The sequence below is a fragment of the Meriones unguiculatus genome, chromosome X, assembly GCF_030254825.1.
Source record: "Meriones unguiculatus strain TT.TT164.6M chromosome X, Bangor_MerUng_6.1, whole genome shotgun sequence".
Lineage (NCBI taxonomy): Eukaryota > Metazoa > Chordata > Mammalia > Rodentia > Muridae > Meriones > Meriones unguiculatus.
In genome coordinates this window covers 97,659,970-97,732,058 of record NC_083369.1, presented here as the reverse complement: position 1 = coordinate 97,732,058, position 72,089 = coordinate 97,659,970, and the positions used below count along the sequence as shown (strand labels likewise).

General features: G+C 41.5%; 2 protein-coding genes across 3 annotated transcripts; both read right to left on the bottom strand.

Annotated features, from left to right (window-relative positions):
- Positions 1 to 27,195: 27,195 nt before the first annotated feature.
- Positions 27,196 to 30,527, bottom strand: LOC110542247 (small integral membrane protein 10-like protein 2A). Its single transcript, XM_021628878.2, has 2 exons — positions 29,803 to 30,527; positions 27,196 to 28,040 (listed from the first exon to the last, which is right to left on the bottom strand). Exon 1 carries the CDS (start codon positions 30,380 to 30,382, stop codon positions 30,146 to 30,148), a length of 237 nt encoding a protein of 78 aa, XP_021484553.1. The 5' UTR covers positions 30,383 to 30,527; the 3' UTR covers positions 27,196 to 28,040; positions 29,803 to 30,145.
- An 8,071-nt stretch (positions 30,528 to 38,598) lies between these two features.
- On the bottom strand, positions 38,599 to 55,627 carry Znf449 (zinc finger protein 449). 2 transcript variants are annotated; one of them, XM_021628877.2, is made up of 5 exons: positions 55,561 to 55,627; positions 53,470 to 53,917; positions 51,589 to 51,793; positions 41,710 to 41,823; positions 38,599 to 41,546 (listed from the first exon to the last, which is right to left on the bottom strand). In XM_021628877.2, exons 2-5 carry the CDS (start codon positions 53,821 to 53,823, stop codon positions 40,663 to 40,665), a joined length of 1,557 nt encoding a protein of 518 aa, XP_021484552.1. In that variant the 5' UTR covers positions 53,824 to 53,917; positions 55,561 to 55,627; the 3' UTR covers positions 38,599 to 40,662. The 2 variants fall into 2 exon arrangements, with proteins under 2 accessions (XP_021484552.1, XP_060230464.1); XM_060374481.1 differs by lacking the exon at positions 55,561 to 55,627 and adding an exon at positions 55,239 to 55,548.
- Between the last annotated feature and the right edge of the window lie 16,462 nt (positions 55,628 to 72,089).

Here is a 72,089-nt window from a genome sequence, read left to right as displayed (position 1 = left end):
GGTGGAACGACAGGCCACAGTTCCAAATGCTGATGTAGTCGGGTGGAACCCAATTTTGGGCCAGGCCACCCCTAGTGGAACAGGACAGAGGGCCCATCAAGGGACAGGCCGCCATTCCAAATTCTTCTTGTTCTTCTTGTTCTTGTTCTTGTTGTTGTTGTTGTTGTTGTTCTTCTTCTTCTTCTTCTTCTTCATCTTCTTCTTTTTCTTCCTTTCTCTTTGCACACATTGTACCAGTACATTATTGTCTTGTATTGTCTTTTAGTGTTTCTGTTTGTTTGTGATGGTCTCAGTAGGCCAGTGACCAAACAGCTGTGCACCATGGTGATTTTGCCTGCCCCATGCTCCCAGACCAGTGGGAACACGCCTCAGGGCAGGACAGGAGGGAAACAGCCAAGCACAGGGCAAGCAGCTGTTCACCCAGGCTGATGGGCACACTTCCACATGGTTGGCTGGGAAGGCCCAGTTGGGGAAGATGGCTGATGAAGGAGTGGTGTTGGCATCACTCATGGTGCAGAGCCATCCCCACCCCAAAGGTCTCTGCCTCTGGGCAGTAGCCTAGCTGAAATCCTAGGGCAGAGGGAGCTTGTGCCACTGTGAAGAGTGGAGCTTGTGCAAGCCTGGCTTCCAGGAGAAAAAGTGGTGAATTTCCACCGTGGCAGTGCCCACTTCTCTGGGGGTTAAAGGGTGCTCCAACGACCTCGGCTACAGGCAGGCACCAAGAAGTAGCTGTAGTGTGCAGAGCTGCCCTTCTGTCCCCTGAAACCAAGCAATGCTGCTGGGGAGCCTCAACTCCTGCCTGCACTCACAGCAGGAGAAAAATTTAAAAAACGTTTTGTTTGTTTTAAACCTGTGTATGGCCATTACATGTTTATTTCTGACTGATTACTTAAATGGTTAATATGCTCTGTATGTCTTGGTTATAGATTAACAGTTTTGGATATGTTTAAAGGCTAAATTCAAACTATTTTTAAAACATATATATATATATGTGTTTGTAACATCTATAGAAACACAGATGTTTTTAAGTAGCAACCATGTGATGTGACTCCCCCATCTTGAGACTGCCATGTGGTATGGCATAGGGCAAAAAAATTACAGAACCTCTTAGTCGTAATGAATTTTGCTTATCATTCCATCTCCTATTAGACTAAGAAGACAAGTCTCATTTTAAATTGGTATTAGTTTAAGAGACTGAATTGCTTACAGTGTTAAAATTTGGTTTTGACTTTTAAAATTATGGTTATGTTTTGTGACTTTACTCCTCGAAAGGTTACTTTATTTTGATATTGCAAAAACATATTTCTTTTAAAAAATGTGCTTATGGCTATGAAACATTTTAAAGATTATCCCATATTTTATAATAATGTCTTTATGGAATATATATATATATATATATATATATATATATATATATATATTTGTATTTTTGAGGCATGCTGTGTGGGTCAACCCTGGTTTATGAAGGTCTATTCAGATTAACAGAATGATTGAAGGGTGTGTCTGGCTGCTAGTTCCTGAATGAATGGTTTAATCCTGTTTCTTTCTGACAGATAGGTTTGGTAGGGCCAGAATAGTTCAAGTTCAGTTTAAAAATTGTTCTATACTGTTCTATTATGTAGTTGGTTCTAAAACATATTTGATTACAATGTTAGAAGTTGGCTAGGAGAAACTGTAAATGCTCCACAGTGCTGTACTGTGGAAGGCAGCAACACCACCAGCAACATCTGATGGCTGTGTTTTAAACTGCCTACCAGGCCTGTAACAACAAGGGGCGGGACACCATGTTGGTTCAGGGATAAAGAAGATGGAGCCATGGCTTTACTGCCATCTCAACTAAGGGCAGTCACATGACTGGCAACCATCTTGATTGTGGGAGGGTAATGGTACACCACCATCTTTGTTGATGGCTGCCAACTGTGTTCAGTTCCCTGTGTAGCACAAAGTGCAACTTCTGTCCTTTAAGCTTTTTGTTGTTCAGTCTTAATAAAGCATTGTGGTAGGATCAGAAAGATTTGCCAGTCCCTCTATGAACTGCATCTATGATTGAAAGTTTTGCTTTGATTTTAGTTCAGAAATATATTTAAAGTTATGCTAATGACTGCAGTTAGTTACAAGACTGAGCTTTATTTAGTCTCTTGTTTATGTTTTCAAGGGTAAGCCTACAATAGGTAACTACAAAGTTTGCCTATGTTAAAGATACTTGAAATAGATATGGTCCTAAAACACTTATCTAAGGAGTATGTCAGAATTAGAGATTATATAACATTCTCTTTTACAGGATGCAGTTTAGAGCAGATCACTAAAGATAGACAAAGAGTAACTCAGATATGCCGGCCCTCAAGCTTGTCAGAGACCCATAGAATACTGCCATCTGTATTTCAATATGTGTAAGCTTATTATGACAGACAAAAGGTCCCAAAATCCTGGCAGTAGCTCCCCAAGGTCTCCAAAAAGATTTGGGCACAAAGACAAAGGACTTCAACTCTGGATTGTTGTATACTAACCACTGGGGAAAACTGCCCCAACAGTCCCACTGCTAGAGCCCAGACTAAACTGTGGACAAAACTGGACACCTGGAGAGTCATTGTTTCACGTTTCTAAAGATGAGGTAAGAACATTCTCTCATGTTCTTCTTTTCCACAGAAACAGTCTCTCATCTTCTGGGCCTGATGGCCAGACTGTCTCTGCTCATGATGCCATGAAACCACAGGAGCCAGGGACAACTGCCTAGGTGGTGGACTGACTAGTCATCTCTATTATTTTGATTGGTACATATATTCATTTAGCTTATACTTTATCATTCTCAGGACTCTGATCACATTGATGGCTAAGCTAAACTAAAGGTAGCTTTGCAGATAAAGAGCAGACAATTAGATACACTGTTAGTTCATTGGTCAATTCATTGACTAGTTAAAACTACTAGGTACTAGATCTCTTATTTAGAAAGGCAAACAGATTTGCCTTGCTCCGTGCTTTGTGTTAACTGCCTGTGTCTTATGGTAAATAACTGAATAAAAATATAAAGTTTATGTAAGATCTGCAAATATAAAATTTTAAGTTATGAGGATCTAAAAATATTGAAGCTCTAAAAGGGTATTTCAATGTTAATAAATGCAAGGAAGATTGAAGGGTCTAAATAGATATTTTAAGGTTGGTAAATGCAAGTTGTAAAATGTTTACGGGTCTGAGATGTTTTAAGATATGTGAATGCAATTTGTAATAATATAAAAAAGTTTATGCCTTAAATGGCATATTAAAAATGGGAGATATTTCAGATTTCTCCCCCTTGTATGCTATTGTTGTACTTATGTTGTTATAAGATTTCAGAAGTTCAGAGTTATGACATTGATCAATAGAGTTCTGATAAGCTAATGGAGCACTGACTGCTTTTTATCCAGTCACAAGTTCGAGATTTTAATTTCCTTTTGGTTGTCTTCTGGAGATAGACTTAAAGGTGCTTCTAATTATGCTAAAAACATCTCTGTCTAATGTTGTCTATCTGTGACCCAAAAGCTGTAGCTTTTACTAGGTCTTAATGGCAAGAGTCTACTCCTGCTGTCTTGCAGACACCTGTTACCTGCTTTTTCTAAAGTATGGCTCTCAATACAATGGTGATACTAATATACTTCCTTTTGTAAACTAAAATTTATATGAGTTTCAGTAAATGAAAAAGTCATAAGATCTGGATCTGACATAGCTCAAATAGACCCCAGATGAGTTTTTCCCTTGGTCTTGGGATTCTTCATTTTCCCTAATTACTGGACAAATTTTAACTTCTGTCTCTAGTCTGATTTTGTCTCAGCAGATTTTCACTGGCTGACAGACTCCATTCAGGGATCAGCTATGGATTGCAAGCTGAGATCTGGACTTGCCAAAAGCTGAAGTAAACCAGTCCAGCTGATGTGATGGTTCCCTGTCTCTTCAACTTGATCGCTAGTTAGATGGTTTTGATAAGTGTCCCATTGCCTAGCTATTGACTAGCCTTTCAGCCTTTCTAGGTCCCCCGTGACTTCGTCCTAACGTCAGCATGAAGAAGCTAAAGAAAAAAGGGAAATCTGTGGGCCTTTATCCTACTTAACAGATTGAAGTGCTAAGTTAAAAGGGGTTCCCTGACATTAGCTATTATCTTGGGGACCGGCTTAGCTGGAGCAGGAACTGGTATTGCAGCACTGGCTGTACAAAGCCAAAATTATAACAGCTTAAAGGCAGATATTGACAAAGATATTCAATGCCTTGAGAACTCAACCACCCATTTAAAAAAGAATGTTGATTCCCTGGCAGAAGTAGTGTTGCAAAACAGAAGGGGCTTGGATCTGTTGTTTTTATAGCAGGGCAGGCTGTGTGCAGCCCTTAGAGAGGAATGTTACTTTTATGTAAAACACCCAGGAGTAATTAGGGAATACTTAGCAAGAGTTTTTTAAAAAAGGCCTGGAGAGACATGGAAAAGAGAGAGAAGATTCCAGAGGTTGGTTTTTTGAATTCTGGTATACTAGTTCTCCTTGGCTTACTACCCTTATATCCACCCTGATGGGACCCCTACTCATTTTGATTTTTACCTTTGGGCCTTGCATTATTAAATCAAGTGGCAGCATTTGTGAAGGAACACTTGGCAGTGATACAGTTAATGATATGCAAATCCCGTTATGGAAGGGTAAATCTGAAGGACACCAAGGGGTCATATCTGGAAGACCCATGATTGGGCGTCCATATGACCATGAGGAGGGGGAAATGAGAGAACTAGGTCTAACCCCACACACCCCAAAAGCTACCAGTCTCAGGAACCTAGGTCATGGGTCACCAATTCCAGAAAGAAGACAAAGGAGTTCTCTACCCAAGGAATAGCCTGGAGAAAATCCAGTAATATTTAACCATCACCCTCAGCAATGGTTAATCAGTGAATACCTGGAATTTACCCAGGTGTTCTTTACAATAGGATGAGTAAAACAATGACTGTTTGGCTTGGCCCTCCGGGCAAACAATCTCCTCCAGACTTCCAATATTTGCTAAATGTCAATCAATCATAAAACTGCAGAGCTGGAATTTCCCAAACCTTGCTGGAACCCTAAATATAAACTTTCCTCCCTTCGAGCTCGAGGCTCTACACTCAACCACTGCCACACTCAATCAGTTACGGTGTGGGCCTGAGCTCCAGCTTGTAGTGAAAAGACCCTACTGGGTTTGCACAGGAATCAGCTTCTTGGTAGTCTTTAGGGTCCGTGAGACTTGGGCATAACACTATAACATACTCAGGAAGGTTTAGAAATGTACTTAGGGTTACAAGGTTGGTCTGTGTAGAAAGATGGGATTCTAATTGAGGCAATCTGAATCCTAACTTCATGCTCTTGACAGTAGCCTTCCACTGTATGTGGTTGGAGAGGACTGAGCTTTACAGAAAAGGCCACAACCAAGATTTGAACTTGGTTACTCTGCCTTTGGAGTCCCACACAGATCAACATTATGCCCAACCGTCTGTGTGCTCTGGTTCACAAATCGTAGCCATCATGTTTCTAGGAGATAATTTGTCTACCATATCTTTCTCTACTAAGAATTATTTGCTGCAAGCGTTAGCTTTTGGGATTAATAAATGAAATCTGTTGTTTACTCATCTTATAGGTGAGGCCAAATTAAAATCTGTGCAGGGTGTTGGGACAAGTTTCTCTGGTAATTACAGCTGGATTGAATCACTTATATTCTTTAAGTGCTGATGTTGTGAGTGATGACACTTGAGAATTTGGCAGTTACTGTCAATGTGCAGTATCTGAGCACCAGAGGATTGAGAGCTACTAAAGTAAGAACTTCATGAATTTGGGAATGTTTTTTTTTTCTTAATGCAGTTCCAGTATTGTTTTCTGTTTAATTCAACCATTTAAATGTGAGCTTTATAGTATATCTAGAGAAGTTGGAAGTTCTTTTACCTTGAAGTTTTTCTTCCTTCCTTTCTTTTCTTCCTTCTTTCTCCCCCCACCCCCACCTTTTTTTTTTTGAGACAGGGTCCCTGTGTAACCCTTGATGTACCAGCGCCTGCTACGCAGACCAGGCTGGCATTAAACTCACAAGGTCCTTCTATCTCTGCCTTCCCAAGTGCTGGGATTAAAACCACATAGACCCATGCCCAGCCATAGGCTCTTTTCTATTAGTAGTTGTAGTGATTGCTCTATTAAAAAAGAGAATGAATGAAAGAAAAACAGGGTCTGAAACTGAAATTCACTTCCTAGCTTTGAGCTCTTGATTTTCTGACCTCTGCCTCCAGTGTACTGGGATTATACTGGAAAGACCCTGATGTTTGTGGTTGCAGTCCTCCCAGTCCAAATAGCCATTCTGAGCTCAAGTGCAGGACTCCCTCTTCCCAGCAGGGCCTCCTGCCCTCTGCCTGACTTCATCTGGAGAGTGTCTCTAGGCATAGATGCCCTAACCGCATTTGCTATATGGCCTTTGACTCAGCTCCCTGCTAGCTCTCCCCTCCCTGCACCTACAGGATAAATTAGGTACTGTGTTCTTGTTTATATGATAGGAGCATGCTGTTAATGTAAACCAAGAACCTTGAAGTGCCTAGTTCCAATCAATTATGTACACCTGTCCTTGGAACCACAACCCTCTCCCATGGGGCTGCATAACCTTTGTTTTCTAGAATTAAAGTTGAACTACCTCCTTGAGATGGTTCCCAGAGTGTCTGATATCTGTCATGATTGCCATAATTCCAAGCTCTGTGCTTCATCCCCTGCCCCTCCTGCCTTTGTAAGCCGTTGGGAAACAGTCCCCAGGAAGGAGGAGAACCTTGGGATTACAGGCATGTGCCACCACATCTTGGGGGAAACTTCTAAGAAAGAGTTCCAATAAGCAGCTGGAGCCAGCACTTCACAGTCATACAGCCTAAATAAGTGGTGCAGCAAGATCTAGCTTTCCAGTTTTCTGGGATGGTTCCATTGTAGCCTGTGACACAGCTCAGATCTTTGTGATTGTTATTGTGGGTAGCCCTTCAAGACGGATGTAGACCTGCTGCTGCTAAACCTTTTGCCTCATCACCAAGCTGGATGGTGGTTTAAGAAGGCTGGGTGACCAATTAGATCTCTCAATGCATATTGTCAGTGCTTTGTAAATCATCACCTCATACATATATATGACCTTGCAGTATGATGCATGTTTGCTCTTCCTCAGGATAAATGTTTAAATGTTTTCTTTTCTTTTCCTTTCCTTTCCTTTCCCTTCCCTTCCATTCCCTTCCCTTCCTTCCTTCCTTCCTTCCTTCCTTCCTTCCTTCCTTCCTTCCTTCCTTCCTTCCTTCCTTCCTTTCTGTTTGTGTTTTTGAGACAGGATTTCTCTGTGTAGCCCATCCTGGAACTCACTCTGTAGATCAGGCTGGCCTCGAACTTAGAGACCCAAGTGCCTCTGCCTCCTAAGTGCTGGGATTAAAGGTGTATGCCACCACTGCCTGGATAAATGTTTTCTTAAGATAAATCCTTGCTCTGTTGGTCAAGCTTGCCTTGAACTACTTGAGTGCAAGTGATCCTCCAGCCTCAGCATCCTAGTAACTTGGATCTCAGGATTTCATTGAACATACAATGAAAAACACCTGGTTTGAAGTACTTCTTGATCAAGAATGTTTTAAGCCAGTGGTTCTCAACCTGTCTGTATGTGAGGGTCACATATCAAACATTCATAATATCAGATATCATATATTATCAGATGTTTATATTGTAATTCATAGCAGTAGCAAAATTAGAATTATGAAGCAGCAACAAAATATTGTTATAGTTGGGGGTCATCACAGCATGAAGAACTGTATTAAAGGGTCACAGCATTAGGAACCTTGAGAACCACTGTTTTTAGCATATGAATTTACTGTTTTGGTCATATTTTAAGTGCTTGTTTCCTTATGCTATAAGTGAATGTTGTCACTGATCAATCTTTTTATTTTTATTTTTATTATTAATTACATTTTATTAACTCTGTATCCCAGGTTATTGACTTTGTATCCCAGCTGTATCCTACTCCCTCATTCCCTCCCAATCCCACCCTCCATCCCTCATCTCCTCCCTGTCCCTTTCCAAGTCCACTGATAGGGGAGGACCTTCTCCCCTTTCATCTGACCCCGTTTTATCAGATATCTTCAGGACTGGCTGCAAAGTCCTCCTCTGTGGCCTAGCAGAGTTGCTCCTCCCTTGGGGGGGGGGGAGAGATCAAAGAGCCTGCCATTGAGTTCCTGTCAGAAATAGTCCCTGTTCCCCTTACTAGGGTAACCCCCTTGGTTACTGAGCTACCACAGGCTACATCTGAGCAGAGGTTCTAGGTTATATCCATACATGGTCCTTAGTTGGAGTATCAGTCTCAGAAAAGACCCCTGTGCCCAGATATATTTGGTCCTTGTGGAGCTCCTATCCTTTCCATATCATACTAACTCCCTCTTCTTTCATATGATTCCCTGCACTCTGCTGGAGGTTTGGTTATGAGTCTTAGTATCTGCTTTGATACACTGCTAGGTAGACTCTTTCAGAGGTCCTCTGTGGTAGACTCCTATCCTGTTACTTGTTTTCTCCTACGTCCAATGCACATCCCATTTGTCTTTCTAAGGAGGATTGACTGATCAATCTTTGATCACCAGTAAGTCATACCGTAGATCCAGATCTTTAGTTGGTCATGTTACTGGTATAAGGAAAAATACTCTGCACGTTGAAAAAAAGAATTTTCTTCTCTATCTGCAGTGTGGAGGAAGGTATAATTTATATTTCAAAGTATATAATGCTTAATATTTTGATGATATATAAGCACTAGAATTGTTCCTACTTTTGGTTCTTCATTATTTGTGAAGGACTTGGGCACTGAAGGGAAAGTGCAATACAGAGACAAAATGGCAATATTTGTAAAATTCATGCTATTATTTATTAGGTACTTATCAGTCAAATGTAGTCAATATTGTCTAGTCAGTCTCTCATAAAGTTCATCATTCTCATATTCATGTATATGATTTCTTATAATAAATGATAGTGTACTTGAATAGAGAGACCATTGTAAAAGGACACTTAAAATGAGGATGGGCAAGATGTTGCTGTGGGTTATGCTGTGCTTGCCTCTCAGGCCTGATAATGTGAGTCACATCCCTGGAACCTACAGAAATGTGGAAGGAGAGCAAGGTTTTACAGACATCGTCTGACTGTCACACACAGAAAGAAGGTGGCATGTAAGCCTCCTTGAACACACAATGACAGATACTTTTAAATGCTTAAAATGCTTCAAAATAAAGTTATGAATAATAAGGGAAATTACAAGGGAATGGGTTTATAGTTTTCTGTGTGTACTGCGTGTCTCCCGCTGGAGTCTATTTGTAATCAACAGATCTCCTGAGATTTTGTCTATGTCCAGAACTATACTTTATGTGCTTTCACTCTAATGAAGTGGACATGTAGCTGGAGTAAGAGAAGGGGGTGGAATTAGCCCAGACCCACCCCAGATGGCTTGCTAGTTTTCCCACTGGGGGTATAAATGCTGTTGTGAGATGTTGACTTTCTTCTTTATGGATGATGCACTGTGGGTAGCAAAGGTGGAGTCAGGGAACTGGTTAGGAGAATGGCGTGGCAGGACTGGCCAGAGATGCCGTGGTGAAGGCCCTCAGGATTGTTTTGACGCTTGGCTGTATTTTGAAGTTAGGGGACAGATTTGGAGCCTACTGTAAAGGAAGAGTCACAGGCAACTCCAGACCTTTTAAATGTGTCTCCCTCCTCACAGCTTTACTGAGGTATCCTTGACATTTGTAAGTACTCAGCCTTTTACATGTGGCATTTGGAGCTACGCGCACATCAGGAAACAATCAACAGACTCCAGCTGGTTGCATAGCCTCAGCCTGATGTTGGGGGGGGGGGGGATGGACACATTAGATCCATGTTTCCAGTCAATTTGAACATACATTGCTGTGAACAATAGTCACCATGCTTCTAATTCGCTCTGGTTGTCTAGGGGATGGTTCTTGTTAGAGGAGGCTTCTGGAGTCCTGTGTAGAACTTTCCAATGGAAATCGCAGCAGCTCATGCTGTGTGGCAATGGCAGATTACCTCACCCTTCTCCTTTATTCCTAACCATCCACCAGCACGTCAGCTGGTCTTTTCCCAGAATTGTACCTGGGAAGAAAGAGAAGCAGTGACTTAAGCTGGGTCCTCTAGTAGCTGAAGATACTAATTATTCACTCTTCTATTCTTTTCTCTGTGAAGGATAGAATTAGGCAAAATGAAGCTATGATTTCTACTTTGGGCACAAATTTCTTGGTTGCCTCCCCTTTCTGCTGCTGTGCTGCTGTGCTTCTGTGCTTTTTAAATGGGCTGTGGCAGTCTTTCACCTAACAGCCAGTTTTGCTCCTGGATAGCTAGCCATACACTAGTTACACTAGTGGGAGGAAAGAAAGTTGAGCTCTCCTACTGTAGAGGGTTTTTTTTTTTTTGGTTTTTTGTTTGTTTGTTTGTTTTGTTTTGCTCTGTTTTGTTTTGTTTTGTTTTGTTTTTTGCACTTGTCCTCTTCCTGCCAGTGACTGTAGGTTTTTGCTTGAACCTGGGGAAGGATGGAGCTGCCAGTCTGAGATGTGGAAAGAAGTTAGCCACACAAGAAGAACAGCAACAAGTGGGCTTTAAATGTGTTGAGTTTAGGCCCTTCCTTAATATCATGTGGGTTGGGTTAGACCTATGGACATATACATTTTAAAACTGTCATCATGTAGGTAATGTTATAGCCACAGCCAAGAAATGAATTAGTATGAGAGACAGAATAAGGATGCGAGAAGGCTGTGTCATTCCACACTTATGGACTGCACAAGCGTTTGACTTATTCAGTAGTGCAAATTAACCAAATTAGCTGGGCTAGTCAACCCTCTCGCCTGCAGGGGTTGGGATTTCCAGTTATTGCAGATACCTTGCTATCCTTGGACTTGTTTTTTCTTTTTAATATTATTTTTCTTTCATACACATTGGGGTTTTGTGTGTGAGGGTGTGGTATCCGCTGGAAAAGAAGTTACAGGCAGTTGTGAGCAGCCACATGGGTTCTGGGAACTGAACCCAGGTCCTCTGGAAGAGCAGCCAGTGCTCTCAACCACTGAGACATCTCTCCAGCCCCTTCTTTTTATTTTTTTTCATTGAAAACAGTTTTGTTTTATTTTTTAAGCCAGGTAGTGGTAACATACTCCTTATTTGTCAACACTCGGGAGGCAGAGGCAGGTGGATCTCTGTGAGTTCAAGGCCAGCCTGATCCACAGAGCTAGTCCCAGGACAGACAGCGCTATTACCCAAAGAAACCCTGTCCTGAAAAACAAACAAACGAACAAATAAACAGCAGAAAATGGTAGGTTTTTTTTCCTCACACAATAGAGCTCGATTACAGTTTCCCTTCCCTTTACCCCTCATACTTACTCCCTACCTTGCTTCACATCTGGATCTATACCCCTTCGGTCTGTCATTAGAAAACAAACAGGCTTCTAAAGGAGAATAACAGAATAAAATAAAATAAGACTAAACAAAAACAAATAGAAGAAAAAGAACCCAAGAACAGATACTTACTGGATGCAGAGACCCACTCATTCTAATACCCTGGAATCCCATAAAAACACTAAACTGGAAGCCACAATATATACATACATACATATATATATATACATATATATGTATGTATATATATATAATATATATATATATATGTGTGTGTGTGTGTGTGTGTGTGTGTATCTATATATACACAAAGGACCTATAGAGTAAAAGAGAGATAGAATGTATGTGTGTGCTAAAACAAAACAAAACAAAAACAAACAAACAAACAAAAACAGCGCAATTTTAAAAAGCCAGGAAAAGCCTTACACAACACTAAGAAACAAGGAACCTCGAAAGATGCCATTGAGTTCATTTTCTGTTGCTATCTACTGCCTGCCATACAGCCTGCCCTTAAGATTAGTTTGTTTCCCCAGTGAGACACTTTTGGAGGAAACTGAATTTTCATTTGCAAGTGCTTTACCAATTGGAGATAGCTTCTGAGTTACAGATGGGGACATGTGTCCATTTTTTTTCCCTCTCACTGCTGCAACCCTATGTATTGCAGAGCCATGAAGGCCCTGTGCTTGCTGCCTCAAGTCTCTGAATTCAAATGATCATTGATGCTGTTGATATAAAAGGCGTTGTTCTCCTGGTGTCCCACATCCCCTCTGGCTCTTACACTCTTTCTGCCTTCTCTTCCACTGGATTTTCCTGAGCTCTGAGGGAGGGATTTGATGAAGGCATCCCATTTAAGTGCAGAATGTTTCAAGGTCTCTCACTCTCTACATAATGTCCAGTTGTGGGTCTCTGTATTTTTCCCACTTACCACAGGAGGAAGCTTCTCTGATGATTATCCTGGGACTTTTTACTCAGCATAAAATTGTATTGAAAACTACATATTTACAACCACAAAATGGAGTATATATGTGTGTATATACCATATAATGTGCATCTACATATTGTATTTATAGTTTTGCTATCATATTTATATATTTTATATAACTAGAAAATATAATACACATACTTAAGGGTTCAGCTGACTAGGACACTTTTGGAAACAGATTCATTTTCATCTTGACACTGTTTTATAACACAATTAACATACCTAGTAGCAATCAATATTCATGTGGTGGTTGCCACATGGCAGATTTATCCACAGTGGCCACTACAGGTGTGAGTCTAAGAACTTTAACTGTTCTCTGGTAAAGGAGCCCAGGCTCTGAAATGGCAAGCCCCTTTCCTAAGGTTGCAAAGTCTCTGTAATGAACTTTGACTGCAGGTAGCAGGTTGAGACATGTGTTCTTTTATTGTTTGTTTGTTTGTTTGTTTTTGAGACAGTTTTTTTTTTTTCTGTGTAGTCTTGGCTGTCCTGGACTTTGTAGACCAGGCTGGCCTTGAGCTCACAGATCAGCCAGCCTCTGCCTCCCAGAGTGATGGGATTACAGGTGTGTGCCACTGCACTGGACTGAGACATGTGCTCTTACCTGTGTCTCAGATTGTGTCTCTTGAAGAGGACACTGAGTGTGAGTAAGTTTATGATAAACCCTGTGGGCAGTTGAAACTTGATCTAATTATGAAGACCATAGAGGAGAGGAGACTTAAAGTCTAAGCTGTTGACCCTAGAAGATTGTAAATTCCTCTCTGTCAGAAGGTTGATAAGGTCATCTCTCTTAAGCAGTGCACAAGAAATAATGTATATCTAATACAAACCATGCAAGGGAATATTTCAAGTTACAGTAACTTTTGTAAAAGCAGGAAGAATTACATTTAAATGTTCCCTCCACTCCTTTAGGTTTGATGCCTTATAGAGGAACCTGTTTTCTTATAGACATGACAAGACTTTTCAGAGGAAATAGTTTGGAAATAATACAAAAGGCACACATAAAATTAAGCTCCCAGTCACAGAGTTTGTTTTTGAAGCATTAATAGGGGTTACACTCAGCTGCTCAAAAGAAAAACAATCAATCATCCTACTGAAACTGGTTGTGAAGGAAGGAGAGAAGTAGCTAGTGGGGTCAGAGATTCCCAGTAATAGCTAGCTGTTGTTTAGCTAATGGAGACTGACCATGAGTTTCAAGAGCGATACAGATGAGAATATGTAGGGGGCTGAGGTTTAGCTCACCAGTGAAGTGCATTCTGTGCAAGCTGCAAGCATAAGGACCTGAGTTTGATTCCCAACACTGACATAGAAAGTCTAACATGGTAGCATATACTTGCAATGCCAGGACTGTAGACACAGATAGGAAGATCCATGGGGCTTGCTAGTTGACTTATCAAGAACCAGGTTCAATAAGATACCGTGTCTCCAAAAGGAAGGCTGCTAGCTTGTGAGAAACACCATCTGTGGCTGCTCTCAGGTCTCCAGATACATGCACACTCATACTCATGACACCACACACCTGCAGGTGGACATTTATGAAATACACAAACACCTGAACACACACCTATCTTGGAATGGGACAGGTGAGTGAGGAAAATAATAGGCATCTTATCCACCTTATTTTTTTTTCTCAGTCAATTCTTTCTGATCTCTTATCCTGGATTATAAGGAGTTAAAGGTCACTACAATTAGTATTCTGAGCCCCAGAACACATTCCTAGAGATTTTCTTTTAATTGGAGTGAGGTGGGATTCAGGCCTGTGGGGTCCCTTACATAGCACCCAGGTATTGCTAGTTTCCCAAGACAGGGTGAGAACAAGCAGTGGGCTGGGAAAGCAATCTGCTGATTACAGAGTGTGGAAGAGGGACAGAGCCTCCAATTGCAGATTATGCTTCTCCATCAACTTTTCTAACTTTTCCAAGTCCATATTACTTCCCTTCAGGAAAGACACAAGATGATAAAATCCTCTCTCCATCTATGTCACCTCAGATTCACTGAAGCTTCGGCCTAAATATGTACCTTAAGTGTGTGCTGTTTCTGGAAAATGTTTAGTTTTCTGAAACAGAGAAATTGCTCAAAAACAGGAGAGCAATTTCTATGACCCCAGTGAAAAGATCATAAGGAAAACATTTGTATCCCTTGTTCCATGTTTCCTCTTGGCTTTCTATTTTGTTCTTTCAATTCACATTTTTTTATTGTTTTGTTTTGTTTTGTTTTGTTTTGTTTTGAGACAGCAGCTCATTGAGTCAAAGGCTAATAACAAGCTCCTTATGAGGTGAGAGTGACTTTCAACTTCTGGTCCTCTTTTCCCTCCACCTTTCCTGTGCTAGGATGCCTTCAATTTTTCAATCTTCTCATGCTATATATTCAAGATTTATTTGTCCGTAACATCTTCCATTTCTCATTTCATGGGTTAATTGTCAAATATCCTGTTTATCTGTGGCTTGTCTTCAAATAAATCCTTGGTAAAGATTTGTGATTGTTCTGTTTTTTTTTTTTTGTTTGCTTGGTTTGGTTTGGTTTGGTTTGGTTTGGATTTTTCTTTAACCATCAACAAACTTAGAGCAATTTGTGTCAATCCTAGGTCCATGTTACATGTTATTAGAATAGATAAATAAATAATCTAAGCAACAATAGTTCCTTTTTGTTTGTTTTATTCAAGACAGGGTTTCTCTGTGTGGCCTATGGTTGGCTTTGCACTCATGGATGCACCTCCCTCTGACTCCTGAGTGCTGGGATCAAAGCTGTGCACCACCACTGCCAGGCTCCATCAATAATTTTTCTTTGAATTTAATTTATTAAGTCACTAGAAGTGAACTTGTTCAGCATCCCAATAAGATTTCTCAATTGCTTTCATAAACAGAAACATGCCCTATGCCCTGTATGCTGTACCTCACCTATGTAACCAACTTTGAAAGGAACTCTGAATCCCCAGGCAATCGAACAGCCCTCTTCAGCAAGGGGGCAGTGTTTTTCATGGAGAAGATCACTCATCTCAGCAATCTAGTTCTTGAGACAGTGCTCCCTTACCAGAACATGACACCAGGTAAATGCCCTAGGGTAAGGACTAGCCAAAGTGTTGCCTTCAACAACTGCTGGTGTGCTCTCTGCCAGTCTTGGGATTCATAATTATATCACAAGCCCCTCTGTCAACAGAGTTTCCTTCTTCATTTGAAGTGAATACCTTGCTGACTTCCAGCTTTTGCTTATTGGCTCATTTTCACAAAATCATATTGGGTACCTTCATGTTCTATGCCAGACACTTCTTCCAATCAGTAATGGAACTAGGCTTCTTACTGTTTTCTTGGGCCTCCTGACCTAGGAAGTAGTAGATCCAGAGAGAGGAAGAGTGAGTGAGAGCTACGGCAGTTCCAGGTGCCAATGACACAATCATTCCTTTAGCCTTTCAACACCAGTGACAACCACACACAAGGCTACTATGAGTAGAGCATGAACCATAGACTCCTCCATGCTGCATGCAATTCTCCAGCTTGCCTGATAGGGAGGAGTACTGCCAGAAAGCAATTTGGATATGATCAGTCCATTTAGACATGATCCAGTCACTGCCACTGTTTGCCATATAATCTTTCCTAGATTAAGGGAAGCCCCTCAGTTTTTTGCAATGCAGCAGTTATGGGCTATGTCAACTGTCTTCATCTGGTAAAAAGAATGCCCCAAATCCATTGGCTTTATTTGAGGAAATCCCAGCCCTGCTGTGCTTTGAACAATTGTTTCTGGTATATGCTAATTCTGAGATATTTTGCTATAACTGATCAGGAGGCTGTGGAAATGTCAAATCCCTAAATACGTATGGGATTTATTGGACTGATTTACAGGCTACAGTCCAACTAATCCAACAAGGGCTGGTTATAAACAGAAAGTTCAAGAATCCAGAAGTTGCTCAGGCCACAAGGCAGAATGTCTTGGCTGATCTTCAATAGACGTTAGAATCTCAAAGAATTAGGCTCCAAGACCAGTGAAGGAATGAATGTGCTAGCAAGGTGAGGGCAAGCAAGTAAAGAGCAAAATCTTCCTTCCATGTCCTTATATAGGCCTCCAGCAGAAGACGTGACCTAGATTAAAGGTGTATCTTCCTGCCTCAACTGCAGACCAAAGGTATGTGTCTTCCTACTTCAAAAATCTGGACTAGAATTGTATTCCCCCACCTCAAACCAAGCAGAAAATCTCTTACAGGTGTGTCCTCCATTTCTGGAATGTAGTTTATTTCAGGTATATTCAAGTTGACAACCAAGAATAGCCATCACAGTTGTTCTCCAAAATCTCATCTTAAAAGATTTAAAGGTGGTAGGACTATTTGGGGTGTCACCTAGTGGGAGGTGATTGTATCAGGAACCCACTCCTGAAGAGATTGATGCTGGTCTCAGACAGTGGCTGGCTTCCACAAGAACAAGTTGTGAGCCTGGTTTCCCTTTCTCTTGCAAGCAGTTCTCTCAATGTTATTTCTCACCTTGTTACATAGTCTTCTAACATGATGCTATCCATTTTGGTATCATCTACTCCTGGCACCAGGCTCTTTTTTTGCATTTATGTATTTACTCATATGCATACACATATGTAACAATTATATTTTAAGTAAAATTTCACCACAGTAAAATTTGAAGGAAATTCAGGAGGGGACACAGTCAAAGACATGGTGTCCTAAAAGATTTAAATGTATGCCTCCTGAGAGGAATAAAAGGGGGTATCTGGGCATCCTATTATCAGTGTAAGATAGCACAAAAACAAATATGGAGCTGCAACTGCAACATTTGCCTGCAAGTGAGCATTTTCTGGGCAGCTTGTACTGTCCTTCAAATTATCATCTTCAAATTATCAGCTCTTCCTGACTGCCAAGGTCTTTGGCTTTTGAGAGAGACTTAAATTTTGGAAACGTCTCCCAAACACTCTTCCAAATAAGAATGGTAACCAGTTTGATGAGTAACTATTTCACCATTCTTCCACGAGGCTTGGTAATGAAGCCTTAGAAGATGTAAATCTAAAGTTCCTTCCTCTGGTTTTAAATAGTTCACAGTGCCCACGGGATAGGTGAGTTTCTTTTTCTTTTTTCTTTTATCTCTCTCTCTCTCTCTCTCTTGGACAGGCTTTCCAATATTTTGAAGTTTTGATTCCAGAGGGTTACTAGTCTATCATGGTAGAGCAGCATGGAAGCAAGCAGCAGGCACGTTGGATGGAGCAGCAGCTGAGTACTCACATCAGTCCAAAAGGAAAAAATTTGGGCATCGTGAAGAAATGTTGGACCAAAGCAAGACAGAAACCCAGCAGAACAAACACCAAATCCTGCAGCTATGCGTTCGATGTCAGGCATATAGGACTGCACCTCTTTAGCTTTGTTGCCTGCAGCATCTTTCTTTCTCTTGTGATAGTTCCACTCCTTTGTATGAAGCTCTTCTTGGCAAATACCCCATAGCTCTGGTACCTCTGACATCTTGCAGTCTCCAATGGAACCAAGCTTCACTTACACAGCTTGAAGCAATGGCCTCTTGCCCTATCAGGGCCTTCGTTCAAGGCCTGCCTTGCCACAGCAACTTTTCCTTGTAGAGGAGGAAGATTTCACAACCCCATTATTCTTGTATCATTCGTGACTCTAAAATATGAACCATATGTACAATACTTCTAAGTTTGTCTGCCCAGTTAGGATGGAGTCTGACACCCTTGGCTCAGATTTCTACCAGCTCTTATTTGTTATTTATTGTTGCTCTTTTTTGTTCGGTTGGTTTTTGTTGTTTGAGACAGGGTTTTTCTAGATAGTCCTGTCTGTCCTGGAACTCACTATGCTATGCATATCTATGCTGGCCTCAAACTCACAGAGATCCACCTGCCTATGCCTCCCAAATGCTGGGATTAAAGGTGTGTGACATGGACTATGTTTGGTTCAAAATGTGGAGCTCAGGCTGTCCTGAAATCTTGAAGAAGCTGCGTTCTACCAGTGTGCTCCACCACAACCAGCTTGCTGTTACTTTTAAAGAGCAAAACATAATCCTTAAGCCTTTCCCCCCCCAGAAGTTGGGAGTTTAGCTGGTTGGGGTCTTTCCCCAAGAGTATCCTTCTCTTCATTCCAAAGCAGATTTGGCTTCTCTTGATCTCCTTATCTCTTCTAGAATAAGCTGGCTGCAGCATTAAATTTCCTGGTGCTCTTTTTCTCTTCACAATAAACATTTTTTTTTTTTGCCCCACATGCTCTTTTTTGTTGTAGATTTGCAAAAGAGTGGTTACAAATAACCATGCCACAGAGTCAATATTAGGTTCTCTTTAAATCTCCCCCACTGAGAGAGACCCTACTGGTATCCAGGAAGAGAAGCAAACCTCAAAGAGATGAAAACTCATCTTAGGCTGCTTATTCTCCACAAGTTTAAAAACAGCATAATTTGAAAAAATGCTTTCCTGGTGTAACACAACCCCAGGTGCACATGGAAGTGTAATTACATTGAAACTCAGGGCACATGGACATTCTTCTAAGAAGATGGGTTCTAGAGATAGGCTACCTGTACTAGCTTAAGGCGTAAGGAAGACTCTGGCCTGGTCTCAGTCATACAGGGTAGAGGTCTTTTGAGCTATTAGCCATCTTTGGTCCTTGTTGTGGGAGCCTGGGGAGCCTGTGGCTATATAGATAAGTGAGGGTCATTTAGACTGTTAAGTATCTCTAGTTCTGGTTGTTAGTGCTTGATATGGCCTGGCCTAACAGATAATGCAGATCACCAGGCTTTTAATCATTTCCAATACCTAGATTTCTGGGTGGCAGGACAGGCAGGACAGGTTTTATTTTATTATTTTATTTTATTATTTCATTTTCATTGGAGAGCTGTGGGAGCAAGGACCTTGGTGCTGTGCTTCCAACACCATACCAAAGAAATTACATTGTTACTTTCTTTTTTCTTGTTTTGAAGTTTCCTCTTTATTTCTTTATTTAATTACTTTGCAAACTAATCCCAGGCCCCTCCCTCCTCTCCTCCCAAGTCCACCCTCAGGCCCCTCCTCCCATTTCCCCCATCTCCTTCTTCTCAGAGAAGGGGAGGCCCATGCTGGCACCTTGAAGCAGGACTAAAGGTATCCTCTACCCATGAGGCCTGACAAGGCAGGCCAGCTAGGGGAAAGGGATTCAAAGGCAGAGTCAGCTGCTGGGTGAAACCTCTCAGAAGACACTTATGCTAGGCTCCTGTCTGCAAGCACAGCAGTTGCCTTTCAGTTTAGCCTCAGGCAAATTGTTTTTCTTCTTTCTTTTTTTCTCTCTCCACCCTCTCTTTTTGGCACTAGATGTTTAGACCTCCAAAACTACCCGTAAAACTTCCTGGGCTCACAAACTCAGTCTACTACATGTTCAGCCTTTAGCAAGTTGCTTTACTTCTGTCAGCTTCATTTCCTCAGAGGGATTCTCTGAATATCTATTTTGGAGCTCCCCCTGACTATTGTACTATCTAGTCTATGTGATGTGTTTAAAACAGTGCCTGACAGAAAGTAAGTTCTAAAAACTGTTAACCATTCTTTTTCTCCTTCTTCATGTGCTAATCTCATGTATGGATACCTTAAGCCCCTTTAAAAACTTGGTTTTGACTATATTTTAACATATATTCAATATATTTTAATTTATTGTACCAATAAATTATGACTTTTCATGCACACAAAGAAGACACCGATTATATTCATTTTCTCAAATACCCTCTCACTCTGCCTCTCCATGTTTATCTGAACTTTTTTCTCTCTTCTCTATAAGTTTCAATCATTCCACTTTTGTGACTTTTTCCCTAGATGCCACATATGTGAAAGAAAACATGTGAACCTGGTCTATCCAAGCTTGCTTAATTTTATTTTACTTGTGAAAGGGTTAGACTAACTTTGTAACCTATATGTCTTCTAAAGCCTATAGTTTTGAGTTTTAGGTCCAGGCTAAGCTAAAGCCTCTTAGTACCTTTCCAGAGAGTGAAGGAATGTGACCCTATCTGTGAGGACAGATATAAAAAAAAAAGGGCAAGCAAGCAATGACCTTCACTCAGCAAAAGAAGGACCAGACCATTGTCTTTGAGATAATGTTTCTTAGCAACGAACCTAGACTTCTTCTGAGTAGCTTTTGACCTCCAGCCAAAAGTCTGTAGCCCCTAATCTTCAAGGATGAGCTAACCACCCCCACCTTAAATTGGAGCTGCATCCACACTTGGCAGGACTGGCCAAGCTTGAACACCTAAGACTAACCAATTATCTTACTTTATAACTTCCTCATCCAATCCTAAATTGCCAAAACTGCAACTTCAAATTTCCCGCAATTTTTCTTTTAAAAACCTAAAGACCTTTGTCTCCTGGTGCCACTCTTTGCTGACCGGCAGGGGTGACCCTGTTGTACAATGGTTAATAAACCTCTTGCTTTTGCAACGAGTCTTGGTCTGGGGGAGTTTCTGGGAAGGGCGCGATTGAACTCCTGAGCTGTGAGACCCCAGGTCTTACACTTGTACCCCAGAGTACCCTTGAACGCAGCTTGAGCTTTGTTTTGCTTGAAATAATTTCAGCCGATTCTGTTTGCTATAGAAGTCCATTTGCTGCTGGGCACAGTGATGCACGCCTGTCCTTGCACTCCAGAAGGAGGCAGAGGCAGGCGGATCTCTGTGAGTTCAAGGCCAGCCTGGTCTACAAAGTGAGTTCAGGACAGCCAAGGCTACACAACGAAACCCTTTCTCAAAAAACAAACAAACAAACAAACAAATAAAGAGTCCATTTGCTTGGAGTATACCAGCTTCCATGGTTTGGCTTTTTATGACTTCCTACACTCATGTACTTGTGGAAGGAAGCAAACAATTAAATTTTAATCTAATCAGCCAGTATTTGCTTTTTAATTGGAGATTCCTCCCTTCCCCTGGCAGGGTTTCTCTCTGTAGTCCTGACTGTCCTGCAACTAGCTCTATAAACAGGTTGGCCTCAAACTCACAGAGATAGCCCCTATTCCCTCCTCTGCCTGATGGGATTATAGGTGTTCCCAACCACTGCTCAGACTTTTTTTTTACATGACTATTTTCTTTTTAATATGGGGAGAAAGGCAATGGGTAATATGCTCCCAAGTGAAGATGCTCACAGAGGCCAGAGAAGGCCTTGAAGCTTATTGATCTAGAATTACAGGCAGTTGTGATACGCTCAACATGAGTGCTGGTAACCAATCTTAGGTCCTCTGCAAGAGGAGTACTGAGCCATCGCTCTGCCCCATTAGTTTGGTCTTTTTAACCATGGCCCATAACTCTTGAATAGTTTGTTAGTAAGAAACAAAACCTTAATGAAAAAAAATATTCCATCGCAGTGTTTGTGTAATTAGGTATCCACTACCCTTGCCACTCTTCATTTCTGTTCTTGTCTTCTTGGGCTGTGTACACCAGGGAGAGAGCAATTGGCAGGAGGAGTTTTTGGAAATGAAAGCTCATTCAAATGGTTTCAGTTTTCCTGCTTGCTAGTATAAGGCAGCGTGGAATCAAAGTTCCCCCACCTGGAGTTTCTTCGGACCAGATTAACTCCTTTTAGCCACAGAGCTTGCTTGACAGCCTTGCTGCACATCTGGATCTCAGGCACCCCCACCCAAGCCCACTCAGCAGGAGAGGAAAACAAATTATACTAGGTATAGGCACAGCAGATCCTGCATTTCCACCACCTGCACTAGAGGCTTTGTAGCCCAGGTAAGTGCAGGGGATTGCACATGCCCATTCAGTCTCCTGCTAGAGCCGCTGGTAACAATGGGAAGTGGGCTCCATTCCTGTCTTGTTTGTGATCCTAATCCCACACGTAAAATTTTCAGTGAACTTGCTTTAGTGGAATACTGTTAGGTCCACATTGAGCCACAAACTGGATGCCATACAGTACAGTCTGGCAAAGCTTGCTGGGAATCCCCCTGGACAAGAAAAACACAGGAAAATTCATGTTCGCCAAAGAAGAGCTGGAGTGCACCCTTTTCAGGGCGGCTTCCCTTACGGCATCACAGTTGTGTGCGCTTCTCAGGCACCAGCCTTTTCTGAAGGTCCTGTGCCTGCTAAATTAGCACTACCTTTTCTGTTCTGCATTCCTTTCTGTTTTAGGTTTGCCCACTGCTTTGCCTTCTTTTTCTATTTAGCCCCTTAACCAGGCTTCCGCACCAGTGCAGACTCCGTACTCTTTCTTGATCTCTGATCCTGATCTCTGATCTCTGATCCATCCAAGTCTCCAGGTCCCTCCAAATCCATCCATCCAACACTAATGTTCAGTGCAGTCCCTCAGTCAGCCTACCTCACTGGAGTTTTCCTTGCCTATTTTGATTCTGAAGAAACTAGTAAGTACTGCTCGCTTCTAATCTGCTGTTTTGGATCCATCTAAAACTCTTTTTAATGAGTATTTGCTTGCTATTTTTGTAACTCTTCTACGACTTCCTCTTGGTTTTCTTGTTTTTACTGCTAACACACACCCTTGAGTAAGTCTTTCATTAAGAATTAATGAATAACCCCTGACACAATCAGTGACATTCTGCTATGTTTGTGGATGGGAGTTAGCTTAATCTGTCCTCTGAGAGGCTGCACCCAGCAGCTAATGGAAACAGACACAGAGACCCACAACCAAACATTGGGTAGAGCATAGGAAGTCTTGTGGAAGAGTGGGGGAAAGGATAGAAGGACTGGAGGGGACAGGAGCCCCCCAAGAAGACCAACAAAACCAACTAACCAGGACTCAGGGTGGGGAGCTGTGGAGACTGAAGCACCAACCAAGGACCATGCATAGACTGGAACTTGGCCCTCTACATATATGTAGCCCATGGGCAGCTCAGGCTTTCTGTGGGTCCCTTAGGAAAGGGAATGGGAGCCGACTCTTACATGGACTCTGTTGCCTGCTTTTCAATCACTTTCCTCTGGTGGGACTACCTCGCCAGGCCACTGGGGAAGAGGATATGCTCAATCCTGATGCTACTTGATATGCTGGAGTGGGTGGGTGGGTAGAGTCTTTCCTTCTCTGAGGAGTAGAGGAAGGGGGGGATAGGAGAAAGAGGGAGGTAGGGTGGGACCTAGAGGAGAGAAGGGAAAGGGCGATAACGGGGATGTAAAATGAATAAGTAAAAATTAAAAGAAAAAATATTTAATGAATAGTAAATTCCTAAGTTCTTATGCATGGGCACGTAAGCCCAAGCCAGGTGTCCATCTCAATGCCATGCATAAACTCTATGTTGAAAGGAAGTTTCTCTTGGGGACTGAGTCTTGGAGGTGAATGTGTTTTAAGCCATGGTTTGGACATGAGAATTAATATTCGTGAGTCACAAGTGGACAAGTTAAGAGACCTGGTTCTTATTCATGATATTGTGGTTCTCATTCATGGCAGACTGGTGTCTCAGAATTCCATATAAATCACACATTTCCAGTCCCCTATCTACCACCATACACAGAGTAGCTGTTTATTTCTTGCTGGTTTTCCTGGTCTCCCAGACCTGCTTTCAATCCTAACTTCAAGTGTTATGCCCCTTTCAGTTCCACTCATCACTCTATGAGCCTGCTGTTTCTGGTCCCAAAGTGTTTTTCTGTTTCACTTGTGAGATCATCTAGTGTTTCTAAATGATAACATGCATTCTGTTAGTGTTTCTAAATGATGACATTCATTCTCCCTATGTGTTAGAGGAAAGGGTAGAGGATAGAATGAGCTAGCCTTGTCTATGAGGTAAGTTCAAGCTGTCATTCTGGCCTGAAATCATTTCCCATGAATCAATCATGGAAAAGAATACTCCATTTCTTCTTTTTAAAAACTTACCACTTAGACAGGTGTAGTAGTGCAGGCCATTAATCCCAGCACTCAGGGAGGCAGAGGCAGGTGTATCTCGGTGAGTTTGAGGCCAGCCTGGTCTACGAAGTGAGGACAGGACAGCCAGGGCTACCAGAGAAACCCTGTCTTGGAAAACAAAAACAAACAAACAAAAAAACCTTACTGTTTGCATTTGAAAAGAGAATCACAAGTGACCAATGGCCGTATGAACACATGTTTCCCTTATATGTATTCAAAAGAACCTAAAATGAATGCTCAAAATTAGCCATTTTAATGTATCAAACTGAAGGATTTCGATACCTTGTTTAAGTCTTATAGACAACAAAAAGAAGGGAAGGATTAAGTTCTCTGTCCACAGAGAGTAGGAGACCAGATTTAACTTTGGCCATGAATAGTGAGAGAAAAGTTTTAGCAAAGTAATGGGTTCGGTTCAAGTCTTGGAAAGAGCGAGAACTGTATCTAGCTTGAAACACACACACACAAACACACACACACACACACAAAGGACTGTAGCGTTTTTAAAAAGCTATTGTGACCCAGAATTATTACCCTTTCCTCAAAAAAAAAAAAAAAAAAAAAAAAAAAAGGACTCTCATTCCTGGCTGAGAAAGGAAAATGAGCCGGCATCACAATTTTGAAACTAAACAAAAGCCCTGAACCAGGCCTGTCCTTTAACCCACATGTAAAAGCATATATTTAGAACCGATCATGAATATGCCACATATCTACCCTTGATGACAGCTGCCATTTCATCATCTATAAAACTTTATAACAACAAACAAAAATAAGCTCCCACCCTCCCACAAAACCTCAAAAAAAAAAAAAAAAAAAAAAAGCTGTGAACAGCAACAAAGGGAAATGATGAAACACTGAGAAATGCATAATACCTTCATACAAGGGGCTGAGGCAGCTTTGAACGCAGAAAAAAAATACAACTCAGTAATAAGGAATGATGAGCAAGAAGTGGGAGGAATGAGGAACAGGATTAAACTCAGGTCAGTTTCACTCATACCCTGCCCCATGCATTCATTCAAGACTCGGCAGCTTGGGCTATACATTATGGTGGGTGCTCAGGAGGGTCAAGTGTGGCGAGGCTCCTGTTTGATCTTCCTTCCTCTCATATATTCACTCTGTTTACCCCAGCACTGCCAGACTACTGGCAACTTATTCTCCTCTGACTCAGTCACTTAAATTAGAAGTTTCTGCAAGTGGTATGGAGAGAAGCTATCCCATCTCTGCACGGCCCCAGCGGCTTCCCATAGGGAGCTCCATTTGGAGCAGGCCTGTTCTTCTCCCCAAAGCCCAGACTTCTTTTGTCTGAGTCCTGGACCCCATGCAGAGAGGACTTTTTTTTTTTAACGTTTGCTATACCACCATCTTCCAGCCCACCTTTTTATTCCTGCATAGACAGGGGTTCAGGAAATGTGCTTCTGCTTCATGATCAATTTTATACCCCTACCCCGTCTGGGGACACAAGACGATGGTTCAGTCCTGTGCTGAGATTTAGAATGCAAAGTGTGTGACATGGTGCCATTGGCCGGCAAGATCTCCTCAGATGTCAGTTTTTATCATTGGTTCCTTCTTCTCCTAGTAACAAGGCTGCCCCGTGACCTGATGACTTGAAGGTTACTTAACAAACTCATGCAAGGTTGTGTGTGGCATGCTCTGCTGTACCAAGGATCATGCAGAACTAAGGAGAGCCTGACTCAGGCTTTCTGGGCACCACCTAACACCATTGCAGCCCAAGCCTGCCTGACTCCTCTGTAGCAAGCACTAGGTAATGGCCTTCTTTCATAATCATGCCTGGGATCCTGGTTCTGGGTTGGGTATTTCACTTCTTGGTTTGCTGGGCCATGTGATCTGAGAGTGCTAGGACCATTGACAACCTGAGGAGGTAAGCAGGCTGAAAAGAGTAGAACTCAGGGACTTGGGTCTATGTATCTGGCAGATGCTACATGGGCCCACATCTAGTGTTGCTAGGAGTGCTGTCTGTCCTTATTACGGCTCTCTGACCCCTCGGAAGCCCCTAAAATCAGGCTATGCTCCTCAGCAGGAGCATGGTATGTGGTGTATAGCATAGCATATAGTGGATACCCTCCCATATGCTTCAGTCTCTTCCTCTCAGGCTTCTGGCCTCTTTGGGACACCAGACAGATATCAGCCTTGAGCTCCCCCTCCTGCCTCCTATCTTCCTCCCTAATCCTGCCCTCCTCTTGAGCCTTATTCCCTCTCTTAATCCTCCCCTATGTTCTCCAACTTTTTTTTTTTAAGCAGGGAGAGTTTCAAGACATGGTTTCTTTGTGTAGTCCATGCTGGCCTTGAACTCAAGAAATCTGCCCCCTCTCTGTCACTCACTCTCTTGCTTTTTTGCCAAGAAAGGGTTTCTCTGTGCAGCCCTGGATGTCCTGGACTTGCTTTGTAGACCAGGCTGACAGAGATCCGCCTGCCTCTGCCTCTTGAGTGCTGGGATTAAAAGCATGCACCACCACCACCGATCTTTCCCAACTTCATCTCATCTAGTTTTTTTGATTGCCTGCCAACCACCTTCTTAACTCAACACTAGCAGTTTCTTGGTTTTTACTGGGTAATGTTACTCTGAGTGGACAGACTTCAGATCCTTCCCAAGACTAAGAGAAAACAGGCACAAAGCAAGAATGCTTATGGGTGGTTTATCTTTTCAGAAGTCTCTGAGCTACACAGTGGCCTCAGCAGAAGACTGTAATTAGACTTCCTTTTACTCGTGAAGTTCAACTTCAATTAATCATTTTTTGTTGTTGTTGTTAGTCTCTAGAAGCAAAGACAAGACCTATGCTGCTTGACCAACTGGAACATTCTGGAGCTGCTCAACTATTGTCCATTTAGTGTGTATGAGGCGGGGGGTAGAGACAGGGAAAGCAGAGGGTGGTGGTCCTGTCAAGGGTGATCTGGAAGGAGGTTCTGAAGAAGGAAAGGTTTCCCTTCCCAGCTCTTGAATGGCCCTCTTGGCTTTGAGCTTGCTGTCCTATGCCCACCTATTTCCCCACCCAGGGTACAATATGGCACCAAGCAGAAAAAGGAGGCAACCAGGCAGTGTTCAATGTATAGAACTCAAGGATTTTCTTTTAACTTTGGGAGACAACATGTGACAACATCAGAAACTGCATCTCTGAGCAGACAGTGCTGGCTATGTAGAGTTCATCACATATGGCAATGTTAGGTCATCCAGGTTAAATCTCTGAATTGACTGAAGCTCTGCTGCCTGCAATACAGACTAGAAATTAAGCAGTCTTGCTTCACAAGCCTATCTTGAAGCAAGGGCAGAGGAACAAAAGTAGTCAAGGGGCCAGGGAAAACAAGTTCACAGACTACTCGGAGCCATCATGGGAGAGGAACACAAAGCAGGGTCTAAGTTCTGCTTCTCTCCTGGCTGACACCACTGAACCCAGAGTCCAGTCCAATGTTAGTACCTCTGACCTTACACCATAGTCCATGCCTGGGCATGGGCAAGAAGTATCCCTGTAGTGGGAGGTCTAAGAGAAAGGGACATCAGACTCATTTATCTGAGTAGACCAAGGTCCTCCCTGTATAGAAACAGCAGGACCCCTGTAAAGCTCCTCCTCGGTGGTACCATCCCCAACACAAACACATTCACATATACATATTCATATATACAGACTATTTAGTGAAACTTGGCAGCAGCAAGAATGTCATCAGTCATGGCCTGTGGGGGAACAGTAGAAGGGAATACAGTAGCCACCAGACTGTGGTTGCTCCTGAAGTGAGGGAGATGGAGATCATCATCCAGTTCTTGACTCTTGATGGGTACCCAGGCCAGTCTGTCCCTGGGGCTTCCCAGCACGTTGAAGGTTTCCATCTCAAGGACTGGATACATCTGCCTTGAGCTGCCAGCACCACAGGAGCTGAGGAAAATAGGAAATGAGTGTCCCTTGGGTCATTCTTGGCCATTCACATACCCTACCCAGAACTATCTGGACTGTTCTCAGCCCATCTGGATTCCCCCATGTGATTCCAGGGATGGGCGCCCAAGCCTGGGGATACAGACATGGGGTCATAGCAATGATCTCGGCCTCTTCACTCTCTTGGTGGCATTCTGACCAATGAGCCACAATGCCATCATTACCCCTACCCTTACCACCAAATTGAGAGGTCTGCACCACAGAACTGTTCAGGAGCCCATGGTCAACCTCTACTGAAGTGGGAGGTTTGTTTTCTGCCGGGAGCACTTGGCTTTCCAGGAGGATGAGACTCCCTTCTCTGCCTCCCACCACAGTGATTCCTATCTTCAACATGACCTTCTATAACACTGCAAGGAAAGGCAGATGCCCAGCTCCCCTTCCCATGGTTTCTTCTTTCTCCCATGATAGCTCTCTATTCCCTCCCAACCCCAATGTCCTGCCAGGTCATGAAGAAACTGCAGAGGGGTGGGAGAATGGGGGTCCAGGACAGGCTGAGCTCCCCACTCTTTTTCATGTGTAACAGGGCAAATTCCAGGCCCTTCCTTGAGCCCCATCGACTTCAGAGGTTGGAGAACACTTCTCCCTCACGGTGTTGCTAGAAGGTAACAGTGCCCAAAGTACACTGGCATCTTTTTTATGCAGGGACCAGGAGACCTGAGCCACCCCACAGACACCCACCAGAAAGGCCCTTCCTCTTCTAGGCAGCTCTTCACTCAGCCTCTCCCTGGGCTGCTACAGGGACAGTGGAACCTCTGGGTGGGGATCTGACTTGAAATGGTCAGAGAAGGAGTGAGCCACTACCTAGAAAACCAAGGCCTGAAAAAGAAATGGGAAGACTCCAGAGTTGGCCTCCTTGTGCACTCCCCTTCTCTACCCTATTGTGAGAGCAGCTGCCTGCTCCTGGAGTCCTTCCCACTTCTGCAGATGCATGGCACACAGCAGCCAGGCTGCTCATGGCCAGCAGATGGGCTCCTGGATCTAGGGAGGGTCATCACAGGTGCTGCAAGGAGGGTGGGCAGACAGGGAGGGTGGAGAAGCAGCCTGTGGGGAAAAGAGATGGCTAGACCTAAATACTTCCTGCTCTTCCCTGTCTGCAGATGCACAGCCTCAGGAATGCCCTCAGACCGGGTTAGGGCAGAAGAGGGAGAAACAGGCAGAGGCCAGTCTCCTGCCCCATCCCCACAGCCCTGGAGGCAGTTTGGAGAAGATCTGTGCACAGCTGCTGCAGAGAGTAATCTTGGGCCCCCCAGTCAATAAGGGGACAGGCCTGGGATTATTTCAGAAAGGAACTGCCAATTTTATCTGCCCACCTCACACAGTTAGAGACCAATGGATAAATATTTACTTGTCTAGGACCTTCCTGGGAGCTCACTGGCCCAATCCTCTCCCAGTCAAGGTTCAGGAGACATCTCAGGAGGCCTCTGCAGAAAAGGGACTGGAGGCCTGGAAGGTGAGCAGAGGGGCTCCGTGTCTGTGTGTTGGTGATGAGCTGACCCTCTAAGATGCCATGGCTGCCCAAAACCCTATCACTGAATCACAGTACCAGAAAACATGGCAGAGCCTCGCCTACTTTTCAGTTTCCCAGCTTTGGCTAAGCAGCAGGTGTCCCAGACTGTATTCCCTATTCCCACAAACCAGTCCTCTGGGTATTCAGAGGCCTTGGACACATACCCGCCAGCTCCCATTCCAACCTGTCGCAGCCTACCTTCAGGCACAGGGCCTGGTAAATCAAGTGCTGTGGTAGCATCCCTTCTTTTAGGTTCTCCCTCTTTCGGCCAATGGGAGGCAACAGGTTTGCCAGACTCTGGTGATTCTCTGGATGCGGAGGAAAAGGACTGGGTTGTGAAGGGTTTTGCGGTATGGGATGCCGTTCCTTGGGTCCTGCGCAGAGACCTAAAATGGAGGGGCCTGGGCCGTGCCACCTGCGTCCCCCAGCCCGCTGCAGTTGCGGGGCACTGCGCGGCACCACCGTCCTTCCTGCAGCCGCCGGGCGCGGGTGGCGAGGATGGCCCTCTCCACCCGAGGGGCCGCTGCGGCGGCGGGTCTGCTCACTCGATCCGCACCTGCAGGCGGACGTTGAGCATCACCGAGGCCACCATGTAGAAGTAGGGGAAGTTCACGCGCAGCCGCCAGGCCAGGTCGAAGAAGGTGAGCAGTGTGCGTGTGAGCCCCTTGCAGAAGGCGCTGTAGGAGCCATGTGTCGCCGCCCAACGCGACAGTCGCAACACCAGGCCAGACAGGGCCGCCGCGGCTGCAGCAGCTGACAGGGCCGCAGTCACCGCCATTGGTCTGGCTCGCCGCTCACCTGCTGCAGAGCCAGCTCAGTGCGCTGCGTAGCGCCACCCCGAACCACCCGCAGCTCTGCCCTCGGGAACCCAGCTCTCTGCAGCTTCTCTTGCTCCACCCCCAACACCGCTGCCTTCGTAGCTCTCCGCCCTCCTACTGGACCTGAGGCTGCTCAGCTCCGCCCCCTACTCCGCAGGATCCTGGCAGAAACCCTGCTGTAGTTCAGAAGCATTATCTCAACCAGGGTCCAGCTGCTGCAGAGTGGCAACAGTGCTAGGGCCAGACTTGCTTCACCCCACTGACATGGATGAGAACCCTCTCTCCACGAAGTTCTTCACCACCCAAATGCTTGTCCTATCTGTCCAGTTTGTTATTCTTTCTCCTGCATACAAATACTGAGTGGTGTGGAAGGTGGGCGCCAGAATCAGAAGTGTGTGGGGGGGATTAGCGGTTAGCTCCTGTGGACTACTTTTGCTAATTCTATAGAAAACCATATCCAGAAATTCTCTCCTGTGGAGGTTAACACCCTTCTTCCAGGAAGCCAGGCCAAGGAACTCATTGTAACTTTATTCTCATAGTGCACTTAGCTGTCCCACACAGTGCCATCAAATCAATGATGCATCTTGTTCCTTTTCTGTTGTATTCGATGGTCACCCTTTCTGGTTAACATCTAATCTTTATATCAACAGGTTCAACCAAATCCAACCCAAAGCCAGATAGTCTCTGGTGATACAAGGCAGGGTTCAGTCACAGAGGCAACTTTGAGGGCAAACCTGCCAAGATTCCTCAGCCTCCATGCTTAGCAGGTTAGGTACAGTAAGTGCATTTTCGTCTAGGTATATTTTCTAATTCCAATTAATTTATCTAGATGTAACCAGTGTCAACCAAATCATGTGCATATATTAATGTGGAGTGGAGTGATCCCTCCATGTTCATTTTTATTTTACAGAGTGTCTTTAGTTACAGACTATGCTTATTATTCATATAATTTTAGAGTCAACTTGTCTGTGAGTGCAAAAGGCATTGCTTGAAATTGTGCTAAAAAAGTTGACCAGTCTGAGGGCGAACTGACACCATTTCTGTGCCGATTGTCCTAAGTCACAAACAGAACCTGTCTTTGCTCATTAGGATGTTTTGCTTTTACTGAAATTTGTATAATTTGGCATTGAGATCCTTTATACATTTGTTAAGGTAATCTAAAATATTAATTTTATTGAAGGTATTAGAAAGGATTTTGAACTTTTGATCTCAGTCTCCATATGTTTGCTTATTATTACTATATATTTAGATATATACCATTGTATGCATGTATATGGACATGCAAATGTATGTATTCCTTTGTGGATACATAGGCATGTGTAAATGTTCCTGTATGCTGACAAGAGGACAACCCAAGGAATGCCAGTCACTTTGTTTTTTTGTACAGTCTCTAAATGTCCAGTGGCCCTCTAAGTAGACCAGAAGGCCAGCTAGTCCCAGGGATCTGTCTCTGCCATCCCAAGGACTGGAATTAAAAACATGAGCCACTGCCAGATATGATGGCACATACCTTTGATCCCAAGCACTCAGGAGGCAGGGGCAGGCAGACCTCTTCAAGTCTGAGGCTAGCCTGGTCTCCATAACAAGACCCAGGCCAGTCATGCCTAAATGGTGAAACAAAGAAGCAAAACAAACAAAACACACACACACCAAAGCAAAAACAAGCAAGCAAGCAAACAAACAAAAAACCCGTGCCTCCATGCCTGACTTTTGACAAATGTGTTCTGGGAATGCAAATCAGGTCCTCTCACATAGTGCTTTACTTCTGAGCCATCCTCCAGTCCTTGAAATGTAAATTTCTGTGTGTTCATCTTGTGCCTGGTAAGAAAGTTAACCTTTCAGTCTGTTTGTAGGGATCCTATTGTTAACACTGAGAAACTTTGTAACTAGAATATCATGTCATGTACAAACTGGGCAGTTCTTTTTGTCCTTTCCAATCTTTATATCCACTCCTTGTCTCACCACAGTAGATACAATTCACAGTGCTAGGCTAAATAAGAGCTAGATGCCCTGATGTGTACGTGGTGGCAAATGCATTCCCTAAATCACTGATGTTGAATATCTTTAAGAACTATTATTATAAGCTTTCATATATCGAACTTTTTGATTCAGAGTCTCAATCTGTATCCTGTACTTGTCTGGGACTCACTATGTAGCCTACCCTGGCCTTACTTTTGTGTTACTATTTTAATTTTACTTTAAATAAACAGTATCTCATGCAAACACACAAAAAATGTGAGTACATGCATGATTGCAGAGGAATGTGTCTGGTATTTGTGTGTGTGTGTGTATGTGTGTGTGTGTGTGTGTGTGCAAAGGCTGGAAGAAGTTGTTGATATCTCAGCACTAGAGTTACTTATAGGTGTTTGCTAGATACCTGACTTGTTATGTGGTCTTGGGATCTGAACTCTAGTTTTCATTATTGACATTTTCGTGACTGTACATCAGGTGCTTTTAACTGCTAAGCCAGCTCTCCAGTCCCTAGTGAGATAATTCTTTTTTCAAGTAGTATTTACCTGAGAACTACAACTTAACCTCAACTGTTTCTATTCATTACAATTCCAGACTTTTCAGTCTACTAGTCCTAGGCATAAAAATGTAAAACACTTGAAGATACATGAATTGGTGTCACAGTTGTAGTATAATTGTATTAAAAAAAAATCTTCAGCCAGGCTTGGTGAGGCATGCCTTTGATCCCAGCATTCGGGAAGCAGAGGCAGGCAACTCTCCATGAGTTTGAGACTAGCCTGTTCTACAGAGTGAGTCCAGAACAGCCAAGGTTACACGGAGAATCCCTGTCTTGGAAAACCAAAAAAAAAAAAAAAAAAAAAAAAAAAAAAAAAAAAAAAAGAAAGAAAAAGAAAAAAAAACAATCAAGCAACCAACCAAACAAACAAAAACTTAGGTTGGGTATGATGATGCATGTATTTAGTACCAGCACTGTTAGTTCAACCATGTGCAGTGGCACATCTGTAACCCCTGCAATCCAGAAGCAGAGGTAGGCAGATATCTGTTTGAGGCCAGCCAGGTCTACAAAGCTGTTATGCCCAGTTCGTGAGACCACCAGGAATCGACTCTTCTGCAAACACATGAGGGTTTACTACAAGCTTGAGCCTGGGTAGCAAGCTCCCTGTAGAAACAGAGAGGTATGTGGCCCTGAGGTTTGGGGGAACAGGGGTTTTAATGGGCAAAACCACAAGAGGGAATTTCCAAGCCTTTTCCAAGCCTTGGTCTATTTTAGGCACTAAGGCCATTATGGTCCTGGCCTGTCCATCTGCAGGTTATCTGTTCCTGTTAAGGAGGGGAAACAATTAGCACATCTTGTGATTTTTCTTAGTAGCAGGGCTATGTGACCTTCGTCACCAGCTAGGGGTATCTGGGTGGGTTGCCAGGCAAAGGTATCTCTCTAGTGCAAGCAGCAGGGTAGGTTTGTCTCAAATTGCCCTCTTTTTTTGTCTAAACTTTTATCCAGGACAATAGTCATGTTACCCAAGATTCAAATTTCAAATTTTGGATCTCTCAAAGCAAGTTCCAAGACAGCCAGAGCCACACAGAGAAACCCTGTCTCAAAAAAAAAAAAAAAAAAAGTCTTCAAACAAGCCATATATTTTAGAGGAAGTAAGTAGAAAAGTAGGCATGGTAGTATATGCTTACAATCCCAGAACTTAGAAGACTGAGTCAGGACATAGTCCAGCCTGGCCTATATAGTGAGTTCAAGTCCAGTCTGGACCACATAGCAAAAAGTTTCCTAGAACCTGAGGTTTACACTGCTAATGAAGACAGTTGCTAAGTTCTTCAAGGCTGGTTTCTTTTCAGTATTAGAAATCAACCCTTTGGGTATGGTGTCAGTTAACTGAAATATAAATATTGCTCCTCCTGTTTGATTGCACCTTTATTATAAAACCTCCTTCCAATAACCCTATTGACATAGAGTTTTATATTGAGTGACCTCAAAGTTTGGTCCAATATAACCCACCTCATAAGTGGTACCTTCCAAGAAATGACTGAATAGATCAAATAATAATTGTCCATGAGATTTAAGCTTTACATAAGTTCCTCTTCCATTTGGTAACTCTGGGGGCCTATTGGGTAATGGCTCCACTCTGAATGTGGACTGTTAGCTCCTCAGACCAGGCCAGACTAGGTAGAGAGGGGGAGATAGAAGGAAGACAAATATAAATACCATAAACATGGCCTGTTTTCTGAGATTTCCCCGTTCATGTCCTGATAAACATGAGATTTTGGAGTTATTTCTATGGTCCTGAAAACGCTGATTGCAATGATTAGCCAGTACTCTTATTGATATATTGGAGGAAAGAGAATTCTGTGCTTTTGTTTGTTTTGTTTTGTTTTTGTTTGGTTGGTTTTTTGTTTTTGTTTTTGAAGACAGGGTTTGTGTATCCCTGGCTTTCCTGGATTTGCTTTGTAGACCAGGCTAGTCTCAAACTCACAGAGGTCTACCTGCCTCTGGCTTCTTGAGTACTGGGATTAAAGGAATGTGCCACCACCACTCTGTCATTTTTTATCTTGTCATGTTTTGATGAAAAATGGACAATTTGAATGATACTGTAGCAATTTTGGACATCAATCCTTCTTATAGTTATTGTTCTTCTTGCTTAATTATTTGTTGAGTTAATTAGCTAGACTATTTCATCAATGTTGTTTTTCTTATAACAAGAACTTTTAGCAACAATCAGTAGATACTTCATATGTTAGAACAATTTAACAATTATTCATATTGGAAAAGTAACATTGTAGTTACTAGTATATACAAGTATACTGAGCAAGGTATTTAGGAATATATATGTATATACATTTAGGAATATATATGTACATGTAACAACAATTAATGAAAAAAGGGGCCATGAATTTGAAAGAGATAAAGGAGAGGTTAAGAGGGGTGATAAAGGGAAGGGAGAAATGGTGTAATTACATTATCTCAAAAATCAAATAAAAATTATAAAAACAAGACAAAACACATATTGTTCCTAACATTAGTATATCAACTCTAGCTTTCTTTTGGGTATTGTTTTGCACATCTTTATGAAGTTTATTTTATTTTTGAATAGCATATGATAATTATATGTTTGAAGGGATACATGTGAGAGTTCAATACCTTTTCCCACACTTTTTTAGTTTAAATTTTTGAGAATTTTGGATATGATTACTCACTGCTGTAATTACATTATTTCCATTCCATTTCTTCCACAACTGCCTTTCAAGTTCATGACCTCTTCTATAATTAATATTGTTACATGCCCATGCATATTTAAGATCTATTGTTTTCCACCTTTTTACTTTCTAGGTTATTTTGTATTTACATTTCAGGTGTGGTCCTGTTGCCTTTACTCAGTTGGATCATACTTTTAAAAACCACCGAGGGGAGCTAGAGACACCCTTAAGAGCACAGGCTGTTATTTCAGAGGATGCAGGTTCAATGCCTGGTACCCACATGGAAGCTCACAATTCTCTAACTCCAGTATTAAGAGACCCAACTCTCTTTACTGGTCTCTGTGGGCACACATGTAGTGTTACAGACATACATGCAGGCAAAATACCTACAAACATAACATTTTTTAAAGAAGAAAATCCACTAAGCTACTGTTTACATTTTCCATTTGTTTGTTTGCAGAAAGGGTTTCCTTGGCTATTGTGGAACTCACTTTGTAGATCAGGCTGACCTCTAACTCACCTGCCTCCTGAGTGCTGAAACTAAAGGTGTGTACCACCACCTGACTACATTTTCATTAACTATTTAGCCTATTCAAACGTAATGTGATTTGGGGCTGGGAAAAGGTTCAGTAGTTAAAAGCGCTTCAAGAGGACACAGGTTTGATTCACAGTATCCAGGAAATAGACACACACATGGTACTCAGACTAGATATACACTCAGTCAAAGGTCATTCACATAAAAAAAACAAATTAATGTAACTACTAAGACAGGATGTACACTGGCTATCTTGTTATCTGTATTTTATATAATTTATGTCTTATATCCTTAACATTTGTTTTGTTTTCTATTTTATCGCGTTTTATTTAAATAGATGCTTTTCTAGCACACAATTTCCTACGTGTGTGTGTGTGTGTGTGTGCACGTGAAGATAGAAAAAAAAACCTTGAATGCCGTTCCTCAGGATATGTCCACCTAATTTACTGACGTGTGTGCATGCGTTACATTTTGTAATATTTTAATGTCTTAGTAAAGTTAGGAAGTGTGAACTTAGTTTTGTCTGGATCTTTGAGAAGACCTGCCTAACAATGTAAGCCAGAAAAGACTTGATAAGGTAACCTATACTATATTGCTGAGTGTAGAAAGGAATCTAGTCTGCCACAGAAATTGCAGTGGCTAAGTACCTGAATTGGCGATTGAGAAACTAGATTATCAAGGGTGACAGATGGAAATCCTCTTCCCATCCCATTATTTATATGCTACAGATGAGTATAGAAGCAGGGGCAGGCCTGGGCAGGAAGGCTCTGAGTCTTTTTTAGCATATCCACTCCAGGCCAGGCAAGCACTGACAGGGGGGAAAGGGATGCAGCTGGAGCAGTTTCCTGGAAGAGCCCAACACTGGTACCCTTCAGAATGCCTTAGGGACTGCAGATGCAATGCCTCTCTTCTGCCACCTCATGGCATGCAATGAAGCAAAGCCTGCTGATTCAGGAGGTGAGGGTCGTGGAAAAGGTTAAAAGGACCTCTGTGCATTCTGTCTGCTCTCAGGAGGGGCAAGGATGGGATCTTGGGAGTTCATGCTCCGAACCTGCCTTGAAGAGGCCATGCTACATATTTGGTCTGACCTCCTCTGTTTACTCAAGACAGCTATTCAAATTGTAACATGTAAGTCCATAGGACATTTAAAAAATTCGTATTAGCCAAGGGAAGGTGATCTATAGGGAGACAGAATCAGGAGCAAACCATTCTCTATGTTCCTGTTCCTTCACAAAAATGATGAGGCCAAGACTCTAAATATTACATGCACAAATGAAACCCTTCTCTTCCATAGTTTTTAGAATGCTTAACAAATTTTATAAATACAAGTCTTTTAAAAAAATGAAGTTGAACTGGGCTGCTGCGTCTAGTCAGAGCAGAAGAAAATGCACCTTGAAACTTGATATGCCAAGGTGGGCTGATATCCATGGGAGGCCTCCTCTCTTCTGAGAAGGGGAGGGCTGGAGGATGGGGGGAATAGAGGGACTAGAAGGAGAGGAGGGAGTGGAAGCTGCCATCAAGATATAAAGTAAACATATAAAAAGAAAATAAAATGAAGTTTAAGCTGGGTGTGATGGTGCATGCCTTTAATCCCAGCACTCGGTAGGCAGAGGCAGGTGGATCTTTGAGTTTGAGACTACACAAAGAAACCTTGTCTCAAAAAACAAAACAAAACAAAAAAAAGTTTAGAAGCAGCAATAGAATGTAACCGATTTTTCAATTACAATATAGCAAAACTAAAAATTAAAGTGAAAATGGCAATACTGTATAGCTCTTGACATAAAATGGGGTAAATATAATAAAAACTATCATAACAAACAATTTTATAATCAAAAAATTGTGTATAAAAATTATAGAATGTGATTAAGGCCATAGTTAAGAGAAAAATCTCAAATGCTTTTATTATTATATTAAAATATAAAGTACCATGTTTTAGATATTTATTAATGTTGATACTGTGTAGGACCTGAACAAAATATATTTCATTTAGTCTTCATAGTACTTATGAGGTCAGTCTGGGTATCCTTTATGATAGGAAGTAGGTTCTATTTATGCCCAAATTAGGCATATGAATGCAATGTACTAATAATGTATCCTGTATCCAAGTACTACTCCATATGTCTCTTGATTTAATGCCACAAATGTTTATTAGTGGTTACTATTCTACATAGGGCACAGTACATAACAAAGGGGTAAATACAAGATATTTTCTACCCTCTATAAATGTATTCATGGGAGAGATGAGGGAAAGGATGCAGTTCATATATTTATCACCAATCAGGCTAGCTAAAGTTGACTGTATGAAAAGCTAAAGTAATGCCTAACCATAGCACTAGGGTTGTAGTCAGAAAGTGATTCCAACTTGGGAAGAGTATATAATACCTATTGGGGTGCTTGTTGCTCCTGCACAAGGGAAGTAGCTCTAAGTCATTCAAATAATTATTTAATGCAAGAGAATCAGAAAGAGCATACATACATTTTCACTTTATTAAAATAGTATATAAATACAGAGCAGTTGGGCACATCCATTCTAAGGCACTGTTCTGGTTTGAATGCTATTCCACAAGAGAGAGAGAGAAGCCATTACATTCTGTATTTTTAATCTCTACATTCAGACTCCTCCTATGTTACTGGGGTCTAATTTTCATCCCAGAATTATTAGCAGCATCATACAGGGACCTGGATGCCAAGAATTAAAGACACATCCTGGCTCTGGCACTTTAAAGGATTTGGCACTTAATTACAAGGTCTCTTGTATTGTTTTCCACTTGTTTCCCAACTCTTGTTTAACTATAGATATTATAAACTCTTTATGAGCCTTACACACAAATTATATTTTGTTACTAACTTCCATTAAGACTAGAACAGGACAAGTTAGGCACATAATACATACCCGCCAAATACTTATAATATCACTTCCAAGAACTTCAATCCAATGAAGAGATATATTTTCCTTAGTTCTACTTGAAAGATGACTGCATATCCTCATAAAGGGAATATACTTGAATGTCCCATTTCTTGAATCTAATAACAAGGACTAAGTTCAATGAGTATTTTTACATATCAACAGCTTTGATTGATAATGAGACTTTCTCCCTTACTATGAGATTTGAATTATTACTATGATTACATGACAACACTTATATAAGTAGCAACTCTGTGTATGTATGTGTTTGTGTGTGTGATAAGTAAAATTCAAGAAGGTTAAGAATCACCAGATAATTCATAAATTATCTGAATTAGTGATCTTTGCCACCTTAAAATGGTATGTGTGTGTTTGTGTGTAAGTATAATTAAAATTCAGAGGCTGCAAATCACTAAGTAACCCACAAATTATGTGAATTGATGATTTTTAATATCCTTGAAATGACGTGTGTATAATACAAAAGATCTATATCTTCAAATAATTTTTCATAAAGTCATTGAAACTACAAATAACTAGATTTACAGTGACAGGACTACACTGATAGCTATAGAAATCCTGTTTTAAGGCAGTGTGTCCTAAGGGATACTTGCGGAATACTACTAAAAGGTTCTGGGGTCAAATAAGTTTGGAAAGCACTGAGCTACAAGAGGTACCTTAGCACCCCCTTACTAAACTAGGACCTTTCCAAGAGTCTCATATGCTGACGAGCATAATGAGTCTAGGAAGGACAAATAGCTAGAAGCAATTCCCAAAATTATTTGCAGAACATCTTACAGAACAGAGTATTCTATGACACATATTCAGAGAGACACTGATTTAGACAACGGACAAGATTTCAAAAGCACTGAAATAAACATGAGAGACTATGAAAGCAGAATGAAAATCCATGGATACTTGTTCTTCAGTCCATCTAAATAAAATTATATTCTACTTGTACGACTTCAACTGCAAGTTATTTCTGCTAGACCTAGCATACAGTTCTAAATGTAATACTCCACTCTAATCGCCATTACCAGAGACAGCTAACTAAGCAGACCAGCAAACTCCATAAAATTCCAAACTTAATATCACAACTTCTCTAAGCATAAAACTGTAAATGGAAACAAGCCTGCTCCTTAGGCCAATGGCATCCTCTTCATCCTAATCCCCCTGAAACATGTTTATTATGCGGGACAAAGTTCATTGCCTCGTTTCTAGCCACTTGGGGCACATCTATCTACTGGTTGCTTTACTAATTATACAGGAGAACCAGTGTGGTAGCACTGTGACAGATACTGTTACTTATCCATTATATTGGTCCTACCTATAAACAACTGCCACCATTTATTTGCTTTGTGCTTATGCTTATCATACAGCTGCCTTGATACCAAAAATTTCCATTGCAATTAAACATAAAGAGTCAGAATATATTAAAATCAGAGAAACGGCAAGAATAGGTGGACACTCTAGAACTCATATACCTTGAAAGATGGTTTTTAATAATAGCACCCCTCAAAGTTATACTTACAAGTTCAGACAAAAGACTTCTAAGACAAACAGCTAGTGCAGGCTACAGTGTCTGTGAGCTAGTGTTAACTTTTGATAGGACCTGTTTCCTTTAACAATTTTTAAAGAAGTCCTCTAAAATGTGTGACCTGGTGCATAATAAGGCCTGCTCGCTGCCTGAAGCTTTTGGAACAATGACTACACTTGTATGGCTTTTCCCCTGTATGGATTCTTAAGTGAATTACGAGGCTTGGTCTCTGTCTAAAGCTTTTCCCACAATAACTACATTTAAAAGGTCTCTCTTCCGTGTGTGTTCTCTGGTGCAAAGTAAGCGCGGTTAGCCGACTAAAACTTTTTCCACAATTATGACATCTATGAGGTTTTTCACCTGTATGAGTTTTCAGGTGTCTTTTAAGACTTGATCCATGACAAAAGCTTTTCCCACACTCCAGACATTTATAAGTTTCTTCTTCAGAATGGGTTCTCTGGTGGCCAATAAGGTGTGTGCGCCGAGTGAATCGCTTTTTACATACAGTACATTCATAAGGTCTTTCGCCTGTGTGAAGTCGCTGATGTCTATAAAGGTCAGAACTGCGCAGAAACCTTTTTCCACATTCAGGGCATTTGTGAGGTTCCTCTCCTGAATGAATTCTCTGGTGCCCAGTAAGTTGTGACTTCCTAGCAAAACATTTTCCACATTGAGGACATCGGTGAGGTTTTTCTCCAGGACTCTTTTTCTTTGGAGGCTTTGGGTTGAGAGGTTCTTCCAAGTTGGAGTTTTCAGGTGTCTCTCCTAGAGTGGGGTTCTGAGGATCTACAAGTTTTGTTAAATCTGTCTGTAAATCCTCTGGGGGTGGTTCCCACTGATTTTCTAACTGCACATAATCCTTCTGCAAAATAGGATCATCAAGACTATTCCCTTCTAAAGTTACAACAAATGGGTACATATTTTCCAGTTTTTTCTGTTTTGAAGTATCTTCTTCATTTTCTATTCCCATCTCAAAACCTGAGAAGAAATAGATACTGAAAATGTCATTGTGCTCGGGGTAGGGGTGGGGTGGAGTGAAGGACAGTAAATAGTGAATGTAGAAATTCCTAAACACAGTTCTAAGCTCTTTACCCTGATTACTGCTGATTCTTCCTGAGAATATAACTGAATCATTACTTACCAATCTTGGAATCAAGTAATTGTTTCATTTCTTTGGGATCTTGCAATTCTTTTACCCATGTCTCTTCTCTATGATCCAATGGGAAGTTCATATCAAGCTTTGGTAACTGATAACCTGAGAAAAGAGAAAATCATGACAATGTGACTCATCAAGTGTTTTTCTAAAATATAGGCTTATTGCATGGATACATGGCCTCTTAATTCCCACATCATCCTCAATTACTGTTCCTTCATCTAGAGTCATTTATAAGACTCTTTCTTTAAAGACAGAACAAAACAACAATTGGGAAAGCCATCCTTTTGTATTTTCAGGTGAGTAAATCAATTGTGTGCTCAAAGCAATGCACTTAGTTCTGTATTTATTTTGAAAATGCATTTATTTATGCCAGACCTAAAATGTGGAGTAAATCTTTATAAAATGTTGGCATATAAAAAATGGGAAAACACTGCTGTTGAGTGCTTAAAGAAGAACAGTCTAAACATATGTATCAAAGAAGAGTGGTGTAAACATACGTGTCAAAGGAGAGTGGTATAAACACACATCATAGAAGAGTGGTATAAACATATGTATCAAAGAAGAGTGATATAAACATGTGCCAAGAGGAGTGGTGTAAACATACACATTATAGAAGAGTGGCATAAACCTACATATCAAAGAAGAGTGATACAAGCAGAGGCATTAGAAAATTGGCTACCCAGAGGCTATTTAAGCTGTGGGCTGGCTTTCCCCAGGGTCAGATGATTGTTCAAGGTTCCTGAATAAACTGCATTGAGAAAAATAAAAAAAAGAAAATTGTTTACTAGAATAAGTTTACTTCATACCTTCATAGAAATATTTCTATTTTATTGAACTTAATTGGCAGCAGCAAAAGCACTCTTTATGTGTCAAAAGAACTCTAAAAGGGGCATTTAAAAATTCTTTATTTATGTATTTTGTTTAATGTCTGGGTTATCTGTCTGCATGAACACCTGCATGCTAGAACAGGGTATCAGATTCCTTTATAGATGGTTGGGAGCCACCGTGTGGTTGCTGGAAATTGAATTCAGGACCTCTGGAAGAGCAGCCAGTATCCTCTACCACTGAGCCTTCTCACCAGCCCCAGAAAGGACATTTCAAAATAAACAAGTTAACTGTTAGGTGTATTTCTCTCTGACATCCTAAGTACAACCAAGTAGTTTCTAGTACTCACATATCCAGCCTTCATTTGTACCCTATTTTTCCTGCCTCTTCCTCTTAAGTCTCACTGCTGGCCACATCTAGTATTCTACAGTAACATTTGGTCTGGAAAAGGTCAACTGGAGATAACAAATGGGCTGATGGTTAGATATTCGGATTATTTAAATGGCACACATAAGCAAATACTAATCCAAAAAATTGTATTTCAGATTAAGACATGAGGAATAGACACAAATTCTTTTGTTTGTTTTAACAGCAACACAAAGAGCACATATTTCAAGTTTTTCTTTTCAAGACGGGGTTTCTCTGTTTAACAGAGCCCTGGCTGTCGTGCAGTTACTTTGTAGACCAGATTGGTCTGGAATGCACAGAGATCCGTCTGCCTCTGTCTCCCCAGTGCTGGGATTAAAGATGTGTGCCACTGCATCTTGCTAATTTTAAGACTAAGACATGAAAGATAGAACTCAAATGGATTTATGTGCCAAGTGTAATGGTGCATGCTATAATTCTACACTTAATCTGAGTGTAATGGTGCATGCTATAATTCTACACTTAGAATAGAAAGAGTGCAAATTCCAGGCCAACCTTGATTACAGAGTGAGACCCTGCCTCAAAAAGAAGAAAAATATACTTCAAAATTCACTATTTGATTTTTGTTTGGATTTCAATGTTAAGATGAGATACAGGGGTAATATGGAATAGATCAAATAAAACTGAGAGTCACAGCTCAAAGGAAAGCTGCTGTAAGGAAACAAAGGGCACAAATGAAAACTTGGAAAAGATTAACAAGCAGAGATATAAAATACTGATTCAGAAAACACTCCATGATGGCAGATTATAGCCACTCAATAATTGCCAAGTTTTCCTAGGGGTAGGATTGAAACAGCCTTTGAGGTAGCTGGTGGTAGGTAGCACTGGTGTTACTTGTGAAAAGATGGGGAAGCTGGGTGTGGTGGTGCGGGTCTGTAATCCCAGCACTCAAGGAGGCAGAGGCAGGAGGTTATCTGTGAATTTGAGGCCAGCCTAGTCTACAAAGTGAGTCCAGGACACCCAAGGCTGTACAGAGAAACCAAAAGACAGAGATATGAGAGAATACAGACCTTTCTGAAGGGTAGAACAGAGGACAAGAAAGAACATCCTTGTACATGGTAATGGTCCAACAGAGGGTGCAGACTGAAGCAAAGATAAGGAGAAACTCAGAAAACACAATCTTCAGCAAAATGCAAAAGTACAGCCTAGACTTGGAACATGGAATTTGTATAGTATACAGGCAATGGGGAAAGTTACCTCTACTTTCCACCATATAAGCCTGTTGCAGGATTAGAAAGCCATCTTAAGGTCTTATCTGCACTGCTCCGGGATTCAGAAATACCTACATCATCATTATTATTATGTTGTCTCCAGAAACCCACAGTAAAAGCCACAAAACAATCTAGCAAATGATTGGACTAAACACCAATCATCTGGCTACTGGTAAAAACTTAACCAGAACCACCGGAAGCTCTATGCTATGTTCTTTCTCATTAATCTTAAAATACAGCACTCGAAATCTTAGCCAACACAACAAGACAAGAGAAAGAAATAAAAGTGAAACAAACAGAAAAGGATGAAACCAAATTCCCCTTATTCGTAGATATACTTATATGTAAGATCCCAAAAACAAAAGAATCTAAGATCTGATACAATGTCAGCAAAGTGGCAGGATACGAAATCAACAAACAAGATCCAATAGCTTCTTAAAAAAGTAAAACAGTACTGAACTTGAGAAAGAAATCAGAAAAACAATGCCATCTACTATACCAAAAAAAAAAAAAAAAAAAAAAAGGAAAGGAATCGCAGTACTCTGCACTTCACATCAGAACATGGCAGCATGTTTTGTAGTTAGATGCTTGTAACGCCAGGTCTGAAGAATATGATTCCTTTGTCTAGACTCTGCAGGCACTTTATTTATGTACCCCAATGCACACATGATAAAATTAAATTAAATTAAATTAAATATCTTTAAGTACCTAGGAATAAACCTAAACAAAAAGGTAAAATACTTGTATAATGAGAACTACAAAATGTGTATAAAAGAAACTGAAGACTATACTAGAAGATTGAGGGACTTCCTGTGTTCAGAAACTGGCAAAATTGAAATTGTAAAAATGACACTGTTTTACCCCAAGTGACCTTCTGATTAAATATAGCCTTCAAAATTCAAATTACAATCTTCACAGAAATAGAAATAAACCCTACATTTCATATAGAAGCACAAAAGATACTAATAGCCAAAGCAATCCTGAATAAAAAAGAATGCTAGACATATCATAATACCTCACAGAGGAACCCTGTCTCAAAATAGTCAAAGACCTTATTAGACCCAACTCTTTTAAACTACTAGAAGAAAACATGATAAACACTTTAGCTATCAGTAAAATCTTTTGGAAAGGACTCCACTATCTTGGGAAATAATAGTAAGAATTGGCCAATGGGACCCTATCAAGTTTAAATAATAATAATAATAAAAACCTTGTGAACATTAATGGAAACAACAGAATAACGAAATAAATTAAGAGAATGGGTTAAGAAAAATCACTGCTATTCATTTGAGAGAATTACTATCCAGTGTATATATAAAGAACTAAAAAAATGAAAAATGAGAAATAGCAAAAGACTAAGTAGTGCAATCAATAAATGGACAAGCAAACTGAATAGATACTTTAAAAAGTGTGAAGTAAAAATGGCCAACCAGGTGTAGCAACTCGTGACTGTGACTGCAGCACCTGGGAGTCTGAGGTAGAAAGACTGCCATCTTTTAGAAGCCAATGTAGGCTAGATAGCCTGGGCTACATTCCACACTCCAATATGTGTATATTCCCCTGTTCATATGTATATCATTCATATATACTGGGTTTTCAAGGCAGGTTTCCTCTGTGTAGCCCTGGCCACCCTAGAACTCTCTCTGTAGACCAGGCTAGCCTTGAACTCAGAGGTCCACCTGCCTCTTCCTTCCTAGGGCACATACCACTACCACTCAGCTTCATACTTATATATTTAAAGAAACAACTAGAATATATATATATATATGTATATATATATAATAACTATAACTCTGACATGTAGCTGTTGGTATAGCACTTTCTTACAAAATTGAACGTTACATTCTGCAGGGAAGCTTTAAGACAGAAGGCAAACAACCCAAAATAGCTACAAAGAAGATTCTCAGGCAAGCAAAGGTACAAAGGAGACCCTGAGACTGGACCTCATGGCTGGAAGAAGCAAAAAGTAGTGCCTGCCTCGAATCAGCATAGACTACCTGAGTCACCAGGAAAAGACACCCTCCAACCTGTTGAGCTGCCTGCAGGCTATGCAGTGTGCTCCAGGTTCCCAGCTTTGTGAGATGTCATCTTAGCTGTGGTGGGCTTTGGTGATGGCAGCTGTCTTTGAGTCATTTCTGCTCCTGTAGGTAACCCCTCCCCCACATTCCTGAAAGAAAGCCCAAGAAAACTCACTGGATCACCAACTTAGACTTTAGTGGTATCTAAACTTGGTTTATCACAGGTTCTTTATATGGGGTGAGTAGATGTGTGTGCAGTGTCTTCCCATGAAAAGTGCTGTCATACAACAAAGTCATCCCCTACAGCTTCTTATTATTATTTTTGATCAATTAATAGCCGGGTAATTTTAGTGATTTCTAGCTGCCCCCCAAACTAAGTATTATAAAAGTGGTTAAACTGACAGAATTTCTTCATGGTCACTCTGGAATGACAGGTATTTCCATAGGGCAGCAGAGAAAATATTCAAAGAATATTCAAAGAGTTCTCCAAGTATATTGAAAAATGAAAAAGACTCATGTACATATCTAGGAAGCTCAATAATTCCAAAGAGGATAGAAAACAGAAGATCTACAACCATATCATAGCAAAGGCAGGGGGAGGGGGAGAAAGAGAGAATAGAGAGAGACCGTGGAAAACAGAAAAAAAAATGACCCAATAATTTAAGTAGAGATTAAATTTGATTAGACTAAAGTGTGCAGAAGGGTCAGTATAAGGGCTCAGTAGGCAAAAGCCTCCACTGCCAAGCCTGATGACCTAGAGTCACTTCCTGGGATACAAGTGGTAGGTCCAGGAATTTTTATACACATACCTATAAATAAATGAATGCAATAAAAGTTTTAAAGTTAGTACACAGTAAATTTAGTAAGACATTAAACCCTAGATTAGAGATTTAATAATACCAATTAAGTTTGAGATGAAAATTTGAGTTCTCATTAAAAGGAAGGGAGGCTAAAATGCAATGGGGTAACATAGTCAAATAAACGAAAATGAAAACTGTCAACTAAGAACTCTACCATCAACAAATCTGTCCTTCAAAAATAAATATGCGATATTTATTTATTTTTATTTATTTATTTACTCATTGCTAGTCAACCTGCCTGAAAACAGATAATATTAAGATCCTCAGTCTGTGAGACACTACAAGATGGTAACTTGAAGCCACATGAAAAAATAGGACAAATAAAAGCTGCCATATAATTAGAAAAGACATTATAAGTCAAAAGGTCTGCTTCTTTTCCCTCAAAAGATTTAAGAAAACAAATCCTATGCCATGTCAATAACAGCACATATGAGGCAGGTGAGAGAAAAATCTGTACTTGGCTAAGAAATGACTAGAGTTGCCTGCTCAAACAAATCTAAAGAAATAAAAAAAAACAGAAATGATGTTAAAAAACAATTGTAACATATGTTTTCTTTTCTTCATTTGGTTTCTTTAAAATTCTTTAAACTATATGTAGTAACAATTATAGCAATGTATTGTGGGGCTGTCAACATGTTTGATATAATAATCTGATTATAATACCAGAAGTAAAATGAATACAGACCTATGTAGGATTAATGTTTCCGAATTTTAATGACATTAGTATAACTCTGAACTGATGATAAGTTAAAGCTTACATGGTAAACTGTAATTATCTACTAAGGAATTAACTTAGAAATAGTGAAAGTTCATTAAAGCAAATAGAATGCTACATTATACGTGTTCACTTAACACAAAAGAAAGCAGTAAGAGGGGCACAAAAGAGTCATGAGACATATTGAAGACTACACAAAATGGCATATATAATTTCAAGTATATACTACTAATATGACTAAGTCTGACTGTACTAAGCGATTCTATGGAAAGAATATATGATATCTATGAAAACGCCACAGCTAATGCTAAAGAAATAATAAAACAACAAATAAAATTCTTCTGGGGCCAAAACAGGACAAGGATGTATTTTCACTACTTCTAGTCCATATTGTTCTAAAGGTTCTGGCCAGGGAAACTACACACATACAGACAGACAGACAGACACACACACACACACACACACACGAATGAAAGGTAATCAGACTGAAGCAGAAGACAGAAAACCTTTCATAGGGACATGATTTTATATATAAACATCCTAAAGAATCTATCATAATAAACAAGGTAAGTATGGTTGTAGGCTACATGGTCAATACACAAAAATCAACAGTAATTCCATATACTTTCAAAGGACAATCTAAAATACAGTGAATAAGAGAATTACACCGATAGCATTAATAAGACCAAAATAATTTAAAAAAATGTGTAAATGTAATCCTTTCTTGAGAATAGATATTCAACAATAAACCTATAGACCTTTAGTCAACTGAGCTTTGACAAAGTTTGCAAGGCCGTTCAATGCAATGAACAGGCTTTCTTACTTTCAGGCTTTTCATGAAATCATGTGGTTGAACCTAATAAACCACACGCTAGTAAATGGTGCCCACTGTCACGTGCTATTATATTGTTTCTGAAAATGGATTTAGTTTTTAAATCCAAGAATGAATAGGTGAATGATTGTTCTAAAATAATTAAGTCCTCAAATTACTTTACATTCTTCCCTTCATCAAGTGAGATTTTCTTTTTCCCCTGTAAGTGTGGGTTGGATCTATGACTGGGTTACAAACATCATGGCATATATCTTGCTTTCTTGGAAATCATCTATTAAGAGGGAAGCCTGCTGCCTGTCGTGAGGATATGCATATAGAGAGGTTTCCTTAGCAAGAAACTGAGGGTTCTGCTAGCTCTCATACACTAAGCCAGACATACTAAACCTTCTGGAAATTCCCAACTTTTAAAAATAATATTTTTTTTAAGTACTCACTTCTTTCATTTTCTTCTTTAAGCTGTTTAAACTTCAGAAGTGATTTATATTTGTGGAATATGACACAAAAGAAATACTATAGTGGAATGTGCTATGAAGAATTAAAAAAAAATGGAGCTTAAGAAAGAAGGTACTTTGCTTGCACACACCTGTAATCCCAGCACTCAGGGATACAGAGGCAGGCGGATCTTTGTGAGACTGAGGCCAGGCTAGTGTACAAAGCCAGGATAGCCAAGGCTGTTACATAGAGAAACCCTGTCTCAAAAAACACAAGAAAGAGAGGGAGAGAGAACTTCAATGATGATGTTCTCATCCGATATTCAGCGACTCACTTTTTTAAGCTCCACTATAGCTGGGCATTAAATATTACTTACACTATTACATTTAATATGTCAGGACTTTCTGAAGAAACTTAAGCTACATCTCAGCTGCTGAGATAACTCATCAGGTAAAACTGCTTGCTTACAAGCCTGAAAGATCTAATTTTGATTCTAGGAACTTACATGGTAGGAGAAATTTGACTCCTGCAGATTCTCTTCTGACCTCCTCACATGAACAGACACATACAATAAATAAATACAAGCATTTTAATTAATTAAAAATAATCTTCTCAGGCTAGAGAGATGGCTCAGTGGACCTTGCAGAGGACCTAGGTTAGCTTCCCAGCACTCCCATGAAGTACTCACAACTACCTGTAACTCCAGCTTCAGGGGATCTAATATACTTTTCTGGCCTCCATGGAAACCTGTGCTCACATCTTCCACAAGATCTTCTGCAAGAGCAGTAAGGTCTTAAAACTGAGTGAGCCATCTCTCCAGCCCCAAGAGAAGGGATTCTTAAAGCTTTTGTTTTTGTTAGATCTATTTGCAGTTTCCACATAAGTTCTTTTATTAATTTTGCAATTAACAAATGGGCTTTAGTTAAATAAAAATGACTATGATTAAATGGCTAATATATATACACACTTTACATATAGCCCCTCAAACTTAATTTTTAACTGACAGCCTTTTCCTCTCAATAATCACCATGTTGGCTCCTCTGCCCTTTAGCCCCTCACAGTGCAAATGCAAATGTTCTTTTTGTCCCTAGAGTTTCTTCTGTGCACGGTGCTTCTTTTGCTCAGACTACTCTCCCTCTTTACTTGCATTGCTTGTTCAGCAGGCTTATTTTGGTTCCACAGGTGTTTACCCTAACCCCTTCCTCCTCGTAGTTGGTGTGAGGTCACTCTCCTATGTGTCCCATTATTATCCTAAGTCCTTTAGAATTACTTTCCATATCGTAGTTGAATGTGTCACCTGCCCACCAGATTCTGAGCTCCAGGATGCCAAAGCTTGCCTTCCCACTTTATGTTCCCACCAGTCCCCAGAGTCTTTCCTGACTCTTCACAGGTGCTCAGAATGTTGGCTGAATTAATAAAAATGAAATTGTAAAAAGAAACTCCAGGCCTCAACTTTGTGCTATTTATTCATGCATCAGGAATTTCCATTTTGCAACGGATTCTTCCCACTGATTTCCATTTTGTTGTGTTCTTCTATTGTCTTAGTCTTGTACAGTTTAGTCCAAGAGCCAACATGTTCTAGCTGTTCCCATGGGAATAGGGGTTCCAGCCACACTTGAGCCAAATCTTTCATGGGGATGAGGGGAGAAATGGGGCAGAGAACCCCAAAAGGAAGGGAAACACAAGGGCATGCAAGTTATATGGTTCAGCCACCTTTCTCTACTGGACCTAGCTCCTCCTATAACTTACCTTGTACTTCTCTGGATTAAGCTGATGCAGGAGGTATCCTCACTACATTCTAGAAACACTTCTCTAGTTTGGAATTTTATTGACATTTTTTCACCCCCTATAAATAGCTGGATCTTTTTCAAGGATCTGAAAAGAACATGTTGTGAAGTATTCTACTCAAATGGGGCTTTTTATACCGTAAAAGCAACTGGCCCTTTGGGTCTTACATCACAGGCTCAGTTTGGTGGACAGCTGTGTCCTAACCAGAGAATCCAAACTCCCATGAAAGGTTTTCCCAAATAACATTCCTGGTAAAAAGCCCCTTGGACAAAGCCATCACTAGAACCGGCTCCTAGGGACATTCTATCCAAAGTGTATCACTCCCTGCTGTTCCTAGAAAGAGATTTTTTTCTTCTTGTTCTTCTTTTTGTTGTTGTTGTTTTGTTTGTTTGTTTTAAAGATCTTTTTTAAAGGTTTTATTTATTTATTTTTATGTATGAGCGCTCTATCTGCATGTACACCTACAAGCCAAAAGAGGGCATCAGATCCCCAGTGTAGATGGTTATAAGCCACCATGTGGTTGTTGGGAATTGAACTCAGGACCTCTGGAAGAGCTGATAGTGCTCTTAACCACTGAGCCATCTCTCCAGCCCTCTTGTTCTTCTTATCCTCCATTTCTTTATGTCAGTGGTGCACTGCCATTAGGACATTCACATTTCTAATTCAAACTGAAAGCTTCAGCGCTCTTTAGCTCTCAAACAGAAGCACACATACAACTAAAAAAACAACCACAAAACAAAATAAACCCTTGCCTTACCAGGATCCAGAAAGGACTGGCATTCTCCATCAGCACTGAAGTTCAGATCCTGAGGCCCTGCTTGTGGAATCCAGGCCTCTGGCACTGGGGGCTCCTGAACAGGTTCCATTACCTGGAGTGCAGGTGACTCCAGGTGCAAGTTGGTTGGCATGGATACTGTTCCAACTGGTGCCAGTTCTTCCAAGAGCATGTCATCCATGTCAATCTGAGAGAGAGGCCAAAACACATCACTCCAAAATCTAGACTCACCTGGAAGTAAAGCTAGTTTTACCACTTTAGAAGTCAGACATTCCTCACCAACAGTATCATGAGCCACACCTGTAGCTTTAAAGTAACCCAGGGGTTCCAGCAGAAAATGCTTTAAAAAAAAAAAAAACTAGAAACCTAGCCAACCAAACAAAAACAAAAAAAAGGTATGTTAACTGTACTGAGATGAGCTTATTACAAAATATACAAAGTGCCAGAATTTCAAAAACAAGCAATACAAATAATTACTAATGAATTATTCCACCTGTTCCTCCCTTTGTACAAAGTCTCTGTGGGAAATATGCATTTCACACTCAGAGCTGATTCCAGCTGCACTGGTTACATTCTAAGAGCCAGGAGTGGCTTGCGGTTCTTGAGATATGTAGGGGATGCCCAGATCTCCCAAAGACAAAAATCTTTTATTTTCAGCAAAACCAGGAAGATAATGAAAACTATTCACCTATGCTGCCGGAGGGATGCAGGGACCTTTGGTAACTTCCTATGTAAGCCACTACTTGCATTGAAGTCAACAGCTCCCATCCCTCATCCCAAACCCAAGGGTTTATCAATGTCACGTAGAAGTTCTTGCTACTTCCTTGTTCAGCTTGCCCAGTGCTTATCTATGCCTTCCCTGAACAGAACCTTCAAGAGGTGGCTCTTAATAGAAACCAATATGCTGGCAGGCAATGCTCTGCTGGAACTTAATGGCCCAGAGATGAGCACATCACTTAGAATGCAGGGATTTGCCTACACTCTCCCTAACAGGAAACTTTTTCAAACCTTCATGGAGATGAAAAGAACCTAGCAAGAACCAAACGCTACTGACTAGGTAGAAAGCAAACATCTTTTGCACAGTTTAGCACTTTTGCACAAATAAGAGAAAACTGCAGAATTTATTCCCATTTACCAAGGATTTAAAAAAAAATTTGGCCACTTTGTAAAATCACATCACCAGGGACAACATTGTTCATAGCACTGGAACCTTGGTCAGAATTCCTGATTGTCCCATCACAGTAATTGAAAGCAGAAGGGCTGGCATATGATCACTTTATGATGTCTTCCCATGAAATGAAGAACAGACACACTAGTAGAAAATACGTATTACTTTACACTAAACTATGTTGCCTTCCTTTGCATTCTTTCTAGACTCTTCTTGACTCGGTGTCAGCCAGATCATTCCAGAACCAAATAACAAATAGTTTAGAATGTGTGGGCCACATTTACCCTATCCTCTCCTCCCTTCTTCTGTTTGGAAAAGCAATTCATTAACAAAGTAAAATCCACTACAAACTTACAACTCACAGTTAATTATAGTGTGACAGGAAGCAGCTAGTGAGCCATAGTCAATCATTGTTAATTGTGATTAAAGTTTCTAGATAAGCTGTGCTTGTCTGCAAATTCCATTTAAAAATAGCAAATGGGGCATTCTCATATGTGTGTCATAGAGAGTGCACAGGGTCAAATATAGTGGAGAACCTCAGACCCAGATGCTGATTCCAACAGAATACAACATTGGAAGTCTACAGAGAAGTCTTGGGGCTGTGCAATCAGAGCCAAAATGTTGGCTACAGACCCAGCAGCCTGGTATTTCTTTTTGTTCTCCTAAAAACAGAGATCCCACATTTTTTTTCTCACCTGAGGTTCTGGTATTTCAAGCTCTCTCTGTAAGTCTTCAATGAGTGACACAACTCTTTCTCTATTGTCTGGGCAGTGCTCCCTTACCCATGTCTCTATTTCTGTGGGCAGAATAGTTAAGAACTGCTCTAGCACAAGCAGTTCCAGGATCTGCTCCTTAGAACGCATCTTTGGCTTCAGCCACTGACAGCAAAGCTCCCAGAGTTTGTTGAATGCTTCATGAGGTCCAGCAGCTTCTGTGTACTGGAACTGCCTGAATCGCTGCCGGAAGACTTCACAGTCGGTGTCATACTCTTGCAGCACAGAGCCCTGGTTCAAGGAGGCCTGGATTGCACAGCCCAGGGCCACAGCCATCACCTCTTCTAGAAGCTTATAGTGTATCTGGAGTCTGTGTCTCAGATTCCAGGGTTTTTCTTCTCTGTAATAATCTGGGGGGAGCCACTTACAGCTGAAGGCAGGAAAATATGAAAAGGAGAAAAAGCAATGGTTACAAGATGGTATACTCACCGCCTTTACCTGACTTAGTTTTGCTTTCTCCCACAAAGGCTTCAGAGTCTTTCTGGTGGGTTTGAAAATCAAATCAAAGCTGGGAAGAACATTTTATAGGCACAATCAACTGTACATACAATTTCAAATATTTACAAATTCTTGAGTTCACCCACATATCCTCTAGATTCTGTCCTAGATGACCATAACAACATACGGTATTTTAAGTTTAAACTGAAAATTCTCAGAAACTGAAATGTTCAATTTCTCAGATATACCAGATAAATTTAAGGTGCTCAGTAACTAACATTACCAAAAGCACATCTCTAATATCTTACAGTGACAGGTAAGAACTCTTTTTTTTTTTTTTTTTTTTCATAAGCCCTCACTGATCTACCAGTATTTAGTCCCATTTAATCTAATTCCAGGTCGATTTTTTTTCTGTATGGACATTTCAAAAGAAATGTAGGAGGGATAATACAATAATTTTGAAATAACTAAAAGTGGCAATATATTTTTAGTGCTGTCTCAAAGGCACAGGGTTGCTCACATGGGCCCAGGACCTGCACATCCATATACACTAAAGATCCCCTCTCTCCCTGCATTTGCTGAGGCAGCTCTTATTTAAGATTCTTGAAGACGATTAAAAAAAAAAAAAGTCCTGAATCTCTTTCCACTCAGTCAACTGAACTGAAACTGACTTCATATGACCCGTTACCGCGACAGTAACCTAAACTTCTGTGCCAGATGGATTTAGGCATAATTTGCTATGTAATCCTCACACCCAAATGCCTCTGTCTGCAACAAGCACATAATGATAGCATCAACTTCATAAAAATATCCTTCGAGGACCAAATGGCACAGAAAGTGAATAGCAGCGTGCCTGGCACAAGGTAAGGACTCAAGTGAGTCCTTATTGCTGGTCAAGACTCCTTCATAGGAAGCTTCTAGTTTCCTGAGCCCAGGCATGAAACCGTTGCTGGAGGACATCCAAGGATCTGCAGTCTTTTGGCTGTGGACCCACTAGTTAATCTTCTCCAGCCTCACAGCTGGCTAGCCTTCCCCTGGCTGACCCAAACGCTTCCACCACGTCTACCAGGGAAGTGACCCTCTAGGTTTCCTTTCCTGGGCCCTACCTAGTGAGAACTTCACTTCATTAAAGCACAGAGTATTATTTCTCCCGCCTCAAATCTCCCCTCAGTGAATCCACCCTCACAGGGCCTACCCATAAAGCAACCTTAAGAAATGAGGGCACTTGGGGAAGCGACAAGAGTGACATGTACCCGAAAAGCCTAAAAGCTGGTTTAAAATCCGATGCCAGTGTTAGGGACTGGTCCCCAAGGGCTCTCGGATGACGATGTCCAACCACCCAGATGGGCACTCCCAGCCCTCGAGGTCTCCCACAAGGCCTGGTCGGGTCGCAGGGAGAGGCGGAGGGGTCCCTGAACGAATAGGGGCTCACCGCTCCTCCTTGCTCCTGGGGCTTGGCACCCAGAGCACAAATGAAATTTGCCAGTTTGCGTGGCCCCAGCCTGTGAAAAGAACCCCGTTACCCGCGCCCGCGCCCCAGGGACAGCCACGCCCTCTGGCCGCTCCGGGACTCACCGCCTCTGCGCCCACGGTTCTCCCAAGCTCACCGGCAACTGGTCAGAGCGCAGGCGCAGACCGCGTCGAGTACTACATCTCCCGGCAGGCTCTCCGCTGCTCTCCGCTCTTATAGCCTACAAGGATGCTGACGTGGTAATGGCTGGGACTCGCCCAGTCTTCCACCTAGCTTCAAGCTGCTACGGAAGAGCTCCCATTTCCGGTCTTATAGCTTCTTGGTCCTAGGGGATTGGGTGGGACGAGCCCCGAGTAGTGAATTAAGTAAGGGCTTCTTCTCCACAGCTTTAGAGTAATCAATGCAGGTGGGGGAACAACTTCATTTAAAACAGCCTTGACCTACTCAGTGATTCTTAAGCTTGAGGGCGGGTTTTTGGGAAAGCAATTTTAAAATTCAGATTTCTGGGCCCCACACGACACCCTGATGTCCTGGAGAGCAAAAGAGCTTAGAGCTGAGGGATTCGTATTTTAATAAATTTGGGGGGAGAGGGAGGAGTGCTGACTCTCATCTGTCTTGTCTGTGTGTCACAGTACCCTTGAATATATTTCTTAGGGTTTTTTTTTTTTTTTTTTTTTTTTTTGTCTTGAAGACTTGGAGCTTCCATCTAGTGAACCCCTCCAATTCTTGTCCACCTCCAGCAGTCCTCAGTGGTCCCTGGAGTTTTATGATTAGCCCTCTGGCATTATTTCAAGTTTTCCAATTGGTTCCCTGCTGTTCCCTTCCCTGGAAGCAAACTTTCCTTTCTTTGTCAGCGGTGAGTTGTGGTGAGACCTAGTCCAAAGGCCACTAGATACAATGGTGCGGACTGGCAAAACGTGCTCATTTTGGTTCCAAGCTGAGGCTCCTGGCCTGTGGGTAACCAGATTTTTGGGGCCAGGATTTTGTCTCTGCTTGAGAACCTGAGTGGATCCAAGATAACAAGGAAAAGGCTGCCTGTTCTTATGCCCCCTTGAGGATCTGCTGGAAGCAGGACAGACATGGGAGGAGTGGGGTTGTTGGCAGGCGCTGAACACAACTCCACCCAAGCCAAAGTAGTTCTCATCAGCTGAGGGCTGGAGTTCCTGACTCTCCATTCCTTCAAAGCCACTCTTACTTTCACTCTGGCCCCAGTCACCGTTCACAGTAAGAATAGCTAGCTGATTTTGACCAAGGTCTAGGGAGTCTAATGATTCTTTTGTGTCTGAAAACCAAACAGAAAGGACAATAGGATTGTCAAATGGACAGGCTAATAATAAAACCGTAGTTATGCATGGAAGCACAACCTGTCTTCACTGGACCCAATATCCATCCTAGAGCCTGGGCATGGCCGTGCAGGCTTTTAATCTCAGCACTCGGGGAGGTAGAGACAGGTGGATCTCTGAGTTTGAGGTCAGCCTGGTCTACAAAGCAAGTCCAGGACAGCCAGGGCTACACAGAGAAACCCTGTCAAAAAAAAAAAAAAAAAACAAGAGAGAGAGAAAGAGTCTATTTTTTTCCCCTAAGAAAGCCTTAAGCATTTCCTGAAGCATGTCATGACTGCATTCAGCCAAAGATGTACATCATGGAGCAGGGCTGAGACTGCTGATGCCAGAGAAGTTAGTTCCTGACCATCCTGCTCTGGGAAATCTACAGCAAGATGCAGGTGCTGCACTCAAAGAGCTGTGAAGCAGCTACAACTCTTTTTTTCTTTTTCTTTTTTTTAATTTTTTTTTTATTTTTTTTTTCAATGCAGTTTATTCAGGAACATTGAACAATCCTCGGACCCCGGGGAAAGCCAGCCCACAGCTTAAATAGCCTCTGGGTAGCCAACCCAGGCGTGCCACGGGGGCAATGCAGATAGGTCCACCTACATGGAAGCAAGCCAGATCCTCGGCCTTAGCCAAATGTGGAGTTGTTCGTGACAGAGAGCACTCACCATCGGGAAGGTGGAAGGCGGAAACCAGCTCCATCTTTAAGGCATAGCATTCCACAGCTCTCTACAGTTCCCCCTTTTTGTTTTAGACGCATCAGGCAAGAGTAGAGGTCTGATCTCTGATATTAGAAATAAATTGGGACTTTGTACAGATGTTCATTTAGGTGTCATCCACCCAAAGAGCATCAGACCCGTCCGATACCTTTTCCTCAGAGGCGGGACCTGGGGCATCAACCCACATGCAATCAGACATGCTCTTCTCTGGGTCCAAAGCGGCTGACCCTGAGTGCAGTGCTTAGCCTTGCATCCTGAGCGTATCATTTTAGCTTTTTATGGTATCCAACCATGCTTGGGGAGAATGTCCTGCTTCAATGGCTGTAAAGGCCTAAATGATCATGGCTGCATCACACTGTTGTGAGACTCTAATCTTGCATATATACCACAGGCAAACCAAGGAGACCAACACCAGAAGGCCTGCTAACACTCCCATGCCTGCCCATTCCTTCAGATGATTCATGGCTGCAGCAATCCATGTTGATAATCCTGTGGCTAGTCCTGCGTCCACTCTGGTAGAATTTACTGTGACAATGGCCACTCTCAGCTGCTCCATCGTAGTATCGAATTCTCCAGTCCAATTACCTAAAATATAGCTCGACAATTGTTTAGACAGATTTGCAGCACAGGAAAAATTCTCATGTTGTATGCTAGTGACACAAAGTCCAGCATACTTTCATTGACAGCCAGGTTGAGTGATTTGCCATAGGGTATCAATTTGCTCCTGCAAGAGGTCAATCCTCTGATTGAACACCATCAAGCTTCCTTTTAGTTGAGCATTAATTCCTTTATGTACAACTAAGGCATGAGCTACATTGGCTTACTGATTATTCAGGGTCTGAGCAGTCTGCCCAGTATGACTCATGGCTAATGCCCTGGTGGTAGCTCCAACAGCCGTCAATGAGATGGTAGTAACAATGGTGGCTGTAGTTCCAAGATCCCTTTTCTGTCTGAAGAGAGCCATAGCGTGAGGGGCATCAATGGGCACAGGCACCCAGTGAGGCATGCGAGTAACCAGGGTTTCTTTTTTTTTTTTATGTGTGATTTGTTTAGAGACAGCTTGGAAGGCTTGGAGAATAGGTTAAGAGGGAAAATATCTCTGCTTTGAAGTTGGCTCCAAGGTCTGAGACAGTTCTATTTGTTGTCTGGGTTCTGCATTCATGTTGTTGTTGTTCATGGTTTTTGTTTTTGTTGCTATTGTTTTCTTTTTCTTTTTTCTGGGAATTGAAGCTATGACCTCACACATGCTAAGTTAGCACTCTACTACTTAGCTACATTCCCAACCCTTGTCTTCTTTCTTTTTAAAAATTATTCTTTGAACATTCAGAAGCAGAAAGACACACATGGTATATACTCACTTAGAAGTGGATATTAGTCATATAATATAGAATAAACATACTAAAATCTGTACACCTAAAGAAGATAAGAAAGAAGGAGGACTCTAGGGAAGCTGCTCAATCTTCATTCAGAAAGGCAAACAGGATGGACATCAGAAGAAGGAGAAAACAGGGAACGGGACAGGAGCCTACCACAGAGGGCCTCTGAAAGACTCAACCCAGCAGGGTATCAAAGCAGATGCTAAGACTCATAACCAAACTTTGGGCAGAGTGCAGGTAATCTTATGAAAAGAGGGGGAGATAGAAAGACCTGGAGGGGACAGGAGCTCCACAAGGGGACCAAGAGAACCAAAAATCTGGGCCCAGGGGTCTCTGCAGAGACTGAAACTCCAACCGAGGAGACAACCTAGAACCTAGAACCTCTACTCAGACGTAGTCCATGGCAGCTCAGTGTCCAAGTGGGTTCCCTAGTAAGGGGAACAGAGGCTCTTTGATCACCTCTCCTTGAGGAGGGGGCAGCCTTGTCAGGCCACAGCGGAAGATGATGCAGCCAGTCCTTATGAGATCTGATAGGCTAGGGTCAGATAGATGGGGAGCAGGACCGATCCTATCAGTGGACTAGGGGAGGGGCATAGGAGGAGAAGAGCGAGGTGGGTGGGATTGGAAGGAAATTAGGGAGGGGGGCTACAGCTGGGATACAAGGTGAACTAACTGTAATAAATAAAAAATTATTCTTGGAAGATTTCATACCTTTATACAATGTATTTATATCACATTATCCATCCAACATTTTTAATTGACATCTACTAATTTTACAAAATAAAGCTTTCCTAAAATAGACATCTGAAAGTAGATGGAAGGAAGTAACTGGGTGGGAGAGATAATAGAGAAGGAAACGGAGGTTGGAATGGGGATCAGGTGTGGGGAGATGGGGGAGAGAATGGAAATTGAGAAGGCATCTCTAGGATGGAGGAAGCTCCTGGAATTCTATGGGGGTGACCATAGCTGAGACTCCTAGCAGCGGGGATGGGGCTATGGAGCCTGAAGTGGCCACTTCCTGTAGCCAGGTGGTACTTTCAGTGGACTAAGGGGACACCAACCTACCCACAAAACCTTAGATCCAAAATTTGTCCTGCCTACAAGAAATGTACAGATAAGGATGGAGCAAAGATTGAGGAAATGGCAAACCAAGACTGGCCCAACTTGAGACTCACCCCATGGGAAAGAGCCAACCCCTGATACTATTAATGATACTCTGCTATACTTGGAGAGAGGAGCCTAGCATAATTGTCCTCTGAGAGGCAGCCTAGCAGCTGATGGAAACAGATGCAGAGACTCACAGCCGAACAGTAAGCTGAGCTCGGGGACTTTTGTGGAAGAGTGGGTGGAAGAATAGAAGGAGCTGCTGGGGTAAAAGACATCACAAGAAGACCTACAGAGTCAACTCACCTGAGCCCATAGAGGCACACAGAGACTGAAGTACCAACCAAAGAGCTTGCATGAAAAGAAAAGCATGAATGGACTGTACCTAGACCCCCCTACACATATGTAGCATATGTGCAGCTTGGTCACCATGTCCTAACAATGGGAGTAGGGGCTGTCTCTGACTGTTGCCTGCCTGTGGATCCCTTTCCCCTAGCTGGGCTGCTGTGTCAGGCCCCAGTGGGAGAAGATTCACTCAGTCTTGCTGAGACTTAATATGCCAGAGTGGGTTGGTAACCATTGGGGTAACCATTGGGGGCCTTGAACTCACAGCCAGCCTCAGCCTCCCCACTGCTGGGATTACAGGTGTGCTGTGCACCCCCGTGTGTGCTCAGAGTGTGCATTTTGATCACCCTACTGATTCATTTAATACTTAAGTTATCAGTAGCTAATGTTGGGGTTGGCAGCCTGCTTTTCCTCTTGCAGAGAGGAATTAATTACGAACTTTAAAATAATTGTTCGTAGTAAGGCTTTGAGGTCATTCTATCAATGGCAAAATAGCTTATCTGGTGGCAAGGAATAGGACTTGACTATTGGAAGAAGGAAGGGGGGAAGATAAATGCCGCCATAAGTCTTCTCTCAAAATTCTCCACATGTAGTCACATATGTATAGCCCCATGTATGCCTCTGCTATTGAAAAACTGGGGCCATTTTGTTGTTGTTGTTGTTGCTGGGGCCAGAGGTTTAGATTAATTCTGTTGAAATTTTGCGGACAGTTTCCCATAAACAAGTCATTTTTATGTTGGACTGCATGGTGATGATGAGTGAGGGCATGAAAAAAAAAACAAATAAAACAGCAGCTCTGGGCTATGAACAGAAATGCTTTTGGAATAGCTTTTACCTCAGGGAACAAAAGAAAGTGACTGTATTTTTCAAATGGAATTGATGGATACCGAGAAAAGTCCTGCAATATAGAGTACTTGCTACTTTTTATTTATTGTGTTCACTCAGCATACCATTGGTGTAATGGGCTAAAATGGAAGAGAAATGTGATGAAAAAACGTTGTGAACCCTCTAAGGCTCAGGAACCATTGCCAAAAAGTTGTACAGGTTGTAATAGATGGAGACTGAGAAGTACCAAGGCAAAATTGTCTCTGGACATGTCAGGCCTGCTGCACACATGAACTCACAGTAACTGTGGTTGCTGACACGGTACCTGCTCTAGATCAAACTGGTTAGCTTTCCAGGAGGGCAGCTTCTATCCCCAACTGAAGAGCGATGAAGAGCTGATATCCCCTGAGGGAGGAAGAGTCAGTGCTCTTTACGGGTGTGATCCCTGGAAGGTCAGCGAAGCTCTAGCGGATGTCCCCTCAGCCCTGAGTATATGGGCAAGCACCAAATGGAGTTTGTGGGTTATTATTAACACATGAGGTTGTTTGGGGTAAGAGTGGTTCTTGGAGGAGTCAGAGAGAGGAATCGCGGGTGAATATGACCAAAAAAGCATCATATGCATATAAAAATGTCAAAGAATTAATAAAATATTTGATTGAGAATAATTGTTGTAAACTCATTACGACACAGGACCAGCAAGCTGAAAAGCCTCTGTGGTAAGACAGTGACTGTGACTTCCTAGTCTTGCCACTTGAAAGCAAACTGCTCCTTTGTAGTCTTCGCTAACAATCAGCTAACAATTAGCTCAGTGGCTCCACACCAAGTTATAGGGCATCTCTCAACTTGTTAAATCAATGGACCTACTCCTGGAACAGCAGCTACAGTGGGGATTGCCACCTGATTAAATTGACAATAACCCACTGCTGTCTTCCAAAACTGACCTGTCTCCTACATAGGCCAAATAGGCAAGATAGATGGAAAGGGAATGGGAGTCATTGCCTCTGCATGCTTAAAAATCCTTCACGCAGGGCCAGTCTCTCTAATTCTGTCAGGAATGGAGAACACCGGTGTTTTACTGTTTTACTACAAAAAAGGCAGTTCTAATGGTTTCCACATGGATTAATCTGTTGCAATAGTGCTCATTCTACAAGTGAGGGTGTGGGAATGCTGCTGAGTGTATTTGTTCCAACTGTACATTTGGGAAGTGGGGAAATAACTGTAGGGTGGATTCAGAGAGCTCTTAGACCCACAGGGAGAATGGACCTGAGCTAAAGTGCCATTAATCACCTGACCTCCATAACTGCTACCAGTGACGCTTCAGACCCCCTCCAATCAACGTAATTTCACATTCAGGAGCCATTAGTTCTCGAAATCCCAATTGTTTCATTTTCCTTATTGCCCATTTTTCCAGTAAAAGGCTTTGATTCCCTTGGGGAAAATCTGCAGAATGATTGGCAGAATATGCTTTGGAGATTGCAGCAGAAAAGGGAGTCTGTTCTTTTCCAAGGGAGCCTGGCCCTCCCTTTCATTCAAGAGGATGTAAGCAAATCTGAAAAGTGGCAGAGATGTTGATGACTATGTTTAGTCTTCTATGAATTCTGCCTAAATTTTGTTTGCTTACAAACATCTCGTAAGAATGTAGGCACCAGGCGGTGGTGGTGCACACCTTTGATCCCGGCACTCAGAATACAGAGGCAGGCATATCTCTGTGAGTTTGAGGCCAGCCTGGTCTACAAAGTGGGTCCAGAACAGCCAAGGCTACAGAGAAAAATCCTGTCTCAAAAAAACCAAATTAAATTTAAGTTAAGTTGAACAAAAATAAAAATTAGAAGATGGAGCCAGGCATAGTGATGCAGGCCATTAATCCCAGCACTCTGGGAGGCAGGGGCAGGTGGATCTCTGTAAGTTTGAGGCCAGCCTGTTCTACAGCATGAGTCCAGGACAGCCAAGGCTACACAGATAAACCCTGTCTCAAAAAACAAATCAAAAAAGCAAGCAAGCAAACAAAGAAAAATAAATTAGTAGATGGCTCACCTGTTTTTCTTTATGGGAAGTTATTAGCAACTAAGTCAATATTATAAATCTCTTCACTTAGTTGTTGATGATTATTAATATTTAGTATTGATTTATCTTTTAGGTAAACAGTGGTTATTCCTAAACCAGCTGTATACCCAAATCACCACACAGAGACTGTGATTTATTTAATTAACCTAGAGCACAATGCTGGGCAATAATTACTCTATCCTAAACCTCCAAGCCCGCATAGCTTCCTCCTATTCAGATTTCCTACTTTATACTTCCTTTTCAGCGATATCTTAGGTCTGGTTCATTTCTCCTGGTGTTTCCTGGTCCTCTTCTCTCTGGTCTCTCTTCCAACTCTTTTTTTCCTCTTCCCCCTCTGGACAAGGCTGTCCCACTCTATTCTCTCCATTACACAGCATTAGCTGTTTTTTGTTTGTTTGTTTGTTATTTATTTAATGTGTATGAATGCTCTGTTTTTATACACACCAGAAGAGGGAATCAGATTCCATTACAGATGGTTGTGAGCCACCATGTGGTTGCTGGGAATTGAACTCAAAACCTCTGGAAGAGCAATCAGTGCTCTTAACCACTAAACCATTTCACTAGCCCATGCTGGTTGTTTTTATTGGCAATACAGAGAACAAATGGTGGCATGTTTACACAAACTTGAGACAGGTGATGCTTAGAATAAACATTACAATGCAGTGTCCGGATTGAAACCGGATAGTGGGGGAGAGAAATCAGCATTTCAATGAACAAAGGTGAGTTGTATACATTACACAAGAACATTATACCAATACTTAGTCTTCTCTTGTTTCATGCCACCCTGGTATTCAGCTACCTCATTTCACTGGGAGCACTGCCCACTGAACTTTCTCCTCCTCCTTTTCCTCCTCTTCCTCCTTCTCTTCCCCTTTCTCCTCCTCCTTCTCATCTTCTTCTTGTTTTTTTAGAGACAGAATTTCTCTGTGTAGCCTTGACTGTCCTGGACTCGCTTTGTAGACGAGGCTGGCAGCCCTCAAACTCAAAAATCCACCTGCCTCTGTTTCTCTAGTGCTGACATTAAAGGCCTGCAACGCCATGCTCTGCAAAGAAACAACCAGAGTTCCTAAAGGTTTAACACGCAGATGAAGGGGGTGGGGGTGGGGGTGGGGGGGTCTGTCGCATATTGATGTTTCATAGTCACTAATGTGTATTTTAACAATCTGCATGGTGGGTAAGTATGTGTTTAGGTTTGTGTTCTTCCTAAGCCTTTGTATAGTTATACCAAGGTTGTTTAGTCATTTTAACTCTATTTAACACAAGCCACCCTTTGGTTCATGTTTCAGGGAAACTCTAAGACCTCTTTTTACACCCATGTACCTCTTACAATACTTTTTGCAGTCATCCTCACTCCACAGGTGAATGAAATGACGCCCTGGTCATTGAACCCAGTTTTGCACATGGTAAACATCAGCTCTGCTGAGCTACTATTTCCAGCTCTTTCTAACTCCTTGAGTTTTAACCATTAAATTCAGAATCTCTGTGCAGTGGCTCAGTATCAGTACATTCAACCTGATCCAACTTTATGTTCCTCCCACATTATCTTAACTTTTTTGAACTGTAACATTTGGTTTTTAAAAATAACTTTTGTAACAATTAAAGAAAAAGGCTATAAAATTGAGTGAAAGCAAGGAGGAGCACATGGAACAATTGGAGGGGAAAAGGGAGGAGGGCAAATGATGTAATTATAACCACACTTTTTTTTAAGGCTTTTTTTTTCTTGTTGTTGTTGTTGTTTTCTATATGTGTTTAAGTGTTTTGCTGGCATGTATCTGTCCACCACAGGTGTGCCTGTTGCCCGAACTGGCCAGAAGAGGGCAGTAAATCCAATGGAAATGGAGTTCTGAGCCACCCTGTGAATTCAGAGAACCTGCTCTTCTGGAAGAGCCACCCTTGCTCCTACTTGCAGAGCCATCTTCCCAGACCATAACCCACAGTCTTAACATCTGTTCACAGTATCCAAATTGGTGTTTTTATGAATTGGAAAATAAACTGATCTTTAAGTGTAGCATATATTCTCTTTATATCTCACTTTTTGAGGCCTGCTAGAATTTAAGACTAGTTTTCAGTCTAGAAATAAGGAAGGGTGTTTATGGTGGAGATCTTCCTCTCAAACGAATAGGAATGTCCTTTTTTTTTTTTGGTTTGGTTTGGTTTGAAGAGAGAGGGTCTCTCTACATAGCCCTGGCTGTCCTGAAACTCACTAAGTAAACCAGGCTGTCCTCAAATTCACAGAGATCCACCTGCCTCTCTCCTCCCCCACTCCACCCCCACTGCCCCTACTCCAGAGATGTAAGATTAAAAGCCTGTGCCACTGTGTCCAGTTTGAAAGGTACTTTTTGTCAGAGAAGACTCAGCAGAGTTTAGAGGTTCAGTACACCCAGCTTTACCAGGATCTTCCCTTATGTCCACATGCCAGTGGTACAGAATACCTTATCTTTTCAATCAATGACCTTAGCAAGAGCAAAAAGTATTCATTTTTCAGCCTATAACTATAGGAGATAAAGGTTTCCTCTGGAGCAGGTATAGACTCTTTCTGGTAATTTTTGTTGTGTTTGATTTGAGAATTTAAATACCAGACTGTCTCTTTTTCTATTCCCTCTTCTCTCTACCCCAGTTAAGGCCAACTAGCCAGCCTCATCATACTCCTTAGTTGTAATAAAATGTTCTAAGTTACCTAGTACGTGATCACCTCAAATCTTAACCTTTTATGAGCATTTTACTAAGACTGAAGTTTCACTTATCTGTATCTCCTATCATATCACAGACAGTCAGTGATGTCTTTCACTCAGGAAATTGAGTCAGTACATTTGAGTTTAATCAGATTAAAAGAAACAGTGCAGACACTCTAACCTTAAGACTCTGTTCCTGTGGAGCTTAGTATGAAAATCTGTATCAGATAGGGTTGTTCAGAGAAAACAAGGCCAGTAGGATAGAGGACACTCACACATACACACACACACACACACACACACACTCATGCATGTATAGCTGGTTAAATATGAATACATATTAATACATGACCATACACATAAAAATATATTTGTATACTTGTATAGAGAGGGACATTTATTTTCAGGAGTTGGTTTATGTGATTATGGGGCTGGCAAGTCTGAAAACTATTGGGAAGGCTGGCAAGGTGGAGCCTGTCATATAAGCTAAAGTGTTACCACTTCATTGTTGGTTATTAATATTTATTATTGACTTATCTTTTAGTTAAGCAGCGGTTATTCCTAGACCAGGTGTATACCCAAATCACCACACAGAGACTAGGATTTATTTAATTAAGCTAGAGCACAATGCTGGGCAATAGTTACTCCATTCTAAACCTCCAAGCCCACAGTTTCCTCCCATTCAGATTTCCCACATTATATGTGCTTTTAGTGATATCTTAGGTCCTGTTCATCTTTCCTCCTGGTTCTAAGTCCTCTCCTTCTGATCTCTTCTCCCCAACTTCCCAACCTTCCTTCCTTCTCCTCCCCTCCAGGCCAGGATGTCCCTCCCTATTCTCTCCATTGCTCAGCCCACTGGCTGGTTGTTTTATTGACAACACAGAGAACAAATGGTGGCATGTTTACAAAAACTTGAGACAGGTGATGCTTAGAATAAACATCACAGTGCAATGTCCAGATTGAAACCAGACAGTAGAGTAGAGAAATCAGCATTTGAATGAACAAGGATAATTGTATACATTCCACAAGAACATTATTTTGTTTTGTTTATATTTTAAGGCTTGTGCATTTCCATGTACTGTTAGAACAAGCTTGCTCAGCTATTGTCCTAGCCCTTTTAGCCATCAAGTGTGATTCAGAAAACTCAGGAGGAATGATCCACTCTCTGTATTCACAGAAATATGTTATACTGTTTTTTTCTCTTCTCTTCCCCATGCTCCTGAGATGCCTCTTTCTTTTCTTTCAGATCAAAGAACTCTGTTTGTTGTTCTTCAAGGGCAATTGTACTATTGACAAGTTACTCTAACTTTACTTCATTTTTAGTTGCTCTTTGTGTTAATATTTTCAATGTAGATATTCAGCAGATTCAGATATTATGGTTGACAATTTCTTATTTTCAATCTTTGAAAAATCTCACACTATTTACTTGTGGCCTTCTTGGTACAGATGAATTGTCATTTGAATTGGAGTTGTCCTATCAGTCTTTTCTCTCTGGCTACTTTCAAGATTTGTCCTTTTTTCTTTAAAAATTTTATAGCCAGCTGGGCGCAGTGGTATATGCCTGTAATTCCAGCACTAGGCAGAGGAGGGTGGATCACTGTGAGTTAGAGGCCAGGCTAGTCTACAGAGTGAGTCCAGTACAGCCAAGGTTACAAAGAGAAACCCTGTCTTAAAAGACCAAAACAAAAAAACTTTTCTTCTGACATCTACATGCATGCACATCCATATACATGCATGAACACTGAAAATTGTAAAAATGGAGGGCATTTGGAGAGATCACTCAGCAGTTAAAACAGCATAGTACTCTTGCAAGACACTGGTTCAGGTTTCAGCACCTCAGTTGGGGGGCTCACAGCCAGCTCCAGGAGATCTTGATATCCAGAAGGCTTCACAGGCTCTCTCTCTCACACACACACACATACTTATACATATATATCAAAAACACACAACATATGCATACTCATGTACACACCCTATCACACATATCACAAACACATACACATAGACCTATATATATTTTATATATGACACATACACACACACCACACATACACACCATACACGCACCACACACACATACTCATATATATTACAACACACACACACACACACACACACACAGATCTTTAAAAAGTTCTGGGACTACTGAGATGACTCAGTGGGTAAAGTCGCTAGCCACCAAGAATAAGGACCAAAGTTCAATCTTTGAAACCCACATAATAGAAGAGAACCACTAACCTGTCCTCTAACATTCACACTCATGCCATGGTACACATGCATCTCCCTCCAGATAAATAAATGCAATTGGTTTTTTGTTTGTTTTGGTTTGGTTTTTTTCAGTTTCTTTTTCTAAAAATTCATTTATTTTCTTATTAGTTACAATTTATTCAATTTGTATCCCAGCTGTAGACCTCTCCCTCTTCCCCTCCCAAGCCCGCCCTCACTACCTCATCTCCTCCTATGCCCCTCCCCCAGTCCACTGATAGGGGATGTCCTCCTCCCCTTCCCTCTAACCCTAGACTATCAGGTCTCATCAGGACTGGCTGCATTGTCTTCCTCTGTGGCCTTGTAAGGCTACTTCCCCAACAGGGGGAGGTGATCAAAGAGCAAGCCACTGAATTCATGTAAGAGACAGCCCCTGTTCCCCTTACTAGGAAACCCACTTGGACACTGAGCTGCCATGAGCTACATCTGTACAAGGGTTCTAGGTTATCTCTATGAATGGTACTTGGTTGGAGTATCAGTCTCAGAAGAGACCCCTGGGCCCAAATTTTTTGGTTCTGTTGCTCTCCTTTTGGAGATCCTGTCCCCTCCAGGTCTCCTCCTTCTTTCATAAGATTCCCTGCACTCTGCCCAAAGTTTGGCTATGAGTCTCAGCATCTGCTTTAATACTCTGCTGGGAAGAGTCTTTCAGAGGTCCTCTGTGGTAGGCTCCTGTCCTGTTCCCTGCTTTCTCCTTGTTTTGATGTCCCTCCCATTTGCCTTTCTGAATGAGGATTGATCATCTTTCTCAGGGTCCTCCTTCTTGCTTAGCTTCTTTAAGTGTACAGATTTTAGTAAGTTTATCCATCTTATATTTCTAATATCCAATTATAAGTAAGCATAAGTGTCTTTCTGCTTCTGGGATACCTCACTCAGGATGATCTTTTCTAGTTTTCACCATTTACTTGTAAATTTCATGATTTCCTTGTTTTTAATTGCTGAGTAGTATTCCATTGTGTAAATGTACCACAATTTCTGTATCCATTCCTCAGTTGAGGGACATCTGGGTTGTTCCCAGATTCTGGTTATTACAAATAAAGGTGCTATGAACATGGTTGAGCAAATGTCCTTATTGTGTACTTGAGCATATTTTGGATATATGCCTAGTGGTGGCATAGCTGGATCTTGAAGAAGCGCTACTCCAAATTGTCTGAGAAAGCGCCAAAATGATTTCCAAATTGGTTGTACAAGATTACATTTCCACCAGCAATGGAGGAGGGTTCCCCTTTCTCCACATCCTCTCCAGTATGTATTGTCACTTGAGTTTTTCATCTTAGCCATTCTGATAGGTGTAAGGTGAAATCTCAGGGTTGTTTTGATTTGCGTTTCCTTGATGACTAAGGACATTGAACATTTCTTTAAGTGTTTCTCTGCCATTTGATATTCCTCTTTGAGAATTCTCTGTTCAGGTCTGTACTCCACCTTTTAATTTGATTACATGATTTGTTGCTTTTTAAGTTCTTGAGTTCTTTATATATTCTGGATATCAGCCCTCTGTCAGATATAGGGTTGGTGAAGACCCTTTCCCATTCTGTAGGCTGTCATTTTGTACTGATGACAGTTTCCTTTGATTTAAAGAAGCTTTTCACTTTCATGAGGTCCCATTTATTGATTGTTGATGTTAGAGTCTTTGCTGCTTGTGTTCTGTTCAGGAAGTTGTCTCCTGTGTCAGTGAATTCTAGGCTCTTCTATTAGGTTTAGTGTGTCTAGTTTTATGTTGTGGTCTTTGATCCACTTGGACTTTAATTTTGTGCAGGGTGATAAATACAGAACTATTTGCATTTGTGTACATGTGGACATCCAGTTAGACCAGCACCATTTGTTGAAGATGCTTTCTTTTTTCCATTTTGGTTCTTTGTCAAAAATCAAGTATCAGTATGTGTGTGGGTTTGTTTCTGGATCTTCTATTGGATTCCATTGATTCACCACTCTGTTTCCTTGCCAGTACCATACAGTTTGTATTACTATTTTTCTTTAGTACAGCTTGAGATCAGAGATGGAGATACTTCCAGAAGATCTATTGTGGTACAGGATACTTTTTAGCAATTCTGGGTTTTTTGTTTTTCCATATGAAATTGAGAATTGTTCTTTCAAGTTCTGTAAAGAATTGTGTTGGTAATTTGATGGGAATTCCATTGAATCTGTAGATTGCTTTTGGCATGATGGTCATTTTCACTATGTTAATCCTACTGATCCATGAGCACGGGAGATCTTTCCACTGTCTAATATCTTCTTCAATTTCTTCAGAGACTTGAGGTTTTTTTTCAAACAGGTCTTTCACTTGCTTTCTCAGAGTATTGTGGCTATTGTGAAGGGTGAAGTTTCCCTAATTTCTTTCTTAGCCCTTTTGTTTTTCGTATACGTGAGGGCTACTGATTTTATTTTTGAGTTAATTTTCTATCCAGCCACTTTGCTGAAGGTGTTTATCAGCTGAAGGAGCTATCAGGTAGAATTTTTGGGGTCACTCATGTATAGTATCATAAGGTCTGCGAATAGTGATACTTTGACTTCTTCCTTTTCGATTTGTACTCTCTTGATCTCCTTTAGTTGTCTTATTGCTCTAGCTAGGACTTCAAGAACTATGTTGAAGAGATATGGAGAGAGTGGGCATCCTTGCCTTGTTCCTGATTTCAGTGGGATTGGTTTAAGTTTCTCTCCGTTTAGTTTGATGATGGCTGTAGGCTAGCTGTATATTGTCTTTACTATGTTTCGGTATGTGCCTTGTATCCCTGATCTCTCCAAATGTTTTTTTCAGCATCTAAGGAGATGATCATGTGGTTTTCCTCCTTCAGTTTGTTTATATGGTGGATTGTATTGATGGATTTCCGCATATTGAACCACCACTGCATGCCTGGGATGAAGCCTCCTTGGTCATGGTGGATGACATCTTTTAAGTGTTCTTGGATTCAGTTTGCAAGTATTTTATTGAGTATTTTTGCATCAGTGTTTATAGGAGTGATAGGTCTGAAGTTCTCCTTTTTTGTTGGGTCTTTGTGCGGTTTAGGTGTCAAGGTGACTGTGGCCTCATAGAATGAGTTTGGTAATGTTCCTTCTGTTTCTATTTTGTGGAATAGTTTGAAGAGAAATGGAGTTAGCTCTTCTTTGAAGATCTGGTAGAATTTTGTGCTGAAACCCTCTGGCTCTGGGCTTTTTTATTTGGAAGGGAGACTTTTGATGACTGCTTCTATATCCTAGGGGATATAGGATTATTTAATCTATTTAGCTAATCTTGATTTAATTTTGGTAAATGGAAGCTATCAAGAAAATTGTCCATTTAATTTAGATTTTCAAATTTTGTGGCATATAGTCTTTTGTTGTAAGACCTAATGATTAGATTTACTCAGTATCTGTCATTATGTCTCCTTTTTCATTTCTGATTTTGCTGATTTGTATACTTTCTGTCTTTTAGTTAGTTTGTCTATCTTGTTCATTTTCTCAAAGAACAAGGTCTTGGTTTCATTGATTCTTTGAATTGTTTTCTTTTATTCTAATTCATTGATTTAAGTTTGATTATTTGCAATCATCTTCTCTTGGGTGTGTCTGCTTCTCCCCTCCCCCCACTAGTGCTTTTAGGTGTGTCCTTAAGTTGCTTGTATGAGATGTCTCAAACTTCTTTCTGGAGGCAGTTAGCTTTATGAACTTTACTCTTAACACTGCTTTCACTGGGTCCCATACGTTTGGGTAAGTCGTGCCTTCTTTTTCATTGAATTTTAGAAAGTCTCTAATTTCTTTTTTCATTTCTTTCCTGATCCAACTGTCATTGAGTATAGAGTTGTTTTGTTGCCATGTGTATGGAGCTCTCAGGTTGGGGTCACTCATGTATAGTATCATAAGGTCTGCGAATAGTGATACTTTGACTGTATGTGAGCGTTTTTGTTATTTCTGTTGTTTTTGTTGAGGTTTCGTTTTAGGCCATGGTGTTCTGTTAGGACACAAGT

What these genes read in the sequence shown, in the direction of transcription:
- LOC110542247 (XM_021628878.2), bottom strand. Translation starts at nt 30,382, where the DNA reads ATGGCGGTGACTGCGGCCCTGTCAGCTGCTGCAGCCGCGGCGGCCCTG.
- Znf449 (XM_021628877.2), bottom strand. Translation starts at nt 53,823, where the DNA reads ATGGCTGTGGCCCTGGGCTGTGCAATCCAGGCCTCCTTGAACCAGGGC. An exon ending in TTGAAATACCAGAACCTCAG is followed by an intron (nt 51,794 to 53,469) that starts GTGAGAAAAAAA and finishes CCTCTCTCTCAG; the next exon opens with ATTGACATGGATGACATGCT. An exon ending in ATTACTTGATTCCAAGATTG is followed by an intron (nt 41,547 to 41,709) that starts GTAAGTAATGAT and finishes ATTTCTTCTCAG; the next exon opens with GTTTTGAGATGGGAATAGAA.